The sequence below is a fragment of the Vipera ursinii genome (assembly GCF_947247035.1).
Source record: "Vipera ursinii genome assembly, chromosome: Z".
NCBI lineage: Eukaryota > Metazoa > Chordata > Lepidosauria > Squamata > Viperidae > Vipera > Vipera ursinii.
In genome coordinates this window covers 24,072,331-24,137,048 of record NC_139517.1, presented here as the reverse complement: position 1 = coordinate 24,137,048, position 64,718 = coordinate 24,072,331, and the positions used below count along the sequence as shown (strand labels likewise).

General features: G+C 35.3%; 7 protein-coding genes across 7 annotated transcripts in view; 6 read left to right on the top strand and 1 right to left on the bottom strand.

Moving 5' to 3' along the window:
- Positions 1 to 1,680: 1,680 nt before the first annotated feature.
- Positions 1,681 to 2,646, bottom strand: LOC310650056 (olfactory receptor 6C74-like; the record flags this gene model as incomplete). Its single annotated transcript, XM_083378893.1, has 1 exon — positions 1,681 to 2,646. The coding sequence occupies one exon, from the start codon at positions 2,644 to 2,646 to the stop codon at positions 1,681 to 1,683; it is 966 nt and encodes a 321-aa protein (XP_083235019.1).
- An 8,748-nt stretch (positions 2,647 to 11,394) lies between these two features.
- LOC310650055 (olfactory receptor 2AP1-like) lies at positions 11,395 to 12,417 on the top strand (the record flags this gene model as incomplete). The annotated part of the gene is made up of 1 exon (XM_083378892.1): positions 11,395 to 12,417. One exon carries the CDS (start codon positions 11,395 to 11,397, stop codon positions 12,415 to 12,417), a length of 1,023 nt encoding a protein of 340 aa, XP_083235018.1.
- Positions 12,418 to 16,274: 3,857 nt separating this feature from the next.
- Positions 16,275 to 17,399, top strand: LOC310650054 (olfactory receptor 6B1-like; the record flags this gene model as incomplete). Its single annotated transcript, XM_083378891.1, has 1 exon — positions 16,275 to 17,399. Exon 1 carries the CDS (start codon positions 16,368 to 16,370, stop codon positions 17,397 to 17,399), a length of 1,032 nt encoding a protein of 343 aa, XP_083235017.1. The 5' UTR covers positions 16,275 to 16,367.
- Positions 17,400 to 28,874: 11,475 nt separating this feature from the next.
- LOC310650053 (olfactory receptor-like protein DTMT) lies at positions 28,875 to 29,675 on the top strand (the record flags this gene model as incomplete). Its single annotated transcript, XM_083378890.1, has 1 exon — positions 28,875 to 29,675. The coding sequence occupies one exon, from the start codon at positions 28,875 to 28,877 to the stop codon at positions 29,673 to 29,675; it is 801 nt and encodes a 266-aa protein (XP_083235016.1).
- Positions 29,676 to 35,462: 5,787 nt separating this feature from the next.
- On the top strand, positions 35,463 to 36,398 carry LOC310650052 (olfactory receptor 8G50-like; the record flags this gene model as incomplete). The annotated part of the gene is made up of 1 exon (XM_083378889.1): positions 35,463 to 36,398. The coding sequence occupies one exon, from the start codon at positions 35,463 to 35,465 to the stop codon at positions 36,396 to 36,398; it is 936 nt and encodes a 311-aa protein (XP_083235015.1).
- A 6,495-nt stretch (positions 36,399 to 42,893) lies between these two features.
- LOC310650051 (olfactory receptor 11L1-like) lies at positions 42,894 to 43,835 on the top strand (the record flags this gene model as incomplete). Its single annotated transcript, XM_083378888.1, has 1 exon — positions 42,894 to 43,835. The coding sequence occupies one exon, from the start codon at positions 42,894 to 42,896 to the stop codon at positions 43,833 to 43,835; it is 942 nt and encodes a 313-aa protein (XP_083235014.1).
- Positions 43,836 to 59,602: 15,767 nt separating this feature from the next.
- Positions 59,603 to 64,718, top strand: part of LOC310650050 (olfactory receptor 12D2-like) — a gene marked incomplete at both ends in the record, with an annotated part of 6,140 nt that continues 1,024 nt past the window's right edge. Inside the window, 4 exons of the mRNA XM_083378887.1 lie at positions 59,603 to 59,648; positions 61,067 to 61,953; positions 62,827 to 62,891; positions 62,999 to 63,061. Of these exons, the coding sequence (XP_083235013.1) occupies positions 59,603 to 59,648; positions 61,067 to 61,953; positions 62,827 to 62,891; positions 62,999 to 63,061 (1,061 nt within the window). The remainder of the gene's footprint in view (positions 59,649 to 61,066; positions 61,954 to 62,826; positions 62,892 to 62,998; positions 63,062 to 64,718) is intronic.

Here is a 64,718-nt window from a genome sequence, read left to right as displayed (position 1 = left end):
GGACTCAGGGCGGTTCACAGGGCATATATAAAAAAGACAATACAAAAATTAAAAAAGATTAAACCCATGCCCAGTTAAAAACAGTAATACAAATCTAAAACGACAAATTAAAACCCATAATCCCCCGTCAGGCCAGACCAGCCATTTCAAATAGGTGGGTCTTCAGGCCACGACGGAAAGTTCGGAGGTCTGATGCCGTCCGGAGCTCCACCGGCAGTTGGTTCCATAATGCCGGAGCGCCCACAGAGAAGGCCCTCCCCCTGGGGGCCACCAGTCGGCATTCCTTGACTGGCGGCACCCTGAGGAGGCCCTCTCTGTGGGAATGCACAGGGCGGAGGGGAGTTGATGCCGGCAGCAGGTGGTCCCTGAGGTATCCCGGACCCATGCCATGTAAGGACTTAAAGATCGTAACCAAAACCTTGAACCTCACCCGAAAGACAACTGGTAACCAATGCAGCTCGCGGAGCAAAGGTGTAACATGGGAGTACCGGGAAACTCCCAAGACAACTCTCGCGGCCGCATTCTGTACCAGTTGGAGCCTCCGAGTGGTCTTCAAGGGAAGCCCCATGTAGAGAGCATTACAGTAGTCAAGGCGAGAGGTCACGAGCGCATGAGTGACCGTACACAGGGCATCCCGGTTCAGATAGGGCCGCAACTGGCGCACAAGGCGAACCTGGGCGAAAGCCCCCCTAGTCACGGCCACTATATGATCTTCCAGGGTAAGCCGTGAATCTAGGAGGACTCCCAAGTTGCGAGCCCTATCCACGGGGGGTAAGAGCTCACCCCCCATAGAAAGAGATGGAACATTTTGAATGTCCCGGGATGCCGGAATGTACAGCCACTCAGTCTTGTCAGGGTTGAGTTGAAGTCTGTTCCTCCCCATCCAGACCCGAACCGCCTCCAGGCAACGGGACATCACAGCGAGGGCATCACTGGGGTGGTTTGGGGTCGAAAAGAAAAGTTGGGTATCATCAGCATATTGATGATACCCAACTCCAAAACCACGAATGATCTCACCCAGCGGTTTCATGTAGATGTTGAACAGGAGAGGCGAGAGAACCGACCCCTGAGGAACTCCACAAACGAGAGACCTAGGGGCCGATCTCTGCCCCCCTGCCAACACCGACTGCGAGCGTCCCAGGAGATAGGAGGAGAACCACTGAAGAACTGTGCCTCCCACTCCCAATCCCTGAAGAACCACTGAAGAACTGTGCCTCCCAATTAAAATAATGTCAGAGCTGTTAAAAAATGAAAATATAAATAAAAGCAAGTTTGTAGGAAAAGAACATCAATAAAAATAGATTAGGTCTTCTGTGCAGGCTCCCTATAAATCTTTATGGATCCCTAAGCTTCCAAAAAAGTTACAATTTCAAGCCATTCTGAAAGATTAAGAGTGATGGGGCTTATCTCACCTTAGAGGTGGGATGCTTGTGTGAGGAGCTGATGATGTCCCAGAAAACAGAACTTACAGTAGAAAAGACATAACTATGTCCTATCAGATGAAACTGTTTTCATATACAAGGCCTGCAACATAACCCTCCTGCAGGACTTGATGAGATAGGTAGTAAATGTGGTCACAAAGAGGCAGTCTTCAAATAGCCAGGAAAAATTGTATAATACAAAGTAAATATCATTCAGCACATCCAATGGAAGGACATATTTATATTGCATGTAATAATATTAAAGGGACTCAGAAAATTTCCCACACTTGAAGAATAGTTTTCTGAGGATTTCTTTTATCTCTTTGTTTCTTAGACAATAAATGAAGGGATTGACCATGGGGGTAAGAGCTGAATAAAAGAAAAAGAAGCCCTTTTTCATAACTTTGAATTTTCCAGTGGCTGGTAAAATGTATACAAATAATAAGGATCCATAGAAAATGGAAACAACCATGAGATGGGAAGAACAGGTGGAAAATGCCTTTTGTTTCCCATCCACAGATGGAATCTTCAGAATTACACTGATGATAAAAGTGTAAGATGATACAGTTATGAAAAATGTAGGTAAAATTGTTATAGATGATGTTATCAAACAAGCATTTTCAATCACCCAAGTATCATTGCAGGAAAGTTGTACTAATGGTGTGAAATCACAGAAGAAATGGTCAATTTCATATAGTTTGCAGAATGTGAGTTGGGCCAACAAGGATGTCAAAATTTCAATAAGAAGAAATGCTATAAGCCAAGACATCAAAACTAACAAGATACATGTTTTGTCATTCATAAGTGTAACATAATGCAAGGGTCTACATATGGCTAGATAGCGATCATATGACATTGCTGCCAAAAGGTAACATTCAGTAGCTCCTGGAATAAAGAAGAATTGCATTTGTAATATACAGCCCCAAAAAGATATTCTTTTTTCCCCTGTAAGACAATTGGCCATCATTTTGGGTAATATTGCTGAGGTGTAGCAGATCTCCAAACAAGATAGATTAGAAAGAAAGAAGTACATAGGAGTGTGGAGATATTTCTTTGTCACAACTAATACAATGATGAGAAGATTCCCAGATAAAGTTATAGTATAAATGATTATAAATAATACAAAGAGAAGAACATTCAGGTTTTCAGCATTCCCAAATCCCAGGAGGATGAATTCTTTTATTCTTGTTGTGTTCTGGCATACTGAAGATTTTATAGACTGCATCTATTAATAAAATATCAAAAGTTGATGATGTGGAACATTATAGTTTATGTAGGCATATCCACATATCTACCAATATTGGATTAATTCAAAACTAGTATACATGAGTAAAACCATTTCTTTGCAAATGCAATCACTTCAGTTTAGCTTTAGCAAATCTGCCACATTAGTATGGAAAAGAGATAATAATAAATCACATTCACATAAACCCACTGATATCCTGAGTAATTGATAATTGTGACTGGATTTAATTTCTTTGAATTTAAATATTTCCTCCAGATTTGATGAATGTTTGCTATATGTTTTTTTAAAGAATGTGTTGCTAGAAAGGAAAAGTAGAAAGAGAAAGGGAAAAGTGAATGAGTGGGAAGGAGAAGATAGAGAAGGAGAGGAAGAAGGGAGAAGGAGAGGGGAAAGGGGAAAAAACTTGCAACTATTTTTGAATTAAGTTATTTCATTGATTTTTTTAAAAAAATGATGCTAAGCCTTTATATAAAATTATCCATTTCAAGTTAATTCTGCTAATAGAAAATATAAGAAATCACTAATAAAGATATGAAATAAAAAGGCATGTATGCAGCCTACCTCTGGTTCAGGTTCTTTAAGAAGAAGACAGTATTTCTGTTATCTTTGGAGGATATGATATTGTCATTCAAGTCAGTCTCACTCTTCTGTTTTTCTAGTAGTTTAAATCAAATAGAAAACAAATCAAATGTTCCTGAGAGAAATATTTTCTTCCAGAAGATCTTTCCATAATGGGGACAAACTTTTGAAGGCTAAAGAACATGTGCCTGTGCACGTGTGCACGCCCACACACACACACACACACACAGAGAGAGAGAGAGAGAGAGAGAGAGAGAGAGAACATTTGCAATATCTGCCTATTAAGGGATAATGTTGCTTCTCCAATCAGTCAGCAATTACTTAAAAAAGTTGACTCAAAGAGAATGCTACAGAGTATTAATATTTGAACGTTTAAAAAAATCCATTTCTTTTAATATGAATCACTTTATTTGTATTGTATTGTGTTTTTTTTTAAAAAATACATATGACATTCACCCAAAGAAGGAGATGGTAGGAATAAAATAAAAGAATAATAGAATAGATTTTGGCATGGATTTTGATTCTAGCCAATTTTCTGACCAGGACAGAAATCCATTGTTACAGCATTCCAGTACATCCTTTGGACAGTTCAGTGGCTCTTAAAACATTATGTTCCATTATCTAACAACTCACATAATCAGGATTTATTTTCTTAAGGTGCATTTGAAATCAACTTTGTAGTTTAAACCCATTGTTTCTTGTCTTTTCTTGTGTCTCTGCACAGTTCTTTTTCTGCAGGGTAGCCTTTCAAACACTACATGATCATTTTAAAGTTCTCTATTTCCGTAGCTAAATACCTTTAATATCTATGACTTTTCATCCTGCATTTCTCCTTCCAGTCCTTTTTTTTATTTTTATTTTACTATGGTTCAGTATTTCCAGTGTCCTAAAACATAGCACACAGAGCTAGAAACAATGATCTAGGTATGGCTTCATCAATTAAAAATAATGAGTTCCCTTAATTGTAATATTATTTTTTCTGCCAATGCAGGTTAAGATTGCTTTTTTTATGGCATCCTAAGGCAGGGGTGTCAAACTGGCGACCCACGGACCAGATGTGTCACATGTAGGCCAAGCCTACTCTGGCTTCGCAAAAGCAAAAACATCATGTGACATGATCAAGTGTTACATCTGTGCCCTATTATTATTCTGTGCTAATTATCTTTAGGTGTTTGATGTCACTTTCAGTGAGCTTTCAGTTAGGTTGAAGCAAACAATTCTTTACAGCCATGATTTTGCCTTAGTAAATAATTACTGGCTGCCCATTTTCCTGAACCTGCCTTAGCTCTTAGTTTAGTGCATCTAGGGTTTGTAATATCAAATTAGGGTTAGCCAATGTGCAAGCCAGACTATCAATATTTCTTAAATTGCACACAGCAAACCCTAGGACTCCCACTAATGAAACCACCAGTGCAACATATTCTGCCTTACTGGGCAGCATCATTTGTTAGTCCCAATCATGGCTTGAGGTTTTGAGATCTCTTTCCTGCTACCTCCTCAGTGAGGACATGCCCTCCCATGGAATTGGCAAGAAGGTATGCATACATAGGCCTTAGTGCCACAAAGCAAGAACCAGCCTAGGGAGCTGTGCATGGAGGTAGGTGAAGGGGATAGCCTCAGTGTGGTTCTGAATGTGTGTGTCTGTGTTTGTTTGTGTGTGTGTGTGTGTGTGTGTGTGTGTGTGTGCAGTTGCTTCTACAAGGCAGGTAATACAAACATTCTTCCCATATTTCCCTCTCACCAGACAGAAGTCAAGGGTTTCAGCACTTGCTGTGCCAACCACTCCCAAATGCCACCCCTCCATAAATCCATTCAACTGGATAATTATAATATAAATAACACAAGAAAGAAAAACTAACAATGAGTTTCCATCTTCCCCTCATAGTCTTTCCAGTTGTTTTCTTAGGCTTTACATGGGGGGCGGAATGGATCCAGAAAGCCTTCTTTAATCTGCAGCTTTCACAGGCATCTGGATGATGTAGGACCTGGGAAGATCTGTTCCACTCTGGCTGCATGGTGACTTTCTAGTGGATGGCTGGATACAAACCCAATTTCCTGGCTCAAATGAATGGAGGGTCTCCTCTGGAGGCAGTGTGCTCTACTTCCAAAGGTTGTGGAGTTATCTGTGCAGGGCTAAAATATGTGAGAATAGGGCCCCTCTCCCCTTTGTGGGTGACCCTCCCAGAAGAGGTGTTCTTGGTTTGAAATAGGAATGGAGAACAGAGGATAAGAAATAGAGAAGTGGAATATGGGGGGGGGTTGCTTGCAGGCAGGATTTGAAAAGACATTAATACTGCAGTTGTTAAAGAAATAGATGAGAACAGTCACAACAAAATGGGGACACCATAGATGAGGGAAAAAATAAACTGGATTCTGGTAATAAGGAAAAAGATGTCTGGTGATGAAAGAGAAAAAGTAAAGAGTAAGGGTCTCATATCTGAAACTGAAGATAATATTTATTGTCATTTTTCTTTTACTGTGGGCACAACGGCACACATCAAAAATGAAATTTAGTTGCCCGCTCTCAAAGTGGAACACATACATGACACATACATGACACCTAAAACATACTATAAGCAACATATGTATAGACTCACCCCCTATATATACATAACAATAAAATGTTAAATACTGTCCATCTTGAATATATAATGGAAGGAGGGCCAAACACAGGGCCCACATCAGCGGTCCAACAGAGCAGCTTGCATGTTCTGATAGAACTCCTGCTCAAGGAGATAGGGGATGGCTGTAGAAGAGTTTCCCCCAGACACACAGACTATATCCACTGACCAGGACAGGCAAACTGTGCTGAGAGACAGCCCTGCAGACTTTCCTGCACAATTGGACTTTGGTTTGGTCCAACTGGGACTGGCTGGCCAAAGGGACTCAAGTCAATCTGACTCCACTGAACCTCAGACCCCTGGTCGACCCAGCCTGGCTGGCAAGCAGGTAGACCGGGAGATCCCTGCAAACCTTAGACATTCTGAACGGTCAAGAAGGCTGCCTAAATATCTGCAACATTATGTGAAACAATTAAGACTTTGAGCTATTTAGGGGGAAGTGGTGTAATGTATTGGCCATAACTGTTTTAAATTACTTGTTTAATGTCTGATCACTTGCTTAATGTATGACCTAGATTTCTCTGTTATGTAATGGTTGCTGTCTCCAGGATGATAATTAGGTTTGGGGCGGGAAACTGTTACTTTAAACCTATTGGTCGCTGCCTAGAGGCTAACCATATGAATAGCTGCACACCAGCCCTTAGGGCTACTTCTGTTCTGAGTTAATAAACTTATTTGCTGTTTCAACACTTTATCTTGCTTAATTCTTAAAGAACCTAAAATATAACAACTTTCACTATTAGTGTCCTACCTTTCTCCAACTTCTTTTGTAAACTATACTGAAAATTTTTGCAACAATGAATATTTATTATCATTCTTTGACTGCATAAAAGGGAATACAAACCATAAACATTATTCCCATCCAACATTTTGACTTCTGTTAGCACATCCTGAATCATAACTTATCCTAAGATAGGTTTCTCTCTTTACTTACAGTACATAAAGCTGTATTATAACTGCAATAAATTTCATTGGTCAGAAATTGGAATAAAGATAATCTATTTATCTAATTGAAATCCATCATTCTAAAAGTTAATGAACAATTAACTTAACTGTTAATACAATTCTTTTCTTATCAGAATTCTGCTAAATTATCATAAAATTGATTATATCTGAAAAATTCATTCCTAGATTCTTCAAAGTCTGACGTTAAGTTTGGATGATACAGTTGTTTTCAGCCATTATTCACTGACCAGCAATGCAATGGCAAATATTTTTAAACAGCCCAAAAACAGTGTTACAGTATGTATGATAAGATGCTAAATATAGTGATTTAAAGTGGATTAATTTACACTGCTAATATGTTGAGATTGCAGCCTGGAATAATTTAACATTAATTTGTTTTATTTATTTAAACACAGTTTTAAATTGCCCATCTCTCTTACAGAGGGACTTTCAATCCTTAACAATTATGTGTAGCCTATATAATGAAGCAAACCAATTTAATTGGTACAGCCACACATATTGTGACTTTGAGCAGCTAAGAGAAGGCGAAACAAAACCAACAACAAAAATAAATGCATAATTGTCGCCACAAAATATGATTAATCAAATTATGATTAACATAATCATCTCATGGGCTCTAACTGACAATCCAAACTTCACATTTGAGCACTCAGCCACATTTTTGGGGCCTTGCAAAAAGCAAGCATGGTAAAGGACAATCTAATCTTTGGGAAAATATTGTTCCAGAGGGCATACTTCAAGTCATGAAAAGATTCACTTCCTCAGTCCCACTGGAAAACAATTCCTGATAGAACCCTTAATGTGTTTCTTCTGCCAGTTCTGATCAGATAATCAGTAAGAGGTGGTCCTCCTAATAAGTAATGAGGACCTTTATATTGTCAGGTGACAATAAACATCTATATAGACATTTATAAGACCCTAACCCTGATAAGTTTGAAGAAATTTTCCTTTAAAATTATGCTTGGTAAATTAGCATAAATGAAAAGTCAACCCCATTCTTCTTTATCTAGCAAGGTTTACTCTATTATTTTTAAAGGATTGTTGCTTACTTGCTAATTTGTGCATTGATTGCTATAGTAGTTTTCTGCAGGATCCATTTGAAAACAGATAGCTTAGGAGTCTTAATTTTTCATGACTGCTTGTAGTATTGTTCTCTCATCTCTTTGAGATTTTCTCAAATAAAATGTGCTATATTAATATTTGTAAAATCAATAAAAATGAGTCCAGTTTTCCTAGTCTTACCATTTTATCTCCAGTAAAATCACATATGTCTTCATAATATTTAATTCAGCTCTGAAGCTTATTTGGTAACTTAGTACTAGCCATTTCCTGTTAGCCTAGCCTACCCCACAGGCTAACTCAAAAAGCAAAAAAAAAAATAAATAAAAATAGAGGAACTTCAGGACCACCATGGCTTTGCTGTCTTGTCATGTATTCAAAATTCCATGAAGATACTAAAACAAAAACTATGTTGAGAAGATGATAATGAGGAGTAGAGTAGAGATACTTTAGTTCTCACAACAAAAGTCAATTATAAGAATGGAAGAAAGAAGAATAAGAGTCAAGAGGTATTACGGTACTTGAAAATCTTGCCATCTGAAACAGTTTTATTGTTCCTTGGAACTAACCTCATAAAAAGACTGTAAGGAGGGCATATTGTTGTTTTTTTTTAAAAAAATCTCTTCCTTTGTGAATTATAGGATGATAGTGATGAGAAGGAGAAGTTATTTGTTTTGGCCAAGAAAACTGTGGTTCTGTGTCAACAGATACCTCAGCTCTGGTTGAAACAAAAGTGATTGTTTCACAAAGTTTCAAAGCAAATTTATTGAAACTCATACTGAAACTAGTTTTCATATCATTCAGGACAAGTAGTTGTTTAAAACAAATATTTTAAAGTCAGGAATAATTAAAGATGAGAAACCTCGTGATAAATCCTGTCCAAATTACTGATATGTCAAACACACACACAAAAAGTGGACCAGGGCATTATGGAAATCATTTTTTCCCTTTTATCCATTTTCTAAAACTGTTATGAACCCAGATGATGCTTTACCAAAGTTAACAAAAGAAAATAATAAAGATAAAAGGTCAATATATATGCAACTACAGTTGTTGAAAATGAATTAATAAAATAGTTCAGTAGAATCGGCATACCAATGAGATTCCTACAGACCATACCACAAACTTCAAATATATTTTGTTGAAGTGTTTGTATCTATGTAATCTATGGCTGTTCTGATTCACACCAATAAAGCAATACAGGTGGCATTGAATAGTTTTGGGCTACTGATATGGGAGAAGGCACCAGAAGAAAAACAATCAAGCCCTGTCTTGTACTTTTTGGTTTTGATGTGCTGGCAAAATTTTGATTATTATTACAGGATAATAGTAAACTACCTTTAAATGTTTTACTACATTAAATTCAGCTATTACTTTCCATCACTCCAAAAAGTGATCATCAATATAGCCCTCCATTTTGTCTGTCTGTCTGTCTGTCTGTCTGTCATCTATCGTCTGCTTTCTTACTTACATTTATTGGCCACCCATCTCCGGTAAATTCTTTAAAATATTTTTTTTTTAAATGTGCAGACCTAGAGGGAAAATTATTGCCCATTCTAGATCAGTATTTCCCAAACTCTTCAGCTCATTGATCCCTTCATAAAGTTTCAGATTATTTATTGACACCCCCAAACATTTATGATACTAAAACAATTCAATAAATACTTCTTTAATTAGTAGCACAATGAATAAGAATAATGACAATAATGACAATAGTGGATCATCCCATCTGACTACCTGGGGAACCCTACCCTAGATCATATTCCCCTTAGTTAATATATATTTAATTTGTCTAAGTTTCATCATTAACTTTTCTTTCCTCTTCCTTTATTAATTAGACTTTGCTTAGGTCCAATGGGATTTCTTCCCCACCCCCTACATTTCATCCTTTGTGATAACTGGTGCCATTGCATATAGTAGTTTTAAATCAAACCTGTGTGTAAGAAAAGTGACCGTAAAACAGCTGGAGTATAAAAGACTGCACTATTTCAGTGAATATATTTAAATGTAGTGTAGCCCATTGGATATGTATATATTTCAAAGTGAAATTGTAGAAATGACTAAGTTATATTCTACATGATGTTGCAAGATGTACTTTTTTGATGTATATCATAAGACCAAAATATTACAGGGATTTTTTTCCCCAAAATGCAAAATTGTAGAATACAACCAACAAACAAGGTAAGACAATTAATCACTCAATCAATTTTTTTAAAAAAAATCTTATCAGGTTTATTAAGTTTTAAAGAAGTAAATTGTTAATATTTTCTAAATGAAAGTGTAGAAAGGACTTTAGCTAAAAATCAATGTGAATTTAAACAGATGTTGTAACCTAATAAATACTGCTTTAAAGTTTTTGTAATATAATTGATAACATATAGGGATTATATAGCAAGTCAAATAAGATTTAAATCCTTCACTGACTAAGGAATACAGTTTTATAATAGAATGGAGTCAAAAAGACTGGGAAGCAGCCAGATCTTGGTTCTCTCTTCCTGGGGTATTTAAAAATAAAGACCACCCAATTTCTGAGCTTGGAGTTCAAAGAAACAAAGAAACTACTGTATATGATATAAAGATTTTTTTTTTAAAAAAAAGAAATGTATTTTCAACAATGAAGTTGATCTAGTGATAAAAAAATTTGAAACTATAAAACTAGGAAATAATACACAATCTGAAACTATAAAACTAGGAAATAATACACAATCTGAAACTATAAAACTAGGAAATAATACACAAGCAGCAAAAAAAAGCAACTGATTATGAAACATTATGGCACAAAAATAATATTTTCTCAGAGCAAGTGTATTGCATTATACACTTAGTAGCTTACAATACAGATATTATAATTACCGGTAATTAATCTACCGTGATTGCTATGAACTTATCTTTTTAAAAATAATTTATTAAGAATTCTTTCATAGAGTAGAAAAGAAACTACAAGTTAAAAAGGAAGGAAGGAAGGAAGGAAGGAAGGAAGGAAGGAAGGAAGGAAGGAAGGAAGGAAGGAAGAAAAGAAGAAAAAATTAAAGTTAAAAAATAAATAAATGAATTCTGACTGTCTTTCAAGACATAACACTCCTTTCTTCTTATATGGAAGTCCCTTCATCCCTCATTTAATACACACCTTTCTTAACCTTCAAATCTATAAATAATAATTTCATTTTCTTTCATTCAGCAAAAAAATCTAATCTTTCAGAGTTCTAATCTTTTAGAAAAAGTATTTGTTATTTTTTTTATCTGATGAAACATGTCAGTTTTGACATTTCTGTGAATTCTGGCATTTTCATAATTCCTTCTTCTGCTGTATTGCTTATCCATTAGTCCCAATAAAAAGAAATCTGGTTTCTCTGCAGTATTTACCTTCATTTGCATCCTTATATGCATCTGTACCTAATATAATAATTAATGATTAGGTCAGTGAAAGATGATTCTGTGCTATTTCTAAGAATGTTTCTTTCATACTAATATCACACTGTATGTAAATATGTTTTATCCGCAGATGCAACTCCTAAAGAAAATTGGTATAGAAAAGTCAACAAATGTTACCAAGTTCATCCTTACAGGATTCAGGAATCCCCAAGAGCTACAACTTCTTTTGTTCTCTCTCTTTCTTTTAATCTATATGATAACTTTGGCTGGGAATATTCTGATAGTTGTGCTTGTTATAAAAGATAAACATCTTCATACACCGATGTATTTCTTTCTTGGAAATTTTTCCTGCATAGAGACATTCTATAGTTCTACTGTTCTTCCCAAAGCTTTGATCAGTCTTCAAACTGGGGACAGATCCATTTCATTCCAACTGTGTTTTATCCAACACTATTTCTTTGCCTCACTAGGAGCTGTTGAATGTTATCTCTTATCTGTAATGTCGTATGATCGGTATTTAGCTATTTGTCACCCTTTACATTATGCAAACCAAATGAGTGGTAAATTCTGTGTACAGTTAGTTGGCAGCTCTTTTCTTAGTGGATTTTTGGCTATTTCTACAACATTTGCATTACTGTCCAACTTAGATTTTTGTGGGCCAAATGAAATTAATCATTTCTTTTGTGATGTCTTCCCACTCATAGAATTGTCTTGCAGTGATACCCATCTCCTTAAAATTCTAATTTATCTTATTTCCTTTTTGTTTACTGTACCTCCATTTTTGCTTACTGTAATTTCATATGGTTGCATTATCACTGCTGTCCTGAAAATCACCTCCAGCAGTAGTAGACAAAAAGCTTTTTCTACATGTTCTTCTCACCTTATTGTGGTTACCCTCTTTTATGGCACCATAACAATTGTCTATATCTTACCCAATACTAATACACTGAGGAACCTTAATAAAGTGTTTTCTGTCTTCTATGCTGTTTTGACACCCATGATAAATCCACTTGTCTACAGCCTGAGAAACAATGAAGTAAAGAAAGCACTGAAAAAACATATATGTCAGTTATTTATCAATTTGTTATCCTTATCAACAAAGCTATGCAGGTCTATGCCTTTAAGAATTGTCTTTCCTCAATATGAAAATTAGCCCTTTTCATAGTTCACCTTTTTGGTTATTGATATGAATTTTTCTAGCTGAAATTGTGAAATGTTGGCCCATCTATTTTTCCATATCAACAGTGGGTGTGTAGAACTAGATCCACCCTATTTTAGACTTTGGTTATAATTTATTATTGAATATTTTCCTTTATCCATTCATAACACCACATCATAAGTAAAGGTAGGAAGGAGGCATGGACAAATTTGAGTTTTTGCAGTTTTTTGTGATATCATGCTTCTGAATTATTTTGTAATTCTAAAAAAAATTCAAATTTATATACACGTTCATGACTCTTTCTCCTAATAAAGTCCCTTTTATATATTAAAGATGTCTATTTGTTTTTGTGCGTCAATATACAGATAGAGAGAGAAAAGGGAAAGTATATTTTGGCAACACAATCCTTAATTATGGATTTTAGCACCTTTCTGTTCTTTGGAAAATGAAACCTCACATTTCAGAAACAAAGATGTGCATCCATTTATTCAGGAAGTACTAAACAGATCTTCACAGTAAATGCAAACTGTGTTCTTAAACAAGTTATTTTTTTTAAAAAACACCCTATTTTTTTATCTGACAAAAATATTTAATTAATAACATAGAGTAGGGGTTCAAACTCGCAACATCACGTGACATGTCACAACGTATCATGCCTTTTTTTCCATTGCCGAAAATGGAGTGGGCGTGGTTTCGCCATGACACATAAGGGCCATGGGCTGCCCGTTTGACACCCCTGATGTAGAGAAACAAAACAGAAAATGCTCAAGATTATGAAGATTGCTGTCTTCAAAAGAAAACAGATTCTTTTCATACTCTGGAAATATATTGCATATTCTCTATGTGCATTTCCAATATAGTTGAATTTTCAAAATCCTGGAAATGTATAAATGGTTATAGGCTATTTCTTAAAAGAAATACATGTTTTTTTCTACTGAAATTCTTAATGGAAGATTTTCAAAGTGCTTACAGCATGTATCTGAGAACCTGTCCATATCTTAATACTATCAAGACCATCACACGTTTTTCATAGTGTTCTTATTACCAATATAGTTCAGGAAAAAATATTCTCCTTTATGTGTTATAGATCATAATGAATGTTTTTGACTTTTTAACATAATTTTTATTTTATTCAAATAAAATTAAAATACAAAATTACTTTTTACAGGAACAAATAAAACATTAAAAATATGCATTAAAAACACACAAACACATGTGCACATATTGTTGCCCTAGTTGAATACTGATAAATATATTCTAAGAATATTAATTTCCCACTACTTACAAAGTAGTCCCCAAAAGTTTTTAAATTTCTAATTCTATTTCCTAATTATTAACCTGTCATTTATCTACCATATATATGACAAAATAGTTAAAAGTAGACCAACAGCAACAACAAAGACAAGAGTAAAATTTCAAAACCCTTTGTTAATAAACTATTATTCCATAAACTCATAAAAGGCTTATCACAGCTTCTTATCTATCCCAAAAATTAACACTAATTCATCCTGGACCAAATGTTTATGTTAGTTTTTAATACCATTTCTTATCAATTGTTGTTTGATTAAATATAATAAATCGATTCTCCAAATTTGATCTATCTTCCCAAAAGAGTCTAAATGAAGTTGTCCAGTTAAATGTGATAAATTCATTTCCCAGTCTTCATCAATCTTCTTAGTGTAAACCAATTTATCAGTGGTAGGCTGTTGTATAGGAATTCTGTAGCTCCATATATCTTTCAGTCTTCACCAAATCTTGTTATTTTCAAATCAAATTCATTTTGTGAATCTGGTTTATCTATGATTACTTGCATCTGAACATTTATTTTGCCAAACTTTTTAAAGATGTTTTGTCCTTGGTATTTTAAGTTACCAAATGTTCTTTTTTCAAATGCCAGCCACGTTTCCATGTCTGTAAACTGATACACTGTTGCTCTCTTGCAACTTAGTGATGTAAAATTTTTTAAAAAGTCTTCAGAGAGAGAAAACAATTAACATTAAAGTAATATTTCTCACAGTGAGAAATAGAAAAATAGGGAGGATATTTTTGTTATTTTGATCCAAGATTTTTTTAAAAAAAAACACCACATTTTTTGCAAGTTAATAAAATGCAAAACACCTGTAGGGAAAGTCATATATAAATGTAAATCAAATTCAAGCACTTTCACTACCCAGAAACTTGAGATGACTTCCTTATAGAAAGCCAAATAGATCAAAGGAAAAATAAAAGAAAAGAAAAGAAACAAAAAAGAGACAAAAGAACTGATACAATCCAACAAGGGTTAAAATAAATCGGCATTCAATGAACCAGTTAACTTTTAGAGACAAAGCACAAACAAAACAGAAGCTTCAAAGAGTGTAATTAAAACTCAGATTTCCTTAAGAGTACATTCTGCTGAGAGGAAAAGATGGATAGAAAACCCTGATTTTCTGGCTCCTCCTACAGGGAGCTGCTCTCTTCAAGATTCTCCTTCCTGGATGGGTCCACAGCCATCCAAAAGTCGACCTGAGTTATTCCTTAGCACTCATATTTAAATCTGGGGAGCAATGCTGCAAAAGGACCAACTTTGGCAGCAAAATCAGCAGACTGTCAGCAGAAAAAAAAAATCCTACTATTCAGCAGCCATCTTGGGAGAGGACCCCCATTTTTGGTCTTTTCTTTAGTTAGATAAGGAACTGTTTATTACATTTAATGTTGCTAGATTTAGCCTAGCAGAAATTAAAAGTTGCAAACTGCTAAATAAGGGTATTATGCATGAGTAAACTGAGAATTTATTTTTTATTCTATTTTATAGATACAGTATATTTTAACTTTAATTATATAGTATTATGTTAGGAACTCTAACTTTTCACCTCTTTTAAGTTCCAGTGGTATTATTAAATTGTTTTTTTCTTACTTCTACTTTATGTTGCTCTATGATCAAAATAAAAATTTTATATATATATCCCTATATATTATTTTCTATAATGTTTGGGAATTCTCTTCTGTGACTGTGACTGCTTAAAATTATGGCATCTTTATAATTTCAAATGCCTCACCCGGTATTTATATTATCAATGAGTCATAGTTCCCTATGACTTAGAAAAGGTTAATGTTCTGAGTCAGAAACAAGGAATTGTAAATTATTCTTAACTGTCCACTAGATTGTTAATATATTGTTGTCATTTCAAAAAATTAAGGAAAGAAAGGATATTTTTTGCTGTACTCATTATGGCATAACAATCTCTCCCATGAACAGTAAATTCCCATTGGCTTTTGTAATTTCCCTTTCTATATCCATATTGAATTCCCAAGGAAGCACTTCTTTTGTTGAAAACTATATTAAAATAGAAGTCTTCTTTGTAATATATACTATAACTCAATATAAAATAAAGAGTTGATAGTTACTTTACACATAGCTTATTTTCTAGTTGCTTATCACTATTTTCTGTTTAAAGTGTAATAAATGTTTTGGTCATTCTTCAGAAAACTTAGCAGTGTCTATGAATTCATTAGCAGCAACTGACTATTAAATAATTCCTGTAAGAAAGGAAAAGGCATATAGTAACATCTAAATAAGCTTATTAAATAGAAATTTGATTTAATCAGCATATTTTCCTATTATACAAATATGTTGAAGTTTCCAGAGGAGGGGAAACCTTTGATCAATAACCATAATACAATAAAAATATGAGTTCTATTTATTAATTTGGTACTCTTATTTATTTGCTTGTTTATTTATTCAGAGTTTTGTCTTCTGAAACAACTTTTTTAAAGCTACATATAAAGGATTTTACCTATAATTCTAATACTTTGTGCCACTACTGATAACAACTGACTTATTATTTTTTTTGTTTGTTTTATTTACAGATTGAAGGTATGTTTTCTATTAATGAGTAATGGAAATAAGCAGAGACATTATGTAATGTAGCAATTAAAGATTGCTACTCTGTTGTTTTTCACAGATGCAGGTTGCTGAAACTCTAGGACTGCAAAATCAAACTGTTATCAAAGAATTCATTCTGCTGGGATTTAGGCATCTTCAGAACATAAGGATTATTTTGCCACTGGCGTTCCTTATAATCTACATCATGACCATTGCTGGAAATGTCCTTATTGTTCTACTGGTAGCAACTGATCGACATCTTCATACTCCTATGTATTTTTTCCTTGGGAATTTATCCTGCTTAGAGTCTTTCTATAGTTCTGCTATTTTACCCAGAATGCTGGCTAGTTTCTTCAATGGAGATAGATCAATATCAGTCAATGGCTGCTTTGTACAACATTATTTCTTTGCTTACCTAGCAGCTGTGGAATGTTATCTCCTTTCAGCAATGTCCTATGATCGATATGTGGCTATATGTAAACCACTTCATTATGTGTCTGTAATGAATGGTAAGTTGTGCCTCCATATGGCAGCAGGATCATGGGTAACTGGGTTCATTGCCAGTACTATAACAATTATATTAATGTCACGGTTAGTCTTCTGTGGTCCAAATGAAATTGACCATTTCTTTTGTGACACCTACCCAATTATGCAGTTGTCTTGTAGCAATACTCTTCTTTTAAAAATCCTAATTTTAACTTTTGTATCTTTGTTCACCCTACCCCCCTTTACACTAACGTTATTGTCATATACATATATAATATCTACTATTCTTAAAATCCCATCTACTATTGGAAAACAAAAGGCCTTTTCTACCTGTTCTTCTCATCTCATTGTGGTAACTATTTATTATGGATCTATCACTCTTGCATATACTTTGCCAGATTCAAAGACCTTGAGAGACTGGAACAAACTCATTTCTGCCTTTTATACAATCGTAACACCTTTGATCAACCCTCTCATATACAGCCTAAGAAATAAAGAGGTAAAAGATTCTCTTCAGAGGTCTATAGTCATAGCATGGGTTAGAAATCAGTTAAGCAGTCATAATAGTAGGATTCTGCAAACAAACATCACTAGGCAATTGGAAAATTTCTCAAAAAGGAAATAAATCTTTCTTGATACTTATTAAATCAAATGTTTGCTTATTAAACTCCATATAAATAATAACAATAGTGATAATAATATTGATACTACTACTAAATATTTCTTTTCAGAATTTTTTAAAAAGCTCAGAAAGTAAATATGAGCCCTCTTACCCAGGAATTCTTATGTCAGAATAGGCAGATATTAACTTGTGATGTCCAGTCTGTATACATGTTCCTACTACAGAAATTAACCAACTAGTCGATTTTTAAATTCTGAACTCAACAATTTAGCTTTTGCATATCACAATATTAAATTCACATTCAAAATTTCATTTCTGTTGTTCCAAATTTTCATTATTGTCATTTTTAAAGGGAGTTAAGTGGATCAATTGAAAAATTCTGTCAATCTCTTATAAATTACACAGATATCAACTAGTAAATCCAGTATTACTATATGCCCATTTCAATCATATTCAAATTATATTAATTATGCAATAATTATAATCTCTGATCAACTTCATTGTTTCTGTTAAATTATAAAACTTATGATTAACCTCTCAGAAATTATACTTTCTTAGAACTAGAGGAGAAGTTGTTCTGGACTGTGTTATTTTTATTGACATACTTTATGCCAGGACTCAACTGAAGCTTGATTCTTTAGACACTTCTGCCTTTTTGGTGCCCTTGTTCCTAAGACTGTTTCTTCAATCACTCCATATTAAAGAATTAAATCCCTGTGATCAGGAGTTTAAACTGTGGGGTTTTTTTCCCCTGAATTCATAGGGTGTTGGCTGTTCTTTTGATGAATCTGGTAGTGCCATCTCTGTTGAGATCCTGCTTTCTGTAGCCGGAGCCATTAATTCCTGCCTTACCTGCTTTATTTTTATATGCATATGACTTTATTCATATCTTTGCTTCATTTCATTATTTTTTGCATTGCAATAACAAATATTAAAAAGGAAAAAAGTCTACATGAATAAGAAAAATATTCAAAGGTAAGTTTTAATATGCATATTATATACACACTGGCATGTGTCCAGCATATTTATGTTGATATGCATTTTAAAATAAGCAGTAATTCATGTTTTTTTAAAAAAATAGATTTATATACCGCCCTTTCCCGAAGGACTCAGGGCAGTTTACAGGGCATTTAAAAGAAAGTCGATACAAACGTTAAAACAAATTTAAAAAGATTAAATAGAACCCTGAGAAAATTAAAACCCAGTTAAAATTAAAATTAAAAAATTCTCAGCCTGGGCCAGAGAGCTTGAAGAGCCAGGTCTTCAGGTCCCGGTGGAATGAACAGAGGTTGGGGGCAGTCCTAAGCTCCGCAGGCAGCTGGTTCCACAGGACAGGCGCACCCACTGAAAAGGCCCTACCCCTGGGTGTCACCCACCGGCAGTCTTTAACCGGTGGCACCCTGAGGAGACCCTCCCTGTGGGAGCGCACTGGACGAAGGGAACTTGATGCTGGTAGCAGGTGTTCCCTCAAATATCCTGGACCCTCACCATTTAGGGCTTTATAGGTCATCACCAGCACCTTGAATCTCACCCGAAGGGCAACTGGAAGCCAATGCAGCTCGCGGAGTAGAGGTGTTACATGGGAGTATCGGGAGACCCCCATCACGACTCGCGCGGCTGCATTCTGCACCAGCTGAAGCCTCCGGGTGGTCCTCAAGGGCAGCCCCATGTAGAGAGCGTTGCAGTAGTCTAAAGGGGAGGTCACGAGCGCATAAGTGACTGTGCGTAGGGCATCTCGGTCCAGGTAGGGTCGCAACTGGCACACCAGGCAAACCTGGGCAAAAGCCCCCCTGGTCACGGCTCCTATATGGTCTTCAAAAGTGAGCTGCGAATCCAGGAGGATGCCCAAGTTGTGAGCCCTCTCAACGGGGGTAACACCTCACCCCCCATCGTTAGAGATGGAATAGTCTGGTTGACCCGAGATGCCGGTATGCACAGCCACTCAGTCTTGGCAGGATTGAGACAAAGACTGTTTCTCCCCATCCAGACCCGGACCGCTTCCAGGCAACGGGACATCACAGCGAGGGCATTGCTGTGTTGGTTTGGGGTGGAGAAAAAAAGTTGGGTATCATCAGCATACTGATGATACCCCACCCCAAAACCACGAATGATCTCGCCCAGCGGCTTCATGTAGATGTTGAACAGGAGGGGCGAGAGAACCGACCCCTGAGGAACTCCACAAACAAGAGGCCTCGGGGTGGACCTCTGCCCTCCCGTCAACACAACACAACACAACAACAATAAGTAATTATTGCACCTACAGTGAGTTGCATTGTAACTTTAAGATAAATATGAGCAGCAATTACAGGGCAAGCAAGGGATAGTGATATTCAAATTAATAAAACATCTCCATTTAAGCCAGGCATGTCAAACTCATGCCGACACATGATGTCGTGTGATGCATCGGAACTTTTCCCTCATTGCCAGCAATGGGGTGGGTGTGGTTTTGGCATGACACATCCGGCACATGGGCCGGGAGTTTGACATGCCTGATTTAAGCCCTGCTTTATCCCTGTAAGCCATGTTTCTTTGAGCTTCCACTCTTCTAGTCTCACATACTGACTAAAAGATCCCATTCTTTTTGTCCTCCCAATCTGTGTCCCAGGAGCACAAACTATCTCAGAAAAATTCACTTCTAATTTTATACTTACAAATAACCTTTGCTGTAAGATTTCAAATCCAAATTTGTTTCAGATCACCCATTTATTTCTCTTTCTTGAATACACACAATTACTTGGACTCCAAAACAAATCTCCATCCTAAATTTCTCTTTGAATAATTGATCTAGCAGTGCAACTTCTATAAGAGGCAATGTGGTGGTGTTTTTGATAGGTAAAGTTACTGCTGATTTTAATCCTAACCAATAAATCAGCATAGATTTGGAAATAAAATGAAACTTTTAAGTAACCCAAAAAATTCTGCTAGGTCTCTTGTAATCATCCTATCAGATTTATAATCTAAATTATGCAACCTTATCATAGAATTCCATATTGTGGACCACATCATCCAATTGTATAGAAAAGTTCCAACATTCTTGATTTAAAGTATGAGAGTAGATGGAATACTTGGTGGAAATTTGCATTTTGTTTTTTACATACAAATTGTATGGTTTAATATCTGATTCTCACATTTTGAACTATAGAATATACTGATTGGAAGCATGCAACAGCAACAGTAATGTCTTTCTGGAGCAACAAAAGTAATAGTTTTAACTCTTTGGATAAAAAAAGTCTAGTTTTAAGTGTATGGTTTTAATTTTAAAGAGTTCACATTCGTGTTGACCTTGTTTGACATTTGCATAATAAAATGTTTTGCCAGACTTATGTTTTCCTGATCTTACCAGAGCATGATGAAATGAAATACTTTGTAAATGATGAAAAATAACTTTTAAAATATATATCAGGGCACAAATACCATATTTCCCCAAAAATAAGACCCATTCAGAAAATAAACCCTGGCCTGATTTTTGGTGTGTGCCTACATAAGCTCTACCCCCAAAATAAACCCTAGTTAAGAGCCTGCCCACTCCATCCTGCTGCCTGCTTGCTTGCTGCCACAATGAGGCAGGAGAGTGAGCACCACACTAGTCTTGCTGCCACAAGGAGAGGAGAGGCAGGTGGAGAAGTGGAGTATCTAAAAGTTACTTGTTCATACTTATATTTTAGAATATTATGTCTTCTTTTTCTTCTGAAGAAATATACCATATCTGGATATGAGACGACATGATGATTTCTAGATTACAAATATCCAAAATGGGTGAAGTTTATTTATTTTGCTTTGTTTTTAACTGAAGCCTGTTGTGTATGAAATAAATAACTGAAGCAATCACAAGTGATTGTTAGTTTGATCTAGAAAAATCAATGTGACAAAACAAATTTTGTGAATGAATATTTGAAAATATTGTTTGTTTTTGTTCTTGAAATTTAGGATCAAGCATTTTCCTCTATAAATATGTCATGACTACACAATGAAGGTACATTATATTTTACTATTACTTTTACTAGATTTTTTTGTTAATGAAATTCCAGTCACAATGTAGAAATAATAATTTGTAAACCTCAAAATTCAAGATTCAAGGGAATAATATTAAAAAGGGAATATAAGTGAATAATATAATGAATTCATTCTGTTTGGATTTGGAAACCAGAAAAGCCTACAATTTCCTCTCTTCCTAGCATTCCTCCTCATTTACATGGGGACCATGGCTAGGAACCTACTAACTATTTTGCTAGTTACCCATGATGAACATCTCCATACTTCAATGTACTTTTTTCTTGGGAACATTTCATGCCTGGAGATCTGCAGCAGCTCAAGCATCTTACCACAAATGCTATCTAACTTTATTACTAAAACCAAACAGATTTCATATAATGCTTGCTTTGTGCAACATTATTTGTTTGGTTCTTTTGTAAGTGTGGAATGTTATTTTTTATCTACAATGTCCTATGATCGATATTTAGCTATATGCAAACCTATCCATTATGTCACTATGATGAATGGCAAAATATGTCTCAGGCTAATCATGTGCTCTTGCAGTTTTGGATTTCTAGCAAATATCATTACATTGGTTATAATATCCAAGTTAGTTTTTTGTAATAATAGAATTGATCATTTTTTCTGTGATACTTTCCCAATTATTGAATTATTTTGTGGAGTTGTTGTTAGCTGCAAAGTCATGTCTGACCCATCGCGACCCTATGGACAATATTCCTCCAGGCCCTCCTGCCCTCTACCATCTTCTGGAGTCCATTTAAGCTCACACCTACTGCTTCTGTGACTCCATCCAGCCACCTCATTCTCTGTCGTCCCCTTCTTCTATTGCCCTCAGTCTTTCCCAGCATTAGACTCTTCTCCAGTGAGTCCTTCCTTCTGATTAGGTGGCCAAAGTATTTGAGTTTTCTTCAGGATCTGGCCTTCTAAAGAGCAGTCAGGGTTGATCTCCTCTAGGACTGACCGGTTTGATCACCTTGCAGTCCATGGGACTCGCAGGAGTCTTCTTCAGCACCACAGTTCAAAGGCCTCAATTCTTTGGTGCTCAGCCTTTTTTATGGTCCAGCTTTCACTGCCATACATTGCAACTGGGAAGACCATAGCCTTGACTATACGCACTTTTGTTGACAGGGTGATGTCTCTGCTTTTTAGTGTGCTGTCTAGATTTGCCATGGCTTTCCTCCTGAGGAACAAGTGTCTTTTAATTTCTTGGCTACAGTCCCCACCTGCAGTGATCTTGGAGCCCAGGAAAATAAAATCTGTCACTACCTCCATTTCTTCCCCATCTATTTGCCAGGAATTGAGAGGGCCAGATGCCATGATCTTGGTTTTCTTAATGTTAAGTTTCAACCCAGGTTTTGCACTCTCCTTCTTCACCCGCAACAAGAGGCTCTTTAGTTCTTCTTCACTTTTTGCCATTAGAGTGGTATCATCTGCATATCTTAGGTTGTTGATATTTCTCCTGGCAATCTTAATTCCAACTTTTGATTCGTCTAGCCCTGGCTTTCTCATGATGTGCTCTGCATATAAGTTAAATAGGCAGGGTGACAGTATACAGCCTTGCTGGACTCCTTTCCCAATTTTGAACCAATCAGTGGTTCCGTGTCCAGTTCTCACTGTTGTTTCTTGACCCACATATAGGTTTCTCAAGAGACAAATAGGATGGTCTGGTATGCCCATCACTTTAAGAACTTGCCACAGTTTGTTATGATCCACAGAATCAAAGGCTTTAGCATAGTCAATGAAGCAGAAGTAGATGTTTTTTCTGGAACTTTCTGGCTTTCTCCGTGATCCAGTGTATCTTGGCAATTTTATCTCTAGTTCCTGTGCCTCTTCGAAATCCTGCCTGTACTTCTGGTAGTTCTCGATTCACATACTGCTGCAGTCTAGCTTGTAGGATTTTAAGCATAACTTTACTAGCATGAGAAATGAGTGCAATGGTGTGATAGTTTGAACATTCTTTGGCACTGCCTTTCTTTGGAATTGGAATGTAAACTGATCATTTCCAATCCTGTGGCCACTGTTGAGTTTTCCAAATTTGCTGGCAAATTGAGGGTAGCACTTTTACTGCATCGTCTTTTAAGATTTTGAATAGCTCAGCTGGAATACTGTCACCTCCACTAGCTTTGTTGTTGCTCAGCTTTTCTAAGGCCCACTTCACTTCACAATCTAGGATGTCTGGCTCGAGGTCAGTGACCACCTCATTGTGATTATCAGGGATGTTAAGCTCATTCTTGTATAGTTCTTCTATGTAATTTTGCCACGTCTTCTTAATCTCTTCTGCCTCTGTTAGGTCCCTGCCATTTTGATCCTTTATCATGCCCATTTTTGCATTAAACATTCCCTTCATCTCTTCATTTTTCTTGAAAAGATCTCTGGTCCTCCCTATTCTATTGTTTTCTTCTATTTCTTTGCACTGTTCATTTAAGAAGGCATTCTTATCTCTTCTAGCTTTTTTATGGAATTCTGCATTCAATTGGGCGTATCTTTCTTTTTTTCCCTTGCCTTTCACTTCCCTCCTTTCCTCAGCTATTTGAAAAGCTTCCTCAGAAAGCCATTTTGCTTTCTTGTATTTCTTTTTTCTTTGGGATGGTTTTGGTTGCTATCTGTTGTACAATGTTGTGAAACTCTGCCCATAGTTCTTTAGGCACTCTGTCTATCAGATCTAATTCCTTATCTCTATAAGGTGCTGTAGGGCTTCATAGAACTGGTCAATTTCATCCTCTTCAGCACTGGTGGTTGGGGCATAGACTTGGACTACTGTGATATTGAATGGTTTGCCTTGGATTTGAAATGAGATCATTCTGTCATTTTGTGGATTGTATCACAGTATTGCTTTTCCTACTCTTTTATTGACTATGAAGGCTACTCCATTTCTTTTGAGGGATTCTTGCCCGCAGTAGTATATCTGATGGTTATCTGAATTAAATTCACCCATTCCTGTCCATTTTTGTTCGCTGATACCTAAGATGTCGATGTTCAGTCTTGTCATCTCTTGTTTGACCACATCCAGCTTTCCTTCATTCATGGATCTTACATTCCAGGTTCCTATGGAGAAAAAATCTTTACACATCGGACTTTCCTTTCATCACCAGACATGAGCGTCCTTTCGGACAGCTGAGCGTCCTTTCGGATTTTGTGGAGACACTTATGCTTTAAAAGTCTTTTTTATGTTATATGTTCTATATTTACATTTCCGCCATCTATATTAACCTTTACCTCTTATACTTTCATCATTGTAGCAATAATGAAAATGCCTTCTACGATAGGGAAACAAAAGGCATTTTCTACCTGTTCTTCTCATCTCTTGGTAGTTACTATTTTTTATGGCACATTGATGAGTATATATGTGGTACCAAACACCAATAAACTGAATGGACTTCATACTGTTCTTTCTCTCTTTTATACTAGTTTGACTCCCATGCTTAATCCTATTATATATATATATATATATATATATATATATATATATATATATATATATATATATATATATATATATATATATAATCTCCTGAGAAATAAAGAGGTGAAAGATGTATTCAAGAAATGTATTTCATACCTTAAATTCATGGAAAAAATCAGATATTAAAACATTTGATTGCATTCTTTTCTTGTAAAGATTTCAAGATGTGATTGCCATTTTATATTTATGATATTCTTTACAAAATAACTAAATATACATTATTATTTTTGTGTACCATACTGATTTTTGAGTATGACTCATTTTGTAAACTGTGCCAGTAATTAAATAAATTTAGAACTTTTATTGGCTTTATAATTACTAAAACAGGTAATTCAGATCCTTTTTTCCTCCAACAATATTTCTACTAGTCTTCCTTAGATAGGGGCAGAAATAGACATAGAAATATATCAAGATACCACTTTACAATGCCTTAATAAGGCCACACTTGGAATACTGCATCCAGTTTTTGTCACCACAATGTAAAAAAGATGTTGAGATTCTAGAAAGAGTGCAGAGAAGAGCAACAAAGATGATTAGAGGTCTGGAGGCTAAAACATATGAGGAATGGTTGTTGGAATTGGGTATGTCTAGTTTAATGAAGAGAAGGACAAGGGGGGACATCATACCTACCTTATTCTGTACACCGGAGAAGGGCGGTTTATAAAAACAAACAAACAAATAAATAAATAAATAAATAAATAAATAAATAAATAAATAAATAAATAAATAGCAGTGTTCCAATATCTCAGGGGCTGCCACAAGGAAGAGGAGGGAGTCAAGCTATTCTCCAAAGCACCTGAAGGCAGGACAAGAAGCACCTGAAGGCAGGACAAGATGGAAGCAACCTAGAACTAGGGAGAAACTTCCTGACAGTAAGAGCAATTAATCAGTGGAACAACCTGCCTCCAAAAGCTGTGAATGCTCCAACACTGGAAGTTTTTAAGAAGAGACTGGACAGCCATTTGTCTGAAATGGTATAGAGTTTCCTGCCTGAGCAGGGGGTTGGACTAGATGACCTCCAAGGTACCTTACAGATTCATTGTTGTTGTTGTTGTTGTTATTATAATAAGATAATAGGAGATAATGAAAAGGCACAACAGATATTATATTGTTTCTATTATATAATAATGTACAATACAGTAGATTTTTATTATGTATATTAAACATGTAGTAATGTGTAAGTGTTAAGACACTGGAATAGAGAGGGGTAAGCTGGATGACTTGGGCTATTCACTCTCCCTCAGCTCTAGAATGGAAAATTGAAAAAGGCCTATGAAATACTCCTAACTAAATAACAACTTGTATTCCCTTTAACATTTATAATAACTTGATTTATTTGAAGATGCATTGTTCTTAGTACTGGCTGTTAAATTTATGAACTTGATCAGTGACCTTAATAAAACTGAATGAATGTATGCTTCTGATTGTTTTGTTTCTTAGAATACCGGTAAATATATTTCATTCAAACATGAGTACCCATGTTTGGGTATTCAGACTGTTCACTGACAGTTTGCCCTTTCATGTTTGCATTGCAATGTTTTAAACAAGTCAAAGACAAAGTTTTTGCCAAATGTTTCATATTATTAGTTCCCTCACTCCACTCAGTGAATACATTCGTGTGCCTGTATTTGTTTTTAAGACAGCAGCATATCTACAAATCCATACATGCAGATTAGTTAGGGCTGTATGCTTATAAGACTGCATAAGTGTTTCATTCCCTCTCTCTCTCTCTCTCTCTCTCTCTCTCTCTCTCTCTCTCTCTCTCTCTCTCTCTCTCTCTCTCTCTCTCTCTCTGTGTGTGTGTAGGGACTGCCCTTCAAGAAATCCCTGTAATTCTAGGTGAAACAATCAATTCTAAATACTGTGCTAATTTTTTACAATAATGTGTACTTTTCTGAGAAAAAAATATTGTTCTTTTTTCCTCCTGTAGATATCCACCAGAAAATGAAACAGCCCTTTCACGTAAAGAAGAAAAGTTCTGCATTCAGAGTAATGACTTTTATTGCAAAGCATAGACAAAACCATGTAAGGCAGTACTGAGGATACTTTGTGGAGTTAAGATGTTCAAGAGATACCCAATCACACATTTCCTTCTTGAGTACTGCACCACATGGAGGGACAAACCTTCTCCCTTATTAAGCTTTGAGCATGAAGAGCTCATAAGTTTTTGAGATAGAATAAAGTATAGTGTTTTGCTCAAATACATCACTAATTACTCTTAAAAAGGTAAAGGTAAAGGTTCTCCCGCACACGCGTGCTAGTCGTTTCCAACTCTAGGGGCCGGTACTCATCTCCGTTTCAAAGCCGAAGAGCCAGCGTTTGGACGTCTCTGTGGTCATGTGGCCAGCATGACTAGACGCCAAAGGCACACAGAATGCTGTTACCTTCCCACCGTAGTGGTCCCTATTTTTCTACTTGCATTTTTACGTGCTTTCGAACTGCTAGGTGGGCAGAAGCTGGGACGAGTAACAGGCGCTCACTCTGCTACGCGGCACTCGGGATTTGACCTGCCAAACTGCCAACCATCTGATCGACAAGCTCAGCGTCCTAACCCACTGAGCCACTGCGTCCTTTGATTACTCTTAGTTGGTGTTAATTGCTCCCTCTTCAGTAAATTTCCCCTGAGGACAGTTAATAGTAAATGTATTAACCATAATGCCAAGGAAACTAGTACAAGATTTATAAATGAATCAGTATATATAAAATATACTTGCTTGGATCTATATTTCCAAATATTATGAAAGATGTTTCAGGAGAAAAGAAAGAGGAACCTAACTGGCCATTAAAGGTAACATGGTGATGCACAATTCTCAAATTTCAAATACCAATAATGGATGAGGTATTTTTGTTTTGCTTTATTTTTGCTAGAGTACTGTTCTGAATTAAATAAATGAAATACTGTTTTAATTTGTTCTTAGTTTAGTCTAGTCAAATCAATGTCATAAATCTTAGGGTGAATAAGGTTAGAAGAATTTGAATAGTTGTTCTTGAAATTAAGGATGAAATAAATCCCTGTATAAGCATGACTTCATCATGAGTTTACTTTTTCTTCCTAATTCTGTGTTTAAAAAATGTAAGTTTAAATAACTGATTTCTTCCAGAGTTAGTAGAAACAATTATCCATGAACCTCAAGAGTAAAAAACTTAAAACAGAGCATAGATAGATAGATAGATAGATAGATAGATAGATAGATAGATAGATAGATAGATAGATAGATAGATAGATAGATAGAAAGATAGATAGATAGATAGACAGACAGACAGACAGACAGACAGACAGGCCATGAAAATAATTGCTTTTTTAAAAATAATGTAGTCTACATCTTTATCTAATGACCAATATTAACTCTCCTTTCATATTTCATGATGTATTATTTTATATTCATTTATTCTATCTTATCTCAAAGGATTAATAACAAATATTATGAAACTTCATACATTTTCCTGATGCACTGTGAATCACATACTTATATTCTACAGAAATAGAAAAAATAGAAATGGCCAGATACAATAAAGATAGATAGATAGATATATAGATAGATAGATAGATAGATAGATAGATAGATAGATAGATAGATAGATAGATAGATAGATAGATAGATAGATAGATAATTGTTATATAGATCTATTTTGCTGGAAGTTTTAGAGAGAAATTTTCAGCTATCTTATTGATAGCAATTGTAGTTTCTTTACTGTATGTCTGCATTGGGATTAATGCAAATTAGTAATTTTTAAGTTGTAAGAGCAAGCATTTTTAAAATATTTTCAACATTTTATGAATGTTACAATAATGGAATTAGTACACTTGATGAAACAGGAGTCAAACTTCTATGTTTCTTTTTTTTCATTAACACATATTTTGAAATCAAAGAAAAATGTTAATATGTTTATTTTATTTTTCCCAGGAACAATTTATTACAGATTTAATAAATCAGACTTACAACAATGAATTCATTCTGCTGGGATTTGGAAACCATCCAATATTACATATTCCCCTCTATCTGCTCTTCTATATGGGGACCATGGCTGGGAACCTACTTATTATTCTATTGATTGTCCTTGATCAACATCTCCACACTCCCATGTATGTCTTCCTTGGGAATCTGTCATGTTTGGAGACCTGCTGCAGCTCAAATATCTTACCACGGATGTTAACCAGCTTCCTTACTGGAAGCAACATGATTTCATTTAGGGCCTGCTTTGTACAACATTATTTCTTTGCTTCTTTGGGAGCTGTGGAGTGTTTCCTGTTATCTGCAATGTCCTATGATCGGTATTTAGCTATATGCAAACCACTCCATTATGTTACCATAATGAATGACAGAATGTGTTTCAGACTTACAGCCTTCTCTTGGATTAGTGGTTTTCTGGCAGCTTCAGTAACACAATTTACCATGTCTCAATCAGTTTTATGTGATAATAAAATAGATCATTTCTTTTGTGACACCTTCCCAATCATAGACCTGCTTTGTGGTGACACTCGTGCCTTCAAAATGTTTCTTTATGTTTTATGCTCAATATTTACTTTCCCACCTTCCATATTAACCTTTACCTCTTACACTTTCATCATTATAGCCATAATGAGAATGCCTTCTACTTTAGGGAAAAAGAAGGCATTTTCTACTTGTTCTTCTCATCTCTTGGTAGTGACTATTTTTTATGGCATACTGATTAATATCTATGTAGTACCAAATGCCAATAAACTGAATGGACTTCGCAAAGTCTTATCTCTCTTTTGTACTATCTTGACTCCAATGCTTAATCCTATCATCTATACCCTGAGAAATAAAGAAGTGAAGAATGCTTTGAGGAGGTTAAGTTAAAATGCAGGCGCTGCTGTGCCTTCTTCACCACTGTCTTGCTGTTGAGCAACCAAGCCAGCCTACTTGTTAACTGCACTCCCAGGAATTTGATGCTGGTAACCATCTCCACAGATGAATCCTTAACGCACAGAGAAGTGAGGCTGTGCCTGCCTTTTCTGAAATTGACAATGCTCTCTTTGTTTTTTCAGTATTTAAAACTAGGCTGTTTTCCTTACACCAGTTCACCAAACCCTCAACCTCCTTGCAGTAAGCACCCTCATTGTCATCATGTTAGGCATATGGTGTTAGCCTACAATGTTGGGTTGAAAATATATTAACCAAGATGTTATGTCTTTAAGATGTTAATTGGCCAATGGGTGTGTAAGTGTTCTCATGGCCATAAGAGGGAGCTAGTAACGTAGCTTCTCTCTCCCCCTCTCTGAATTCACTGCTCTCTACTGTTACTGTTTTTGCTCTGTTACCTGAACTGTAAGAAGACTTTGTATTTTGGATTGCTACTTGGACTGTTTATTTTTGACTGTGCATTTTTGTTTTTACACCACCTCAAAAGTAAACTACTTTTTGCTTTTACAACTCAGTGTACTCTTGTGTGACTCTTGCTGCTCTCAGTACCCTTCCTTGTGTGTGCAACTCTTTGGTAGCACAAGGAGACCTCTGCACAACAAAATCCTTAATAATAAGGCCCACTACTGTTGTATCATCTGTGAACTTCACAATATGGTGGAAAACCTAGCACTACAGTCATGGGTCAACAAGGTGAACAGCAACGGACCTAGGACGCAGCCCTGAGGAGAACCTGTGCGCATGAAAATGTTGTTAGAAATGTTTGTTCCAGCTTGCACATATTGGGGCCTTTTAGTAACAAAATCAAGAATCCAGTTACACAAAGGAGTGTTTAAGCCTGTAATAGGCCCAGTTTGTCTACTAGATCCTGGGGAATGATTGTGTTAAATTCCAAAGTGAAGTCGGCATTTATTTATAGCTGTCTTTGCAACATGTTCTAATCTCTCTTTCTATAACATTTGATCTTTTTATGTGATATATCTCCTCCCTTTTAGATATTTATTATATTTATTTCAGGGGCAGGTTTCTTCCTTTGTGCTTTGTCCTATAATAAAATAAAATAAAACATGAGAATCAATTTGTGAATTTGTAGGTGCTACAACAACTTTTTTCATATGACTGGGAAAGAGACTTCAAGTTGGAATAGGGATGTTCCCCATTCTTTTTTTTTAATTGAAAAGTTTTAACATACATTTTATCTTTAACAGTCCCCCCTCCCCCTCCCCTCCCCCTCCCTCCCTGCCCCTCTCCCCCTCCCCCCCGACTTCCCAGAGCTAAGTACAAGGTATAAGAACAATAAAAAACAATCATAAACATCTATATGCTAACAACCATAAACTCTAAAATCTATCACTCTCTAGCTCATATAGGATAACTACAAACACTATTAATATTAAATATATAAAAAAAGAAAAAAGAAAAAAGAAAGGAAGACTTATTCAAATGCTACATAAAACTTTTTAGTCCCGTATTTGTTCTGTATATACTCAATCCATTTTCTCCACTCCATAATATAACATTCTTGCGAGTGATCTTTCAAATAAGCCGAAATCTTTGCCATCTCTGCCAGGTCAGAAACCTTTAAAGTCCATTCTTCTAGAGTCGGCAGTTCCTCCTTCTTCCAATACTGACCTATTAAGAGTCTTGCTGCCATAATTAAATTCAACATCAGCTTAGTGTCCACAACCGTAGCATCTGTAATTATTCCCAACAAAAAAAGTTGCGGACAAAACTTTATCCTTTGCTTGAAAATCTTCTGCTTGTTCCACCAAATTTTTATCCAAAAGGCCTTAACCTTTTTACAAGTCCACCATATGTGAAAATATGTTGCATCTTCATCGCCACACCTCCAGCATTTGGGCTGATAATTCGGATACATACTTGCAAGCTTTTTAGGATCTAGATGCCATCTATAAAACATTTTATAAAAGTTCTCTCTTAAATTTTGAGCTTGTGTAAATTTTACGTTCCTCACCCAAATCTTTTCCCACATGTCCATTGTAATAACTTTTTGGATGTTTTGGGCCCATTTTATCATACAATCCTTAACAAGTTCTGTTTCTGAGTCAATTTCTATCAATGCAAGATATATCCGTTTAATATGTGCTGGACCCTGATTTCTAATTTGCTTTATCAGATTTTCATCAGTCATTGTAAAACCAGTTTTCTGATCTTCTTTCCACCTGGCCCGTAGCTGAATATATTGAAACCAAGTTTGAACAATCTTCTCATCTCGCAAGAGGCTGTATGGTTTCAAACACCAGACATTTCTTTCCAAGCTTAAAATCTCCTTATACGTAGTCACATCATGTTTAAATCCAACATTTATATTTTCTATTGCGTGTTTTGGGATTGCCCACAGTGGTATCTTACAGTCTAACTTATGTCTATACTTCTTCCAAACTCTCAACAATGCCTGTCTTAAAATATGCACTCTAAACACATTATCTACCTTCTTATCATACAACAAATATGCATGCCAGCCAAACAACAAGTCGTGGCCCTCAAGATTTAATAATCTCTCTTGTGTCAAATTAATCCAATCACTTATTCCTGCTAAGGGATGTTCCCCATTCTGTACTGGTTCTAACATATTCAAAACTGCATCCACCTCATTGCCGGCAATGGAAAAAAAGTTGTGATATGTCATGACATGTCATGTGACATTGCGAGTTTGACACCTCTGCTTTAGATTGTCTGTGGGAATTGCAGTAGTATTTCTTCTATACTGTAGATATATAGGGGTGGGGGAATGGATGAATAGCTTCACAGTTGAATTGTCTAACAGGGGATGCCCTGTGGTTCAGTTATCTCCTCATAAAAATGGTATACATTGTGTATTTGCAATGATTGCAGGATCCAGTGGTCACATGACCACCATTTCCATGATCACATGATCAGCTTTACAGCTGGTTTCCTATGAGCAAAATAAATGGGGAAGCCAGAAATCAGTTGCAGATCAAGGGCATGTGACATTGCATTTAATGACTGCGAATAAGCTGAATTTGTAAAAATGCCGCTTGGGGGGGGTGGGGCGAAAGCCCTAATAAGCAGGCATATACATAGAATGAAGGCTATTGCTAAGCACATTGATTTGTGCTTCTTAGATTGTAAGCCGCCCTGAGTCTTCGGAGAAGGGCGGGATATAAATGGGATTTAAAAAAATGATTTTCTAATAATCCCAGTCAAAACTGAAGGTTAGACATATTCACATAATATTTCACTTTATGACTGTCACACTTAGTGACAAACTTGCCAGTCCTAATTGCAGTTGGTAAATAAGCACTATCCACATTCAAATTTACATTTATCTCCCTGCCATGTGACTTATATGGTTATATTTGCATTGATGATACAGGCTGCCACATAGATCTTCTCTACACATTTCAGCAACAAATATCTTGCAGGTTTACTATACAACCTTGTGTTTTGGTAATGTATTATTTTATTTAAAATGTATAGAAATAGGTTGTTGTCAACAATAAGCTAATAAATAAATATTTTTTATGAAATATGAGATAACCGCATGATGAAAACAAGTGACAAAGGACAGAAAAAGAATGAAAATAAGATAGGATCTAGTTTAATTAATTTGTCTTATCAAATGATCTTTGTAATTAAGTCCAGGTTTCATAATTATATTGTAGCACTTTGGAAAAAAGATGCAACCCAGTAGTCCTGTACCAGAGAAAAAAAATACAAAAGACTTCTACAGCAACCATGTATTCCCTTTGGTGCTCAAGTAAGTGGGAACAAAGGGGTCCCAAACACTACAAAACACCAACAAGATGCATGTAATAATTTTGGCCTTATTGAAGCTCTCAGACAAGTTCCTTGCAAATAATATAATAAAACTAACAAAAGCTAAGACATCCCTTATACCAGGCATGTCAAACTGCTGGCTCATGGGCTGGATGGGTCATGCCAAAACTGCACCTACCTCATTGCCGGCAATGGGGGAAAAGTCACCATATGTTGTGTGAGGTTACATCACTTGTGAGTTTCACATGCCTGCCATTTCCCTGAAAATAAGACCTACCCTGATGTTAGGGGTGGGCCTAATATAAGCCCTACCCCCAAAATAAGCCCTAGTTAGAACCCTGCTCATTCCATGGCACCTTGCTGCCACAATGGGGCAACAAAGCGCGTGTAGCACTGCTGCCACCACAAAGAGGCAAGGCAGGTGGGGGAGGGTGTGGAGCTGTCCCATGCACCCTACACCCACTTACTTCAGGGCATCCCTAGCCAGGCCATTCCTTGCTTGACGGCCTTCTCTTTCACTCCCCTCCCAAGCCAAACTGCCATGACTGGACCCTTTCTGCCATTTCGGAGTCAGGGGAAAGTGATGGCAATAGGGTCCACTGCTGCTGTGCACAGCTGGAGGCACTTTAATAAACAGATCATTTGTAAACAGGTGCACACTGCACAATAAATATTCTTCTAAGGTTTTTGGTTTTTTTAAATTAAATTGAAGATCTTTCTTTCCCTAGACTTCCTCATGCTGCTTTTTCCCTAGTGATCTGTATATGCCTGGGGAGTAAAGGAAACTTTCTTCCTACTCTGATAAAAATACTCTCACAAAACGCAATTATACAATTACATTTAAAAAATCCAAACAGTCATACAAACATAATATTAGTAAGAAAGCTATGAAAGAAATATAACATTAAGGCATTAGGACTGAATCTCTGTTCAAGTTTCCATCACATCAGAGACAGTGGTAACAACTTTATTTATAGATGTTTTGGTAACATATTCAGTTTCTATAATATTCGATCATTTTTATGGGATATATTTCCTTCATTTTAGACATTTATCATGCCTATTTGATGTACAAGTTTCTTTTCTTTGTGCTTTGTCTCATAATCAAATCAAATCAATTTAAATGTGAGAATGAATTTATATTTTGTGTGTTTGTAAGTACAGCCAAAAGTTCTCACATATCACAGAGAAAGAGATTTTAAGTTGGAAATAAAGATATCCAGCTTTCTTCATTGTGTCTAACATATGCATAAATAAGTTTTAAAAATTCATTTCTTTTGTGATGGATGTATTTTTTTTCTCTCCACTTCATTCCATTAAAGAAACAGTGACATAATTGCAAATACCGGGAACATTGTGAGGTTAGGACAAAGCAGTATAAGTGAAAATACTCTAAGCTGAATGAGTTCTGAAGAAATTCTGTCTCAGCTTTAGATGATCACCTTTCTACATTTCTCATGACTATTCCATTGAAGGTACATAGCTCTTTTGTTCCCTATTAAAAATTGTGTATCTGAAGACCCAAGGTATTACTAAATGATATTAAAAATTAAATGAAAAAGAAATCAAGTCATACTTTAAGTGAGAAAATTCTAAAACACTGAATTTATTTGAGTCATATGTGTTTATAGTAAAAAATCATGTGCTCCTTCATAATAGCCATTGCCTTTTGTTATGCAAAATGTAGGTTTGATTTCTATTTTTAAAATATACAATGGTAGTTGAGACCAATCTGTCAATATACAGTAAAAATAAAAGTACCTAGTTGGCTCTGTCAAATAATATTTTATTATTTTAGAAAAAAAATATTTTAAGGGAGGAAAACCAATAACACTAATGAAATTGAAGAGGTAGTGGAAGTGGATTTTTCCCATTTTTATATATGTTTTAAATCAAAGAGAAAAATGACAATATGATTTGCCATGTTACTTTTTCCAGGGACAGTTATTGGAAACTACTGAAATGACAAATCAGACATTCAATGATGAATTCATTCTGCTTGGATTTGGAAACCATCAGATACTACATATTCCTGTCTACTTGCTCTTCTTCCTCATCTACATGGGGACCATGGCTGGGAACCTATTTATTATTCTATTGGTTGTTTTTGATCAACACCTCCACATTCCCATGTATTTTTTCCTTGGGAACCTTTCATGCTTGGAGGCCTGTAGCAGTTCAAACATCTTACCACAAATGCTATTCAACTTACTTACTGGAAGTAAACTGATTTCTTACACTACTTGCTTTGTGCAACATTATTTTTTTGGTTCTTTTGTATCTGTGGAATGTTACCTGTTGTCTGCAATGTCGTATGATCGGTATTTAGCTATATGCAAACCACTACATTATAGCATCATGATGAATGGCAGAATGTGTTTTAAACTGATAGCCTATTCTTGGATTAGTGGTTTTTTAGCAAACACTATTACACTGATTATCATATCCAAATTACTTTTCTGCAATAATAGAATTGATCATTTCTTTTGTGACACCTTCCCAATTATAGAATTATTTTGTGGGGACACATATGCTTTAAAAGTTTTTCTTTATGTTTTAAGCTCAGTATTTACTTTCCCACCATCTATATTAACTCTAACATCTTACACATTTATCATTGTAGCCATAATGAGAATGCCTTCCACTGTAGGAAAACAAAAGGCATTTTCCACCTGTTCTTCTCATCTCTTGGTAGTGACTATTTTTTATGGGACTCTGATGAGTATCTATGTAGTACCTAACACTAACAAACTGAATGGGCTTCATAAAGTATTCTCTGTGATCTACACCATAATAACCCCCATGCTTAATCCTATTATATACAGTTTAAGAAATAGAGAAGTAAAAGATTCTTTGAGAAGACTATTTTACATTTTGTTCAAGTTTAGAAAAATATAAAAAGAGTCAAAGTATGTTCCTCTTATATTCTTAAATGAAATACTTTATTTTTTTCCTTATAGTTTAGATAATATTTCATTCATTGATTGTTCTATCTTCAAAATCAGTTCTGTAGATACATATTTAATCAGAAAACAAAAACTGCTTAATTTTATGTGCATTGAAATATTATATGTATTGTTTTTGGCTAAGATAAATTAAAAAGTTATGAGTATCACACGGGGTTTTCAGGTTATGTGAAGTTTTACAAATTTATTGATATTGTTTGGCCAAATATTAGAATTAATCCAGCAAATGTTATTAAAAGGCATAATAAAGCTCTAAGTTTATTTATTCAAAAAAATTGTTAATTAGGAAAAAGTTCTAAATTTTGGCTCCCATAGACTAATGCAGCTATCCTCCTACAAGTCTAAAATAAGTCTACAATTGTCTTGTTGATAGTTTTGGTCTGAGCTCATTAGACAATCTTTTTTTTTCTTTATGATTGTTGGGTTTATGTGTTGAAAAGAATGAAGTTCTAAATCCCTCAACTTAAGAAATAAAGATTATTCTGAGGACAACATGGAAAAATAGTTAGGAAACTGTAGCATAAACACTGAGGGTTAGGAGTAATGTTTCAGTATAGTCAACCATGGAATTGGAAGTGGTTCTCTTCCTTGCTCTGAGGCAGTTTCCAGTCAAAATACAGCCATCATCAAAAACAAACAAACAAACAAACAAGCTTCATTGTTTACAGGTCAGGATGACCTAATGAATTCTAGTCATCCTGCAATAGATAAGTCTCTGTATATAGAGTTTCATTCATCAGGCAATGCATACAATATATGTGGAATCCATTGAGGATTTCCCAAGAGGAAGAACCTATAATTTTAGGATGATAATAACTCTATATAACCACTTCCCTCCCAACTTCTAAAGAAAACATGTTTAACAGATTTAAATTTTTACTCTGTTCCACAGTAGATTTGCACAAATCATATTACAGATTATAGACCACATTCAATTCTAGTAATTTTGGTGTAGATTCCCTTTGTATTTTTGTGCCTTTCTCCAGATGTTTGCTTTTAAACACCTTCAGAATTTTAGATTTAGATTCGATACAATACTAATCTACACTTTTTTGTGTCCTTAAATACTACAAACTAGACTTCTATATCTCCTTTTGAGATTACTAAATTATTTTTCATGATTTTTTTTAAATGGCTGGGGAAGATTTAATTCCAAAGGAATTATTGAAAATGAATGTAGTATTGGGAGCTAATATTGGACAACAGCATAATACACATAGACATCAGAAATGCTATGAATAAATCTAACAATTTCCCATTGTATTAAAAGTGTATGAAAGAAACCCAGCAAATTAATACTCAATCTGCCAAATTTCATAACATGTTTTGTGGTGGTTACCTGTAACAGAAACTTGTAGATTGGATGTGGTAATAATAACATTTTGGCAGAAGAATAAACAGTGCAAAGATTGGTCAGCTTTACACTTTTGCCATTTAGCTGAAATATATATCACTTAACCTCAGAGAAAATGTTATGTTTCATTCATAGATATGAACTTATCATTTGATTCAGTTTCTAGGAATTGTTACCCATCGCCCAGTACGCTCACACAGAGAAGGCCTCCTCAGGGTACCGTCGGCTAGACAATGTCGGCTGGCGACCCCCAGGGGGAGGGCCTTCTCTGTGGGAGCACCAGCCCTGTGGAAACAGCTCCCCCATGAGTGTTGGATGGCCCAAGATCTCCAGTCCTTTCGCCGTGGCCTCAAAACACTCCTTTTCCACCTGGCTGACCTGGACTGACAGGGATTTTAATTATGTTTTTAATTTTTTAACTCTAATTTTTAATTTATTTTAATTTTAATTTATTGTACAGAGGCCTTTAATTTTAATTTTATCTTAACTTCAGTATTTATTGTATGTTATTGTTGTTAGCTGCCCTGAGTCCTTCGGGAGATAGGGTGGCATATAAGTCCAATAAATTAAATAAATAAATAAATAAATAAATAAATAAATAAATAAATAAATAAATACTTAATTGACTGGAACCTCTTTACTCTATTCTAATTATGAAACTACACAGAACAACATAGTTCCAGTTAGATATAATATTCTGAAGAACATCCGCTTAACTTTCTCACTCATGTTCATTAAAAAAAAGTGAAACAGAACTACATTTCAACACAGGTATAACTACATAAATTCTCTTGTTAGAGTCCTGTCATAGAGTTGCATTTTCTCACTGGCCAATAAAACTATTTGGTGTTTACTGATACATGATACAGAATACAGAAACATTGAGATGGAAGCGACTTTGGTGGTCTTCTAATCCAACCCCCTGCTCAAGCCAGAGACCCTAAATAGACATTCTGGACAAATGGCTGTTCAATCTTTTCTTAAATTGCTAGTGATGGAGTATCCATAACTTCTGGAGGCAAGCCATTCCACTTGTTAATTGTCACTGGGGAAGGAAATTTCTCCTTGATTCTAGGTTGGGTCTCTCCTTGATAAATTTCCCTCTATTATTTTTTATCCTGCCCTTAAGTGCTCTGGAGAACAGGTTGACCTCCTCTTGTCTGAAAAACTGCCATTAGTCCTTCTTTTCATTAGACTATATACCCAGCTCTTGCAAGTGTTCATTATATGTTTTAGCTTCTGGATCCCTAATCATCTTTGTTGCTCTTGTCTGCATTCTTTCTAAAGTCTCAATATCTTTTTTTATATCTTTTGTATGTTGACTTGGATGCAGTCTTACCAAAAGAGTATAAAGTGGTATATTAACACTTCACATGTCCTTGAGAGCATTTTTAAAAAAAAAAATACAAAAAGTTTTGAGAAGATGTCTCAGGACATTTGACTTTGTTTTCAGAGAAGATGACCCAATTATCAATTATGAAAAACCAGCAGTAATATACTCAGGAAATTATGGAAAACACAGGACATGTACATCAACCAAACTAATACGAACAGGCAAGACCCATCTCTTTGCAGATCTTTAGTACTTGCAAAATATTAAAAAGATTGTGTGTTAGTTAAGTTACAGCACACTGTTTGACAAATATCATATGTACCCAACCAAAGTTTTCCAGTCAAAAATCTTAAGGACCCTTATTTGTTTGCCCCAATATAATATGTATTCTCTCTGTATGTTTTTGTCTTTGTCTCTGTCTCTCTGTCTCTCTGTCTCTCTGTCTCTCTGTCTCTCTGTCTCTCTGTCTCTGTCTCTGTCTCTGTCTCTGTCTCTCTCTCTCTCTCTCTCTCACACACACACACACACACACACAATTCCCTTCCAATTCTTCATTACAGCTGGCATCTGGCACAATACAGCTCTGCCATTTAAAAACCTAGCTTATATTAATCTAGTAAGAATCCTCAGCTTCCATGGCCCTACTGGAAATTTTCATAAATATTTAGGGTAAATATGTGGTGATGATGATGATGATGATGATGCTATTCATTCAGTCATGTCTAACTCTTGGTTGTTCTATGGACCAGGTGTCTCCACATCTTCCAATTCATTACTTTTTCTACTAACATTTGAGCTTAAATTCTTCTAAGGAAGCCCTATCAAAACTATAAGTGAACTGTACATTAGTTTCATTATTATTAGAAGATAAGTTAGATATAAACGTAAATGTATATATTCTTGTCCACTCAAGGAGTATAAACGAGTGGCTCATGTCCTTCTCCACTTTCCTTGTTTTTGATCTAACATAATCACTTAATTAGGCATACTATGAGTTGACACTAAATGTTCTTATTCTTATTCCTTAGCAGTTAAATCAATGACACTCTTCAAGAGAATGGCCAAATTTGTTTACTTATTACTGAATTTTAGAGCAAAACAATATACCATTGCTGTATAAAACAACACAAACACTATTGTGTAGAGTTTAACCTGTTCTATGATTTAGTTCTTATTACAATATTTTTAGTCACTGGAAATAAATACATTTCCCTTATTTGGATAGTAGAGATTTTAAAATTTTCCCATTAGCCTTTCTTCATTTGTTTGGTTAAATATTTTAATTAATTCCCTAGTGCTGAAAACAAAGTATTTATCATAGGGACAGTTTAAACCCGTATAGACATTCACTGCTTGTGAACATTTTGCCTACTTGAGAAATTTCTTTCATATGTTTAAATATAGCTTTGAATCTTAGACTGAATGAAGTCTAAGGTTCAGTTTGTAAATTATGTTTTTCTTCAAATGTAATGTGGTATACTGTATATTATAGATTCAAGGAGGGGAAAGGAAAAGGAATTTACTTACAGTTATGATTTCATAGAAAAAGTCTGCATTCTGCAACATTCAGATTTAAGGATTAGAAAATACATGGAGAAACCCTTCTAATCTGACAGACATTTTTAACTGCTTTACCATTTCAGTTCACTTTATTAAACACACATGGAACTGAATCTCAGGTATTTATTTTTAATCCCTATAGACAGTTGTGTATTGTGGATGGAAACAAATACCTTAATGCAATAAAAATACAGATAACCTTAAAATGGTCTCATGCAAGTGGCAGGATCTACTATGAGAAAAAAAGCCGTGTGTGTGTGTGTGTGTGTGTGTGTGTGTGTGTGTGTATGTACACCAGGGATGAAGTTTGTTCTCCCTTTCTGAGTGAGTTTTTGTGCTCTTCAATGCGTGCACTTATTCTTCTGTTGGTCTGTCCGATGTATGTGGTGGGGCAGGTGGTGCATGGGATTTCGTATACTCCTTGGTTTTCTAACCCAATTATGTCCTTGGGGTTTCTTAGGATGGTGGATACTTTTCTGTCTGTGTAGAATGCTGTTTTGATGTTGTGTTTTTGGAGGACTTTGCTGATTCTGTCTGTGGTCCCTTTTAAGTATGGGAGGAGGGCTTTGCCTTTTTCTTGTTCTCTGTCTTGGGTTTTTGTGGGTGTCTCTCTTCGGATTAAGTTGGTAATCATGTTTCTTTGGAATCCATTGGCTGTTAGTACATTAGTGAGGTTGTGTAGTTCGGTTTTTAGGTGTTGTTTGTCAGCTAGTTGTTTTGTTCTGGAGATGAGTGTCTTGGCTACGGAGTTAATCTGTGCTGGGTGGTGGTGTGAGAGTGCATTCAGATAGCGGTTTGTGTGCGTTTTTTTATGGTAGATAGTGTGTCCTAGGGAGCCGTTGGATTTCTTGTAGACTAAAACATCAAGGAAGGGAAGTTGGTTGTTAGCTTCTGTTTCCATGGTGAATTGTATTTTGGGGTGTAGGCTATTGAGGTGTGTGAGGAAGTCATCCAGTTTTTCTTTGCCATGTGGCCAGATTACGAAGGTGTCATCTACGTATCTGAGCCAGAGTTTGGGTTTGTGGTTGGATTTTTCTAGAGCGAGGGTTTCAAAGTGTTCCATGTAGAGGTTTGCGATGACAGGTGAAAGGGGTGATCCCATGGGTGCTCCTTCCATTTGTTTGTATCTTTGTCCATTGTAGATGAAGTATGTGTTAGATAGGCAGTGGTTGGTCAGATCTAGGATGTGTTTTGGGGGGTTGTATTTATTTAGGATAGCTGTCAAGGCTTCTTTGATTGGCACTTGGGTGAAGAGGGATACGACATCGAAGCTCACAAGTAGGTCACAGGGCTGTAAGTTTAGTTTACTTATGATCTCTATGAATTGGAATGAATCTTGTACGTGTGAGGTGATGGAATTTGCGTTCGGGTTTTTCCCCGCGTAGAACTAAAGGTGGGGGTGCAACGTTTCGACGGAGTCCCATCCGTCTTTTACATCTTTAATGCACATTATTTGGTTAGTATGTCTGAATAAAGCAGATAATAAGAATGAGGATGAAGATGTCTGCTGAGGAGTAAGGGATTTTCTTTCCTTTACTCACGATCTGCTGTGTTTGCTTTCACAGCTGGCTCTTTGGCAGCTGGATTTAAAAGGTGAGCACTTAGGAATGATACAAAATAAATTTTGGATGGCTGTGGAATCACCAGGAAGAGGAAATTTTGAAGATTGCAGCTACTTGTGGGAGCAGCTGATAAATCAATGGGCATTGATACCTCTTGCCACCAGTAAAACATTATTATAAATAGGTCTTAGATTTTTTTTAAAAAAAAGATGAGGATGATGACAAAATGTTTTCAACTGGAATGAAGTTTTAACTTAAATAAGGAAGTGCCAGACTATTAAATCAGTTTTATGCCATAAGTGACAATAATTTTATAACCATGGTTAAAAGTATGTAAATATGAGAAGAAGACATAGCTAGAATCTGAAGAATGGTGTCGTAATTAAGTTGCATAAATCTTATATTTAACTCTAGGAGGAAAGATCCTGGGTATATCAGATGACTGTAATGGAGATTACTAATCAATTACTGACCATAGACTATATATATTCTTGTACATTAGTACTCTAAAGTCACAATTCTGTACTGAATACTTTTAGGTCTTGTATCAGTTTTTTTATGAGGAATCCTTGTTTTCTATAGGCTTTGCAGCTCATTGATTTAACCTACAGAATAACCATGGAAGGCAGAGAAGAGAACAATCAAACAGTAATAAAAGAATTCATCCTGCTGGGATTTGGAAATATTTATGACTTTCAAATTCTTCTTTTTCTGGTGTTTCTACTTATCTATCTTGTGTCAATGCTAGGGAACTTTCTTATTGTTGTCATAATTGTAGCTGACCATCACCTTTACACTCCAATGTATTTATTTCTGATAAATTTATCTTGCTTAGAAACATGCTACATTTCAACTATTTTCCCCAGAATGCTTGACAGCTTCCTAACTGGAAATAGGTTGATGCCAATAAATTCCTGTTTCACACAGTTATATTTCTTTGGGGGATTGGCTACAGCAGAATGCTACTTACTTGCTGCCATGTCTTACGATCGGTATTTAGCAATATGCAAACCATTGCATTATGTTGCCATTATGAGTATGAAAACCTGTCTGTGGTTAGCAGGTTGCTCTTGGATTATTGGGTTTCTTGTGAACTCTGTGCCAACCTATTTAATAAAACAGTTAGTGTTTTGCGGACCTAATGTAATTGATCACTTTTTCTGTGATTTTACACCACTACTCCAAGTATCCTGCAGTAACACCATGAAAATCCAGCTCCTAATATTTATTCTGTCAGCTATCTTTGGATTGCTTCCTTTTCTTTTAACTCTTATCTCCTATGGCTGTATTGTAAAAAACATTTTAAGGATTCCATCCACTGTAGGAAGGAAGAAAACATTTTCTACTTGTTCATCCCATCTCACTGTGGTTATACTCTTTTATGGAACTATAGTGATAGTATATGTATTGCCAAAGAACAGAACCCTTAGAGATCTTAATAAGATCTGCTCTGTGTTCTACACCATTTTGACTCCCCTGGTAAATCCTTTTGTGTACAGTCTGAGGAATAAAGATATAAAGCAAGCTTTGAGGAAAGCTATCAATCACATTTTTGTTTGACTGTAGGCAGATGTCTATCCTACCTGCCACTCAATATTGTTTCCTTTGTTTTTAATGGTACAACAAATATAAAAAATGATGTATTTTAATGTCATCAATAAGTATTACAATTTCCAACTTGGTGAATGTATTCACAGGCAAAGACCCCAGAATAGCTTTTCAGCAGATCTAGTTTGTTATTCTTAATGGGTATAGTTAATTAGACCCTAATTAACCTGGTTTAAGTCCTGATGCTTATATGGACAATCTTGATTCAGCTTGGTTCTGCAAGACCTCTGCAGCTGAGGACCAAGCTACAGATTAAATCCATATTAATAAATGGGCTCAGAGATAAGATTGTAAAGTACTGAGTCAAGATTCTCCATATAAGCATCAGGACTTAAACCAGATTCATTAGAATCTAATTAACTATAGCAATTAAGAATAACAAACTAGATCTGATGAAAAACTATTCTGTGGTCTTTACCTATGAATACATTGAATCCATAGTTCAGTACTCGGCTGCAGAGGCCTTCCAGAAAAGCCTGACTGTGAAACGCAGGCTGAAATGCAGCTGCAGAATGAAACTGCTCCTTTAGTCACAGAAGTGGACAAGTTGGGTGGGGTTGTCAGTGATAGAAATTTATTTATTTTTATTTATTTTAATTCGATTTATATACCACCCTTTTCCTGAGGGACTCAGGGCAGTTTACAGGGCGATTAAAACAATACAATATACAAGTTAAAATAAAAAATAAATTAGATAGCCCAAAAATAATAAAAAAAACCCTTAAAAACCTTAAAAATCCTCAGTCCAGGCCGGCAAGCTCGAATATCCAAGTCACACACCCCCCCAAAAAAAAAATCTGTTACCTCTTTTGGAGGCAAAAAGGGGAAAAAAATCCTGTCTTATTTTCAGGGAAACACGGTATATTTAAAAAAAAATCTATAAAATAAATTGAAAGAAAAACTTGTTCTATTAATAAAGAAAGTAAAACCAGATTTCTATTGCTCCACACATACTTTGTTAAAGAGTGGCACTGCCATCAAAATAAGATGCTCTAGTTTCAGTTCTGTCTGTCCTGTGGATGGATACCAATTCTTAAATTGTGGGGCAGTGACTCCATCTTCTTCTTCCCATGAAAGTTTATTACAAGTAGGGAACTGTAATACTTGAACTAATCCTGAGTTCATCATAAATTTTGATGCTCTTGTGATGAATACATGTGAATCATTGATATTTAGACAGAAACCAATATATCCTAGATGCCTCTAGGTTATATTGGATCCAGAGGAATCTAAGAGAGCCTTGGTCATTTTTCTGACATTCTATGTCATGCAACATTTTATTGCCTTTTAAACTAAGGAGATGATCAGGGCTGTGTGTGTATTTCACACAACTGCCTTTCCACTAATCACAGATCTTTATGATCCGAGAGGAGTAATGCCATACACAAAGAGTGAATATGACCAAAGAAATATGACTCCTCATTTCTCTGGCTTTATTGCATCTGCAAATGTTTGCCTGAAAGCTCTGTTGAGACTACTGCTCTCTACTAGGTAAAGTTGTGGACTTACTATTCTGTTTTGTTTCTGTGACATATTTATTAAATTTCATATTAAATTTATAATAGAATTTCAGCAAATGCTGAGACCATCATTTTGATTCTCTGTAGGAACTGCAGTAGTCAGCTTTATCAGCAATATTTATGTGTATAATAGGGAAGGAGGAATGACTTGATTATTGTGTGCTTTACAGGCGGGGTGGGGAGGAGATCCCCAGGATTCAGCTATTTTCTCCTTTAAATGTATTTGTCCACTAGTTTGAGGTGATAAATCTATCATTAGGCTGTTGATGAAGATAGTCCTCACTTATCAACCACACATTCAAAATTACAATAGTGTTGAAAAAGGAGACTTAATGACTGGTCTTTGAAGTTGTGGCCATTGCGGTGTCTCTGCTGTTAGTGATCAAGTTTTAGGAACTGGACAACCATGGCACATTATGCATTTATAATGGCTACAAAGTGCTATAGTGACAAGATTACCATTTGCGACTACAAAGGCTGACTTCCAATAAGAAAAATAAATGGAGAAGCCAGCAGTACTTTACTAGTCATGTTCATGTGACATTATGCTTAATGACTATAAAAGGTAAAGGTTCCCCCGCACGTGTGTGCTAGTCGTTTCTGACTCTAGGGGCCGGTGCTCATCTCCGTTTCAAAGCCGAAGAGCCAGGACGTCTCCGTGGTCATGTGGCCGGCATGACTAGACGCCAAAGGCGCACGGAACGCTGTTACCTTCCCACCGGAGTGGTCCCTATTTTTCTACTTGCATTTTTACGTGCTTTCGAACTGCTAGGTGGGCAGAAGCTGGGACAAGTAACAGGCGCTCACTCTGTTACGCGGCACTCGGGATTCGACCCGCCAAACTGCCGACCTTCTGATCGACAAGCTCAGCGTACTAACCCACTGAGCCACCGCGATTTGCTAATGTCCATAGACAGAACTAAAGTTGTAAATCAGACATGGACACATGATTTTTCACTTTATGACTGTCCACTTAGTGACAGAGTTGCCAGTCCTAATTGCAGTTGGTAAGTGAGAATTACATGTAATCACAATTACATTATCACTCTGCACCATATGAATGTGAGTTCTGGTTGTATTTGAATCCATGAGATAAGCTGCCAGAGGAATCTTCATTATACATTTCAGCAAATAACATGTTGGAAGTGGACCGTACAATGTTTTTGCTTTCATAATATATTGTTTTATTTAAAACATGGATATAGGTTGTTTTCAGTAGTAAACTAATAAAGAGACTTTACAGATACTGTATTTTATGAAAAATATAAGAAAAAACAATACTAAAAAAATAATTACAAATGAAAGAGGGAAGCAAAGAAAAATATATGATAATATCTAGTTTAATTAAGTTTTCTTATCAAATTGTCTTTGCAATTAAGTCCAGGTTTCACAATTATAATATAACACTTTGGGAAAAAGATGCAACCCAGTAGTCCTGCACCAGAGGCCAAAATGCAAAAGATTTCGACAGCAACCATGTATTTCCCTTTGGTGGTCAAGTAAGTGGGAACAAAGGAAGCCCAAACACTACAAAACACCAACAAGCTGAATGTAATGAATTTGGCCTCATTAAAGCTATCAGGCAGGTTCCTTGCAAAGGAAGCTGCAATAAAACTAGCAAAGGCTAAGAAGGCCATATAGCTAAGGACACAATAAAACATGGCAGCGGATCCTTCATTACACTTAACTGTGATCTTTGTCCTCTGTGATGTGAAATCCAGATCTGGAAAGGGAGGACTAATTGTTAGCCAGGCAACACAGATTACAAATTGGCTGAGGAAGCAGAGAAGCACAATAGAGTTAACTACTCTTTTCTTCAGCCAGTTTCTCATCTTGCTTCCTGGCTGGATAGCTTTGAAAACTAAAATGATTGTGATGGTTTTGGCCAGTACAAAGGAAATGGCAGCAGAGAAGATGAGGCCAAACATTATTTGTTGGAAAAGACAGGTCAGTTGCCTAGGCTTGCCAATAAAAAGCAAGGAGCAGAGGAAACAAAGCAGGAGCAAAAAAAGCAGAGCATAGGTGATCTCCCGGTTGTTGGCTTTGACAAGGGGAGTCTCCCTATGTTTAATAAAAATGGTGAGTATCAGAACTGTGATGAAAGACAAAATGAGAGAAGAGGAGGCTAGCAGAACTCCCAAAGTATCAGTATAAGAGAGAAAGTCTATTGATTTTGGAATACATTCATCTTGTCCTTGGCTGGAATGCTTATTATCTGGACATTGGCTGCAATATTCTGCATCTGGAGTTGAGAGAGGGGGAAAGAGAGGGAGGGAGGGACAGAGGGATTGAGTCAGAGAGAGAATAATATTTAAAATTATTCCACTCAATCTGTTTTACAAAAATATAGATATGGAGGATCGCAACAATATAATTCCACATTTTTGTAAGTAATTTTCATAAATTGTTGAAATTTAAGCTTGTTGCAAGTAGTCAATACAGTAATATCTCAATTTATAGTTTCAATTCTGTCATTTACATTTGAAAATCAGAATTCTAACTAAAAGTAAAATTATATGCAAATTGACACTTAAAAGTTCTAAATTTGTGACTTCAGTAATTCAGAACAACTTTATAAAGAAAGTCAGTAAGCTGTAGGAGATAGACAGTATACTAGGAACAGAAAAGATACAGACTTAAGTCCACCCACAGGTATAGAATAAATGTTTTCTGGCATGCTCAAGATCTCTCTGCTTCTCCTATCTAAGTGGCATGCTGCAGTGGAAAAAGAATGTGGAAGGAAGCCTACGCTTAACTCCTGGAGAAATATGCAGTAGAAACTTAAGAATTAAAAGAAAAGAAAAAAATAAGGCAAACTTTGCAATGAACCTAATGCATTCCATTTATCCCTTAGTACATTCATTCATTTTGCTTCAATCCAAGATAGATATTTTGTGTGTACATTTAACAATGCTTGTACGATCCCTAATTATGAGAACTTTCAATATCTTCATATATACCTGTTGTGTTAGAAATTGTGCCTTCAGGGCATGGAATGCAGTCATAACAGCAAACTGGTTCCCCTTCTTGAAGTTGTCTATGGTATCCAGTTTGACAATTCTCAGTGCAAGAAGAATGAGGTGTTGTCTAAATAAAAAAAGTAAGCTTTTATTTTTTACTAACAAGTCTTTTTCTTTTGATCTCAAACCAGATTTCCAGATGCCTAGAACTTAGATGTAACTATAGGTTAATGCTCAGTCACTTAGCATTTTTCCAAGTTATGATAGATCTCCCTAGAGTTACTTATGACCTTTTTCATAAATACCTAAGTATACTGCCCTCCCCCCCCCCATGATCACACAATCACATTTTGGGCACTTAGCAACCTGCTTGCATTTATAATCATTTGCAGCATCCACCAGTCACATAACAGCAATGTTCGGCATTCCAACTTTTAATTCAGGTTTCTGGCAAAAATATATATATATATGAAAAAAAACTATTGAAAAATAGTTCAGTTAATGATAGCAGTATTCACTTTACTGTAAATAGATTGTAAAATTGGGCATAATCACTTACAACCATAATTCTGGGCCCTGTTACAGTTATAAATTGAAGACTAGTTTATATAAAATCAATGTATCATTTTATCTTTAGTTTATCTGCTAGTCCACTCCCCACATAGTTAAGCATGTAAAGATCATTTTTCACATGACCAATAGAATTATGATTTTTTTTTCCTTTTTAGATTGTGGAAGGCTTGTGAAGAAAGTTTTATCCTTTTATCATTACTTTACATTTAAAAAATCCAGATAAAGTGTTGGTATATTTTTTAATAAGCAGACAAAAACCAAATCATTTCCCCTTCTTTGACAAATTTAGGAGATTGGCAGCAGGAAAACAAGTGCAAACTCATTTATTCAACTTGTTTTTATTATTCATGGCACTCAGAAGGAGAAGGTATGGAGACCTCTTTCAGCCTTTTCTGCACCAACACTTGGATGAATGTTAATAGCAATAAATATATTAATTGATTATTTACCTATTGCTTTCATGAACTACTTTTCCAATATGAACACAAGCCATCTTGCTGTATATATTGTACCCATGCAATTTTTGCTTCCAAAAAATTCGGCTAAGGCTCAAGAATCTTGACCAGCCAAAAAAGATAGCAGAAGATAATAAAAATAATTCCTTGCCCATCACAGTCCTTTCAAAACAGACTCAGCCGCCCTGAGTCTTCGGAGAAGGGCGGGATATAAATGGCATTTAAATAAATAAATAAATAAATAAATAAATAAATAAATAAATAAATAAATAAATAAATAAAAATGAGAATAAAAACATATTGCCTAATTAGGAAATGCCTTATAAAAGACTGAAAATAGTCTCCCTGGAATATAAAAAAGTGAAAAATAAAAGTGGGAAGAACCCACAGTCCACTTTACCTGCCTTAATTATAGATATGCCTTGCTAGGCATGTCCCTGGCTCTGGAGAAACATGTATGAAAGTTTATATATATATATATAAAGTTTAATTCTTAAAATTATTAAGAATATATATATATATATATATATATATATATATATATATATATATATATATATATATATACACATACATACACACACATACACATATTCTGAAATCAATGACACTGCACAACCAAAGTAATCATACTGTACCAACTGAAATGTATCAACTAGTTGATGTCTATCCACTTTGTTTGTTATATTGACAAGTGAGAAAACATTTAGTTTCAGAAACAGGGACATAATAATTTGCAGCATTTGTGCAGGAAAAGCATCGTATTGTTTTCCCAAGTAAAACAGAGAAAATTAAAATTTAGTATTTAAAATAAAGGGGGAACAAAAATGTCTCACCTGATTGAACCAGCTATTCCATATAATCATATCATCATTAAAAGTGAACACCAAGGTTTTCAGTCTTTCCTGCTCCACCCTTCCAACTTTTACCTGAGAAAAAGACTCATTTGGGAAGACAATGCAATTCACGATGTCATAACCATCTGTAGATTCTTGGTCCTCAGTAAAATAAATTTCATCCCTAGCACTATTGTTAAATCGAATAGTTTTCAAAACATGATGAAGCTAGATGAAAACAGATTAAGTTAGATATAGTTAAATATGAAGGGTATTCTTAACAAGATCTGAAAATTAAAAAATTGGAAAAATAACAACAATATCCACTCCATTGATATTCCCCTGTTGTGGGGCAGGAACTTGGAAATCTCCAATGAGGTTGAGAGCTATAATGGTGGTACTTTATTCTACCAAAGGCTTATTATGCCAGATAAGTCTTAGCAAAAGAGACAGAGTAAGCATATCCATATACCATTAATGTGATGACAAAAGAGAAAAAGAATCCTACATTGGATCAATCATTGCTCAGGCCAATGAGAACGGAGTCAGACGTTAGAATTCCTGGACATCTGTCCACAAGTGGATAGTGGGATTCAGGACCACAGCTACTCTAGGTAACCAGAACTATGGACTCTGTGAGAATATTGGAAGAACAAAAAAGCCTAAACTATACTGTGTTTCAAAATCTTTGAACTATTGAATCATTGAATCATTCAACCATTATGGCCTGCTATTATAAATCAGAACCAACAAAGTGGGAATACTTAAAGTTAGTATTTGAACATTGGAAAATATTTTATCCAGACTCAACTATTATTGAACAATGATTAGCTGATAAAAAGATTAATTACCACAAATAAGATATTCAGGAATGCAGACTTGGAAGAGATTCAGAAAAATCACCACAATACAAAAACCACTATGATACAGAAAAGATTCTGAGGCCTTAGAAAGAGCGAAGAGAATAGCAACAAAGATGAGGTTAGGAGGCTAAATTATTTGATGAACAGCTAAGGAAACTGGCTTTATTTAGTCTAAGACTAAATTTAGGCTTAGGGATGAAATGATTATGTGGGAGGAGCAGGCAGAGCAGGGGGGTAGAGCTAATGATATCATCAGCTTAGAGTTTCTATGTTCCTGCAAACAATCTAAATCCAACTCTTTTTGAATTACATTGGTCCTTATCTGGCTCTAATTGAACTTGATTGACTAGATTTTTGGGTGTAGATTTGAACATGTGGTCCTGGTCCTTTGTGCCTGACAACTGTAGTCTTAAAATACTTCAAAAATTGCCACAGGGAAGAGAACATTGATTTATTCTCCATAGAACCTAAGGGAAAGACAAGAAACAGTGGTGGGCAGCTTGTCAAAAGGAGACTCAACCTGGAAATAATTTCCTGCATATTAAAACAATTTTTATATATACTATTATTAATAATGCTCACCTGTAAAAAATCAAAGAATTGGAAAAGGAGCCCAGAACATTTGGAAGGGAATATTTAAACATTATACTGAATTTCTTTAGTTATTTTTTATTTAAATTGCATAACTGCCCATCTCAAACAAGTGACTCTGGGCAGCAAGCAAACATAAAATAATTAAAATACAAGGATTTTTAAAAAGTTAAATATGATCTTGCCTCCTCTGGACATATTTTTTCAAAATTTCCCTTAGTTTATATGGTCTTCCTTGAAATATACAAAAACACTGGTATTAGAAGATTATTTATTTTTGTTTGTTTGTTTGTTTGGAGAGGATAATTGCTTTTGTACCAACAACTATAAAATTTCAGTATTTTGAAAAATAAAAAAAATGATTGAAGTACAACTTACCTGCTCTGTCCATCTTTTCCAAAAATGCACCTATTTCATATGTTGTTCCTTAGAATACACAATATTTTTGTGGGGGTACATAATTTCATTGGCTATCTGGTTTCATAACAAAAATTTCAGTATTGGAGAAAATACCTGTTGCATATTCAGAAAACTTGATCCATCCCATTTTTTAAGTTGTCTATACTTGGAACTACAGGAATAAATTGCATGGAAAGCTTGGGCTAGTATATGTACAGAATTATAGGTACTGTAACTTTGGCCTGACATGATCCTTTCAAAAACAGCTCCTGGCAAGGACTCCATTTTTCCTTTTCCTCTGCAGTTTATTTCATCTTTGGCAGAATTTATATCATGATTATAGTATCCTTGTTTAAATGCATAGTGACAAAATTCCTGAAAGATGATATCATCTTTAGGATAAAGACAATCCAGTGAATCAAGATAATCCTGGAACCCTGGCACATTGTTTGTGTGAATTGTGAAAGACAAAGCACCATGGAAAGCTTTCAGAAACCAGAGCCCTCTGGAATTGACAGCAGTGAAATCCCATTGAGCAGTCATGATCAATACTTTTGTTACAAAAGGAATTTTTTTATAATAGGCATTACAATCCATCCATATTGTGAACATGAGGAGGTCCCGGGAATCCCCACTTACAACTACCACATTGGCACTGGTTTGGGAATATGTATGCTCAAATTTGTCTAATTCAGTTTTAATTTCTGTTTCAGAGCCAGTTTTTGTTGCCAAGGTCTGAGTGAATGACACACAAATATTATGCTTTGACAGCATTGTGACTAGAAACCTCAAAAACATTTCTCCCTCATTATTATCTGGTGCCATTATACCTATCCACTTCCATGAGAAATGAAGAAGTAACTGAATTATTCCTTGAAATTGTAATGATTCACTAGGGATCATCCGATAGAAGAATGGAAACTGGATCTTATTACTTAGCCCGGGATCAAAAGAACCATAACTGATCTAGAAGGAAACACATGAGAAACCTAAGGAGAGGATGTTCTAGTGAAAGTTCGAAGTATTTTCCTCACTATAAAATGTAATTAAAATAAAATAAAATAAATAAAATAAAAGTATTAAATTATTAAATATAAGCATTTGTAGAATAAAATGATTAGCATTTATGTTTCTATATTTGTATGATACATTGTGAAATATGTTCACAGTAACAATAAAAATCCACTTAATTGTTCATGGATAACATTATGGACATTATTAATGTCAGTCAAGATATTCATCTATAAAATCTTGGTTAATGGTCACTTTTAATATTGGCAAAATAAATGTATATATTTTGCATCTGTTTTTTTTACATCTTTGTGAGATTTATAGCAATATAAGGATCAGATAAGAGAATGTGTGAGAAGAAAGTATGGCTTAATCTACTAGCACTGATGACGTTACCTAGTTGGGTAATTAAACGCTTACAAGTAAAATGTCTACCAAATTAAGAGAGTACCAAAGACACCCCCCAAATACTAATTTAATTAGACTTTCATATAGTATTAGCTGTCAGCTGAATATCCACAGGAAGTGACACAACTTAACTTTCAGAATATTTATACCTGCGGTATCTTGTAGATGCCTAAAATATTTGAAATTTGGATAGAATTTTCAGAGCCAAGTCCCCCAACAATGGCCAAGAGTTGTGCATCACATCTATAATTATACTTTCCTTTTTTGTGTGTAGTAAGCAGCTGCAATGTATACAAATAAGTCATAATTCCCATGTAATGGTTATCAACTATGCGGAAACCCAGAGTGATGTTTGATAGAAAGATAGGATCCTTGTTGATCTCATGAACAGCAAATACAGCAGCCAAGACATGCTGATAATTCTTTGGTTGTATTCTGAAAGTGGAATCACATTATGATCTTATGATTTGGAAAGTGACGTTTTTTATTAATAAAAACTGAGAGATGACAATATTGCTATTTTATATTACTTAGTGGTAGAATTCCTTAGTGAGAATCAGTTTATATTTGATCTGATTTCATTTGTAAGCAAATACCTTAATTATTTACTTCACAACTGTTGGGAAACATCTAAGAAATGAAATAAAAGGACAACAGCTTCTTTTCTAAAGGATTTTTTTTGAAAAGCAGAAAGACCTTGGAAAGTAATGATTGCTTGTGAACTCATTATAAAAAAATAAGTACCAGAAGGGAAAAAAAATCAGAGTGGAAAGGTGAAAAGACACAGTATAATACAGTAAACTCCAATTGTGTTATGCCCCTCAATGTTTCAGTGTAAGAATAACAAACAATACTTTCAGGAATACCTCCTTATTCTATTGTGGAAATTTTGTCTTGAGTCTGAATGTCTACTCAACCTTTTTACTGAAATTGAACCTTAAGTAACATCGAGTTATCATTTGGTAATTATATATTTGCTATTATTCTGACTTTATGAGAAATGAAGCATTCCACATTATAGCTTTCTAAACCTTGCATTGTTGGAAATCATTTTGGGAAGACACATAAAGTATGTATACATTATAACTGAGTTATGCCAGGGTCTGGAAATGTAAGGATTGGTTGTTTGAGATTAAGAATCTAAGATCACAATAATGCATGTAGTAAACTTAGAAAACTGTGGATAAATACTCTCACTGTATCTCTGTTGCTTTGTTTTGATCATTATTAGAATAATATTATTCTAATTCTAATTATTAATTATTAATCTTGTGAGCTAAATCCAAGATCCTGAAAGCTTTGCAATAAGTGTCTGTTTGAGAATTTGAAGACTAAACGTTTCTACAATAATAGCTTTGTGCTTAGTTCCCTGAAGGTTATTCAGTTTAGTCTGAATCAAAAGATCTGCTTATTCTTTTTGCTGAAATTATATTTTAGATCAATCTGAGAGACATACGGTAAACTAATTGTACAATTTATCACTGGAAAATATAGTTTCAAAAAATGTCATGCATATGAAAATTATTACAACTTGCATTTATGACTGGTTCTAACTATTTAAAATTGCTTCCTTATAAGAAAACTTTCCCTTACCTCTTTCTAATCACATTAAAGAACAAAGGAGGCTTTTCAAAAGTCCCCTCACCATAAAAAGCAGAATGAATAGAAAAAATCCCACCAAAAATATAGTCCCCCATCAAGTAATATTCAGGCAGGTGTTTGTCTGCATCATAACTAATTGTTAGATTCTTAGAAGTAGTATCAGATGGTAACAGTACCAGCAGAAAGAGAAGCATATTCATTATGTGAACAAGCAATGTATTTTAACAATATATATAGTTAATATTCTTTTTTTACTGCTTAAAAGATTTAACAGGGAAATATAAAGGTATTATTGTACCAATATTTTACAGTACTTTGGCTTTCATGCATTATATTTTAGCAGTAGAGTTTTCAGTAGAAGTAATGTTTAATTATCATCCCGTGCAAAGTGGTTTGCATTTCTATAAATCCATCTAACAGTTCTATTGCAGCAATTGTAATTTTAAATCTTTTAAGTTATATGCAAAAACTAAATAATTACTGCAGCAAATCCACATAATTCAACCAATGTCATTTGCAAGTAATGTTTCTTAATCTACAGGGACATAGCAAACATTAAAGTAAATCACTGTGATTTAAATAATTGTAGGCATCCAAATGCCAGACTGTTCAGGGGTATCAAATTTGTGAGGGAAGGGGAAAGTCTTCATAACTTTTTATCAGGAAAATTAGAAAGATTTACTGCAGAGTAAATCCAGATGGCACCACCGATTAACTACTGTAATATAGCATACATGAGATTTGTATAATTTAAGAGTTTCCAGAAACTTTAGCTCGTGGTGTCTGGCAGATTGTCTACTGACTAATCCATGATATCAGAATTAACAGAACTATAATATTTGGCATTTGATGTATAAACACTAGGTAGGGCAATAAATTATATGTTCTAAACAGATATTGTCTTACTAGCTGAAGGACTGAGTAGCTCAATAGGAAACAGTTGGTCAATGGAAAACATTATCTTAAAGATGTCCCAATTATCACAGGACCATTACTAGAATAATAATAATGATGATGATGATGATGATGATGATGATGATGATGAAATTCACAGCTTTTTTGAAGGAATATTTAAACTAAACAACGGGGACAGTGAGTTAATTGATACAGAACATCACTGTCCCCGGCAATCTAAGAAAATAGGGGAACCTAGGCACCACGCAAGTTATGTAGCAAGTAAACACAGGGTCAGTCATAAAGGACTCAAATGTCTGTACATCAATGCACAGAGTATGAACAGTAAGCAGGGTGAACTAGAAATTCAGGTAAATGAGGGCAGATATGATATTGTTGCCATTACAGAAACATGGTGGAACGAAACCCACAAATGGAACACACAGCTAGAGGGATTTAAATTATTTAAAAGAAACAGACTAAACAAAAGAGGAGGTGGAGTTGCTCTCTATATAAGAAATAACTTTATCTCTACAGAAATAGAGCACAACAATGATGAAAACTGTAAACTTGAATGCATTTGGGTCAATATAAAAGGGGAAAAATGACATTGCCATAGGTGTATACTATAGGCTGCCCAATCAAGCAGAGGAAATAGATGAACTTTTTTCTAGTCAGTTAACTAAGGTATGTAGGAAGCGCATCACAATAGTAATGGGGGACTTTAATTACCCTGATATCAACTGGGAGACAAATTCTGCACCAAGTGGAAGATCTAACAGATTCCTGACAAACCTAGCAGAAAATTCCAACACTTGGAAGTTTTTAAGAAGAGACTGGACAGCCATTTTTCTGAAATGGTATAGGGTTTCCTGCCTTAGCAGGTGGTTGGCCTAGATGACCTTCAATGTCCCTTCCAACTTATGATGATGATGATGATGATGGAAGGAGGTCATCTAGTCCAACGCCCTGCTCAGGCAGGAAACCCTATACCATTTCAGACAAATGGCTGTCCAGTCTCTTCTTAAAAACTTCCAGTGTTGGAGCATTCACTGCTTCTGGAGGCAAGTTGTTACACTGGTTAATTGTTCTAACTGTCAGGAAGTTTCTCCTTAGTTCTAGGTTGCTTCTCTCCTTGACTAGTTTCCATCCATTGCTTCTTTTCCTGCTTTCAGGTGCTTTGGAGAATAGCTTGACTCCCTCTTCTCTGTGGCAGCCCCTGAGATATTGGAACACTGCTATCATGTCACCCCTCATCCTTTTCTTCATTAAACTAGACATACCCAATTTCAGCAACCATTCTTTATGTACTTTAGCCTCCAGTCCCCTAATCATCTTTGTTGCTCTTCTCTGTACTCTTTCTAGAGTCTCAACATCTTTTTTTACATTGTGGTGACCAAAATGGATGCAGTATTCCAAGTGTGGCCTTGCCAAGGCATTGTAAAGTGGTATTAATGCACATGATCTTGATTCTACCCCTCTGTTAATGCAGCTGAGCACTGTGTTGGCTTTTTTGGTAGCTGCAGCACATGGCTGGCTCATATCTAAGTGATTGTCCACTATGACTCCAAGATTCCTCTCACAGTTACTACTATTGAGCAAGGTACCACCTATACTATACCTGTATATTTGGCTTTTCTTGCCTAAATATAAAACCTTACTTTTTTCACCATTGAATTTCATTTTGTTACATTGCACCCAGTGTTTGAGTCTGTCCAGTTCCTAAATCTTAAGTCTATCTTCTGGAGTATTGGCTATTCCTGCCAGCTTGGTATCATCTGCAAATTTGATGAGTTCCCCATCTATCTTTGTCCAAATCATTGATGAAGATGTTGAAGAGCCCTTGGGCACCTCACTACACACTTCCGTCCATGTAGATGAAGTTCTGTTGAGGACCACATGCTGAGTATAGCCACTCAGCCAACCACGAACCCATCTGGTGGTGATACTGTCTAACCCACATTTTTCTATCTTATTAAGTAGCAGGCTGTTATCTACTTTATCAAATGCCTTACTGAAGTCCAAGTAAATTATATCCACAACTTTCCTCTGGTCCATTAATTTTGTCACTTGGTCAAAGGATACAATCAGAGTTGGCATGATCTGTTTTTGACAAACCCATGTTGGCTTTTAGTAATAGTTCATCTATTTCTTCTTTTTGGTTGGATACCTATAATATACACTTATGGCAATTTCTTTTTTTTCACCTTTTATATTGACCCAGATTTATTCAATACAGTTTTCATCATTGTTATGCTCTATTTCTGTAAAGATGTAGCTATTTCTTATATAGAGAGAAATTCCACCTCTTTTGTTTGGTCTGTTTCTTTTAAATAATTTAAATCTCTCTAGGTGTGTGTTCCATTTGTGGGTTTCATTCCACTATGTTTCTGTAATGGCAAAAAATATTATATCTGCCCTCATTTACCTGAATCTTTACTTGGTGTATAGACATTTTGAATTTTTTTATGACTGACCTTGTGTTTACTTTCTACATAACCTGTGTGGTGCCTGAGTTCCCCTGAGTTCACCAAGGGTCCCCTGGCAAAGAAATCCAGACGATGTGTCGAGCGTTCCCCTCAAACATCTGGCTGTGCCGCAATCTGGAACCAGCCATTTTTATATACTTTTAATTTACTTTCTATGCACTGTAACATGTGGGTCATCTATCTGCTACAGTTGCAAATATTAAGAAAATATTAAAGAGGACTCAAAAATGGGGAAATGTAAAGCCTTTGAAGCAGGAGAAATGGATAAATGTAAAATGAAGAGAAAACTTCAGTAAATAACTCTGACCCTACTTACTCTCCAGATGGACATGACACATATAACTTTTTATAACTCTTTGGAAGGGGATTTACAGCAGATATTGAAATTGAACGTCAACAGCTTTTCTATGATAGAAAATGCCTCCCACATCTATTTGTTCAGCAAACGCAAGATGGGGAATGACAAAATTAGAAAAAGGAGCATACAACTGACTCAGTGGTGGGATTCAAATATGTGAACAACTGGTTCTTTGTGTGGATGCCACATCCAGAAGTCCATTCTGGGCCTGGGCAACAAAAATTTAGCTACCAATTCTGCCAAAGTTGTGCGAACTGGCTGAATCCCACCACTGAACTGACTTCATAATTAAGCAATGCCTGTTCACAGCTCAATGATCTTGATCTTCAAATTTTTAACTTCAAAAACAAGTTTACCTATTGAAAGGAAATCTTTGTAACATAAACTAAAATAACAGAAATTGTAAAGACACCTGCTGCTCACACTAAAAAGCAAAGACAGTTAACAGAGAATTTAGGGATGATCCCATTTCTCAATCAACTACTGTAGAACAGAAAGAAATAACCATGGAAGACTTAACTTACAAGAAAAAAAGGGGCAGCAATAACATAAGTGTCTTAATAATATTATTTCTAAGGAACATTTTTCAAAACATTTATGACTTATTTTTATTTGGACACTGGAAGAAACCCCCCCCCCCCATCATATTCCTATTCCCATTTTAGATGGACACGGACTGATTTTTGTTTGTTAGCACTGCATTGAACAAATGTATTATTCCAAGGAGAGCAATTAACATCTTGTTTATTTTCCCCTTGAAATGACTCGATGCAGAGGGATTAAGATAAATAAAGGAGATTATCTTGGTAAGTACAGTGTTTGTGGTCTGCTGTGCTGTTTTCCACTTGGCTCCTTTAAAGTGTCACCTAGAAGTTTGGCAAGAATTCGGAGAGTATTGTATAAATGCAAGTATGGAAGCATAAAAGCGTTAGTGACTTTTCCCAACTAGTATGGTAACCAGGCTTTTCTTCAGTCATGAATACAACAACCTTTCCATTTGTTATTTTTCAATTAGTTCAAAACAGGTAGTGGGTTTCTGAGCATTTTTATACTTAGAGTATAATGTGATTATATTAAGTTTAATGTGCTCACCTCTGTCATCAAAAATAGATTATCTATACATATTGAAAATGGTAAAAAATGTTGAAAGGGAAAAATAAAGAATTGGAAAGCAAAATGTGCTTGATGAAATATGCAGAATATACTTGTAATTAAATCTCCATGAGCAGCTTTTACTGATAAGAGAAAAAAATGTAAGCAGAATAATTTTTTATATTTTATATATTCCTCTATAGGTTTTGCTTGTTATTTTTTGTAACTTTTCTTATCTTTAGTATCCTATTTAGTGACAAGAATTATCTGCAATACTCCAAATATAGTATCACTACAGATTTTGTAAAAGCATCACAGTATTGTGAGTTTCCTTTCTAGTAATTTCAAGAATGGAACTTATCTTATAGGCAGTAGTGGCAAACTGGCCTCAGATTTTGATTGAGCTGTTCACTGTCACTCCAAAATTGCTTTTCTGCTCAATCACTAACAACTCAGTTCCTCTGATTTCTGTTTTTTTCTTTCCTCTTCCTCCACCTCTCTCTCATACACACAAAACCACATACAAACACATAAACATAAATACACACTTATGTATAGGTTCACACAGGGCTTTTTTTCTCATAGAACACTCAGAACAGAGTTCCGGCACCTTTTTTGGATGGAACCTTGTAGGGTAGGCAAGGCGGGTTGTATGACATGTGTGAGTTCCGGCACCTTTTTCTTTTACAAAAAAAGCACTGGGTTCACGTATAATTTTGTTCTTGCAGTGAGAAATCAAACTGAAAACATTTGTCCTGAATTAAATTCATTTTCCATTTCTGACATGCTTCTCACAAGAAGCTTGTTGTTGTTGTTGTTGTTAGCTGCGAAGTCGTGTCCGACCCATCGCGACCCTATGGACAACATTCCTCCAGGCCTTCCTGTCCTCTACCATCTTCTGGAACAAGAAGCTTACAGTATTTAATATTTCTCTAGAAATGTATAGAACTCTAGAAATTCAGTCTTTTTTAGATGTTCTAGTTTTAAGTCACATTCGTTCCATCCCTCCTCACTCCCTCCCTCCCTCCATCCTTACTTTCTTTGAATATAGAATTATCAAATACTGTTTAGCATTTCAGTAATCGTAGTAGTAATAGTACTAGTGGCAACATTTCTTTTTTATATTTTTCAGTGTTGGAAAACAAGACAAATGTGAATGAGTTCATCCTTATGGGCCTGACTAACATCCCTGAACTTCAGACCTTTTTCTTCTTTCTTTTTTTGCTACTCTATTTTGCCAGCCTCTTAGGAAATACCATCATTTTAGTCATAACGCTGAGTGAACCACGCCTTCATACACCTATGTACTTCTTTCTTGTAAACCTCTCTTGCCTAGATATTTGTTACTCTACAGTCACTGTACCCAAGATGTTGATTGGCTTTCTTATGGGATATTGGAAGATCTCTTTTATTGGATGTCTTACTCAGCTCCATTTTTTCCACTTCCTAGGCAGCAGTGAAGCTTTATTGCTGGGTGTCATGGCATATGACCGCTGTGTAGCAATATGTAATCCACTCCGTTACACCACTATCATGAATAAGATAGCCTGCATTAGAGGAGCGATAATTACCTGGACCACTGGATTCCTACATGCTCTAATGCATACAATTATGACTTCCCAGATACATTTTTGTGGCCCTAACACTGTACAACATTTCTTCTGTGATATTAAGCCCCTCTTGAAGTTGGCATGCTGTAGTATCACACTGAATCTCAGCCTTCTCAATATCATCACTGGTTTAATTGTTTTGCTCCCTTTCATCCTGACATTTCTGTCATATATATATATCATCTCCTTTCTCTTTTTAAAAGTTAAGACCAAGGAAAGCAGAACAAAAGCCTTTTCTACATGTGCATCACATCTCACAGTTGTGACTCTTTTCTATGCAGGGGCCATTTTGACTTATGTTCCTCCCTCTTCTGGACAATCACTGCAGCAGGAAATAATGGTAACTCTTATGTACACTATTGTCACTCCAGTCATGAATCCTCTGATTTACACTCTAAGGAACCAAGAAGTAAGAGCTGTTATTAAAAAACTGTGTCAAACATTCAGATATTACATATGAATTGAAGAAATTATTTTTATTGTTGAAGAAATTATGGGAGGATATATTTTATTTTAATGTAATAAGACAATTTTTTTCTAGATTTTTATAGTCCATATTAGGCTTTGTGGCCAACAAATCCATGAAATCTGCTACAAGGTCAAAATTAAGAAACATATAATTATGTCATCATACCAATGCTGTAATTATGTATTTGTGTCACAACACTTGATAGAAACACACATCATGAGATTTGCATAATAGGGTGTTCTCCTCACCCCCATCCTTCACCTGAGAAGTTCAGACTTTGTGGATTCCATATTGTAGCTCTTCAGGCCATAAGCTGTTTCATTTGATCATTCCTCCTGTTTTTATTACTGTGACAATGTCATTTAGTGTTCCACATAAGGATATATTTTATTACAATATTTTAGCAGATGTTTGATATTGTTTGATTCTTAGATTATTCACTTGATTTTAGGAGTATTGTTTAAAAATATTGTTTTACAGTGATTATTGCCCTATGACTAAAGCACCAAAAAGGACAAAAACAAATAAATTAATAACATTAATACAGATATCTCATATATATTTAATGTTGATGTGTTTGTTGAATACTGGGGAGTGTAATTTTTTAAAGTGTTCTTTCATCCGATGACAATTGTAGTAATCATTGCAGTTATTATATAATGTGTGTTAAGCTCTTGAACTATTAAATTTCATGCAAGCAGTTATGAAAACCAGTTTATTTAATGATACATAAAGAAAGAGTTTAATTTGGGGGATATTAAAATATTTTGGAAATGTAACCCATTGTTTTGAAGGAATGTTCCCATATCCTAGGCAATCACTGGGACTTTTTACATCAGATATAAACAAGGAAGTGTCCATCACTTGGAATTACAAAAGTAAAAGACTCCCTATTACACCTATGTATTTATATTATATGGAAAAGATTACATAAATAAAGATTTTTGGGTTTTTCTATTTTCATAATCTCATTTTTTTTCCACAGATATTCTCTCCTGCTCTATGTAGTTCTATGCATTCAAGATGAACTACTTGCAAAAAGTGATAGGTAAAATTTTAGATAAAATGTTGACGTCGAATAAGGTTTTCCATTTAACACCAAGCTATTCCTTTAATTTCTGAGTCTTCTTGTTGAATTCAGATTACATAGAATCAGGAAGAAGCAATGGCAGGGATTATTTCTTCCGTTCTTCTTATCCTCTTATCTTTTTCCCATTTTGCCTACTTTATATTGTATTTCCCTTCCATTTGAAATTTGTGCAACTAGTAGTTTTCCAGGTTCCCATAAGCATACCTTCTTTCATCCATTGTTGAGGAAATCTCTTGGTCCCTTGCTATTTCCTATTTATTGGTTTATCACTCCTTCTGCTTCTTTAATAAGTCCTTGAAAAATATCATTTTTTTCTCAATTGACAGTCCATCTCTACAGTTGAATTTGGTGCCACTTTTATGATTCTGGATTCCTTTACGATTCACATGATGAAAGACATCTGGGTGGCTGCAGTACCACAGTGAAGCTGGTGAATTTGTCATTATTTGTTACCTTGAACCTTTTGATACTTCTCTCCCAGCTGACACTTTTTACTCTTGATACAAACTTTACTATTCTGATTTCACTTTTAACCTTCCCCCTTTCTCTTTCCCTTGCATTAAAAAGACACAATGGATTGGATACAGGGTGAAGTTGAATAATGGGACCAAGGACTGACTATGGTTTTAATTAGCTTTTTACTGGTTTTTAAATTGTCATATAATTATTGTATTTATTGTTTCATTCTTTTTTAAAATTTTCTATTTTATGTTTTTAACTTTTATTGTTGTGTGCCACCCTGAGTCCTTAGGGAGAAGGGTGGCATACAAATTTAATAAAATAAATAAATAAATAAATAAATAAAGTTACAATGAATCTGGTAGTCAGGTTTTATAATCTATATAAAGAAAGAAAAGAGAAGACAACTATTCTAAATAAAAGTGTCACTTGTTACACACAATCTATTTTTATTTGCTTCTTTTATTTATTTATTTATTATTTGTTTTATTGATTCATTTTGGTTTTTTAAAGTTGGTTACAAGAATATAGGAGGAAAAGAAAGAAGGATCCTGAAGATGATGAACAGAGGCTTATGGTCAAAATCCTGCACCAGAGATTCCATATATACTAACCATTTCTGTAACAACAAACATATCTAATCAACAAAACTCAAAATCAAAGTTTCAATTTAAGCAGACAATTTAGCCATATATATATATATATATGGCTAAATTGTCTGCTTAAATTGAAACTTTGATTTTGAGTTTTGTTGATTAGATATGTGTGTGTGTGTGTATGTGTGTGTGTTCACAACCATCAGCAAGTCCTAGCACAATAGCATGTCCTAGAAATCAGAAAAAGTTATGAAATTTTATGAAATATTTCTCTGGACTTCCAAATCAGTAACAGCCACCTTGGTGAGGGTTGAATTTATCAGTTTAATAGAGCTTCTTTTCACAAAGGACAAATTTATTCCTAATTACAAGTGTTGTCTGCTGAAGTATCTGATGACAGACATTCAAAAGTGAATTCTGAGACCTATTTTCATATGACAAACTTACTGTGGGGTCTTCGGTGATCTCTGAGCTTGGTTGTTTTCTTGCAGAGGTTTCATTCCCCAAACTAGGTAACATCCTCAGTGCATTGATGATGTTACTTAGTTTGGAGAATGAAA